The 60,948-nt window shown below is 47.6% G+C and overlaps 1 protein-coding gene across 1 annotated transcript; it reads left to right on the top strand.

Moving 5' to 3' along the window:
* The first annotated feature begins 7,531 nt into the window (after positions 1–7,531).
* Positions 7,532–59,502, top strand: LOC144162833 (uncharacterized). Its single transcript, XM_077693512.1, has 10 exons — positions 7,532–7,685; positions 18,948–20,529; positions 22,000–22,251; positions 24,640–24,823; positions 29,377–29,634; positions 37,353–37,547; positions 40,609–40,755; positions 42,867–42,991; positions 54,077–55,291; positions 57,618–59,502. The coding sequence occupies exons 2-10, from the start codon at positions 18,973–18,975 to the stop codon at positions 57,852–57,854; spliced, it is 4,170 nt and encodes a 1,389-aa protein (XP_077549638.1). The 5' UTR covers positions 7,532–7,685; positions 18,948–18,972; the 3' UTR covers positions 57,855–59,502.
* Positions 59,503–60,948: the final 1,446 nt, after the last annotated feature.

A 60,948-nucleotide genomic window follows, 5' to 3' on the forward strand; every position in this document is an offset into this window, starting at 1 on the left:
AATTGCGTTTTTCTGCGCGTCTTGGGACGGCAGCTTCGGTGGTGTCGAGTGGCTAAGCGCCCCGTGGCCGACCGTTTTCGTTTCTCGGCGGGGAAAAATGAATGAAACAAATCTTTATTAAAACAACAGGTGCAGTTGTTAGGGCACCCGCCCGGTGGAGGGGATCCCTAGTCCGGGATCCCCTGGCTGCGGCTGGCTGCGCGGGCCCTTTGCACCAGGTCAAGCTGGAACGTAGGGTCCTTGCTGGTCAACCGCGCCGTCCACTGTTGTATAGAGGGGTTGGGGATTGGGTGCAGGTCCGGTGTCTTTTGGCACTCCCACACCTGATGGTATAGGGTACCGGGCGCTGGGCAGTAGTGGCAGGTGGCTGGATAATCTGTCGGATAAATGGCATGAAGAAGGGTACGGTGTGGATACGTGTTAGTTTGAAGTCGTCTGAACGTTGTTGCTTCATCCCTTGTGAGTTGGTGGTGTGGAATGGGGAAAATTTGCCGTTTGAGTCGGTAGTCCGCCAATATATCTGTGTAGCGCAAGAGAGGTTGCGGATTAGGTGGATGAGGTGGTGACTGCCCCGTGAGAGAAATGGCCCGGTGTATGTAATCGCGGGCAGCGGCGTGAGCCGCCTCATTCCCCTCAAGGGATTCGTGTCCTGGCACCCAAACTATATAAACTTCGGGAATGCTCTGTCTTGTTAAAAGAAGACGAAGTGCCGTTTCAGAAATTCGACCTTGTAAGTAATTTCTGCACTCTGCCTGAGAGTCGGTAAGTATGGTGATTGGGTATTGGGCAGTGATGATGGCTTGGGCTATCGCGGCTTCTTCGGCAGTATCAATCACTGTGGTATTGACGGTACAGGATGTGATCTCTTGGCCCCATCCATTCACTACACAAGTTACGTGGGCCGGATGGTGCGGATAAGGAGATGCATCCACATAACAGGTATTTAGGTCGTTTGCATATCTGGCGGACATGGCTCGTGCTCTGGCAATTCTTCTGGCCTTGTTGTACTGTGGATGCATATTTCTTGGTATTGGGGCCAGTCGTATGTGCTGTCGAATCTTCAAAGGTATGCTTGTTTTCTGATCTTTAACCGGTGGAGTGGTATAACCTAATCGGTGAAGAGTTGCACGCCCCGTCGTCGTTTTCTTCAGGCGCTCTATCTGAGAAGTGTGGTGCGCTTCTTGTAACTCCTCCCAACTGTTATGTACGCCTAATTGTAATAATTTAGATGTCGATGTCTTCGAGGGTAGTCCGAGCGCAGTCTTGTAGGCTTGGCGAATAATTATATTTAATCTGGCTTTTTCGTTCGTTTTAAGGGCCAAGTACGGTGTTCCATAGGTGATTCTACTTATGAGTACTGCTTGTATTATTTTGAGCGTGTCAGGTTCTTTGAGGCCATATCGTCGATGTGCGACGCGCTGAATTATGTGTGTCAGCTGGTTGACAGTCTTCTGGAGGGGAGCGATTGTGTGGAGCCCAGAGCCATTTTTAGGGATAACAAGTCCAAGAATTCTCAAGTGAGGCACAGTTGGGACGGGTTGCTCACTGATGAATAGGTCCGGGTCTGGGACGGTGGACTTTTGTTTCGGGGTACCAGCACTAAGTGTCAAAAGTGCCGATTTATCTGGGGCACATTCAAGACCTCGTTCTCGAAGGTATCTTTGCGCCTTGTCTATAGCGGCTTGAAGTGCTTCTTGTTGCTCACCCATGGATCCTGTAGGCGTCCAAAAGGTGAGATCATCTGCGTAGATGGCGTGACAAAGGTGGGGAATATCTTGCAATAATGGTGGGAGGTCCTTCATGGCAAGGTTAAACAAAAGTGGCGAGATGACTGACCCCTGTGGGGTGCCACGTCGGAGCCAGCTGACACTTCATACAGGGCAGTGTCTTCAAAATCACTCACAAAATTCTTCGTAAGCATCCACCGGAAAATGAGCCCATCATATGGACGCCAGGACACAAGGGTCAGAAGGGGAGCAAGGCCGCCGATGCCACAGGCTGAGGTCTTCTTATACCGGCCCCCTTGTACCAATCCCCGTCCTTGGACATGGTGAGCGTAACCTTCACCAAATATTTAAGCCTATTGAGACTTATCAGAAGAACATTTCCACCGCCGGACAAAAGCCTCACTAAAGAAGAACACACTCTCAGGAGATTACAGACAGACACACTACCCACACTGGCTAGACTACACTGCTGGTAGCCCACGCTATATTCCCCTTTTGCCCGCACTGCCGGGAGAGGGCGGACGCGTACCACACAGTATGGGCATGCCAGCACACACCAACAGTACACCCACTCACAATCACGTCAAGGGAGCAGTGGCAGGCCACCCTGCGCAGCGATGACCGTGCCTGCCAACAATGGCTGGTAAAGAGAGCCATAGCGGCGTTCGAGGCCAGTGGAACCCTGGAATTGGGATAGCCACCTTCTTTCCTCCCTCTTTTTTTCCTTTCTTTTGAATAAATATATTTTCAATCAATCAATCAATCAATCAATCAATCAATCAATCAATCAATCAATCAATCAATCAATCAATCAATCAATCAATCAATCAATCAATCAATCAATCAATCAATCTTGTCTATGAAGCACGATGCTCTCTAGCGCGAGGCGTAAACGAGTGCCCCGGTGTTTTTCAAGTGCGAATGCACTTCTTAAGCGACCCTGAGCCTGCGTCCACCGGCGATGTCCGCGCACGTGGAGATGGGCGCGCGCAGCCTGGCCGCTGACATGGCACATACCCACGTGGGGGATTGGCCAGGAATCTCCTCTTCCTTGGCAACGGGGGGAGATGGGCGCGCGCTGCCTGGCCGCTGACATGGCACATACCTACGTGGGGGATTGGCCAAGAATCGGGCGTGAGAAGGGCTAATGCACCTGCTTAAAGGAGTACTGATACGAAATTTCAAAGCTGAGATCCGCTCTAGCAATCAAGTACAGCGACAACACAAATGGGTGTCTGTGAATAAATGCATCTTTCTTTCTTTGTAGTTGTGTGTGTGTGATCTCTCTTTCGCGAACATTACCGAACCGCGCAAATTCAACTCGTGCATTCGCACTTTCACATTCTTCCCCTCGGGGAAATGCGGGGAATTTTTTTAGTATGCGTTAGGAAGCGCTCCAGCGCGAGACGTAAACGAATGTCCCGGTGTTTTTTTAGCACGCGTTACGTTCTAGCGCGAGGCGTAAACGAGTTTCCCGGTGTTTTAGTACCGTGACTACATGAGACGACGCTTCCGACGACGACAGGAGACACCAACAGCCCCAGCCCCTCAGAGGCTTTGCCTCTAAAAACTCCGGAGGCGGCGACACATCCGAGTCTGACGATTCAGACATGTCGACAGCGAGGGTGAGTGCGGCCCATGTGCAATTGTAGCTGACGATGCAGCAAACGTAATTGACGTCACGGGCTTTTGATTGGCGTTAGCCCCAGCAGTTTTCGTGGCCGCAATACAGGGACGTAACGCCGTCAGGCCTGCATTTGAACGGCAATTTTGCGGGCGACAGCCGAATTTGGAACTGATTGAATAAATGCGTTTTAATTAATTCTATGCTGTCGGTTGACCGCTTTCGGTTCGAGTTTTGTCATTACTGTACCAATAGGCATTCTGTACGTTATAAAAACAGAAAGCGAGAAGTAGTGTCAGTACTCATATATGCGTATGCCAATCAAGGGCATGGTGAAGTGTATGTAATACCAAGATACTTAAGCGAATCTATCTGCGGAATGATTTGGTTTTTGTAAGCGAGAGAAATTGAAAGTGGCCCTGCAGCTAGGAAGACGAGTAGAGACATCTACTCGTCCACGGATCTAGACACACATCTAGAGACACATCTAGAGTTGATTGATTGATAAATCTTTATTTGCGAGCCTGAGGCGCAGATGTTAGGGCGCCCGCCTGGTGGAGGGCATCCTTAGTCCAGGATACCCTGGCTGCGGCTGGCTGTCCGGGCCCTGGTCACCAGGTCTTGCTGGATCCTGAGGTCCGGGCTAGTCAGGCAAGCCATCCACTGCTCATAGGATGGGGTGGGGTTGGGAGGGAGGTGCGGGGTTCTTTGACACTCCCATACCTGATGATATAGGGTGCCAGGAGAAGGACAGAAATTACAGGTGGCCGGGTATTGAGTTGGGTAAATGGCGTGAAGAAGGGTGCTGTGGGGATATGTATTTGTCTGAAGTCTTCTCAGGCTGGTGGCTTCATCTCTGGATAGTCTTGGGTGCGGGTCCGGGTATTTTCTTCGGTCGAGACGGTAGTGGGCTAAAATGTCGGCGTAATTCGTGAGCGGGTCCATTTTGGGGGCAAAAAGCGAAGTTGTTCCATCTTCGGTAATGGCCCGGTGTATATGCGTGCGGGCAGCGGCATGTGCCGCCTCATTACCTTGGAGGAATTCATGTCCAGGTACCCAGACGAGGTGTACCTCGGGGAGTCGGGGGATGCTCTTGAGGATGTTAAGCGCAGTGTTGGAAATGCGTCCCCGTAGGTAATTACGGCAAGCTGCCTGGGAGTCTGTCAGCACTGTGATGGCGTCGTCACCGTCGTGGCGGCTAGTGCAATTGCAACCTCCTAGGCAGCCTTTGAAGATGTTGTGCGGACTGTGAGAGCGGTTATTTCATGCCCTGCTGCATTTGTTACACACACAGCATGGGCTGGCCGATGCGGATACGGGGACGCGTCAGTGTATCGTGCAATTTGGCTATTACCGTATTTAGCGCACATAGCTTGCACTCTAGCGATGCGTCGAGCCTTATTGTGAACCGGATCCATGTTTCTCGAAATCCGAGCTACACGAATGGCTTCTCGTACGCGCAGTGGCATTCGTTCTTTATGCTCTTGAAGGGGGGGTGTCGAATAGCCTAACCTTCTCAGCGTGGCCCGTCCGGTCGGTGTTAGTTTTAGGCGTTCTAACTGGGAGATGTGATGCGCCTCTTGTATCTCTTCCCATGTGTTATGGATTCCTAGACGCAACAAATTCTTGGTTGATGTCTTTGGAGGTAGGCCTAAGGCAGTCTTGTACGCCTGGCGGAGCAAAATGTTAAGCCTTGCTCTTTCACTCGTTTTGAGGGCCAAATATGGTGTGCCGTATGCGACCCGGCTAATGAGTACGGCTTGAACAATGCGTAATGTATCAGACTCTTGCATTCCGGATCTTCGATTGGATACACGATGTATTAGAGTTAAATGAATGATGTCAAGCCATGTCTTCAACATAGATAAAGAGGCCTGCAAAAGTTAATGCAACAAATGAATGTCGACTGCGGCCGCAAAGAACGCTCTATCATCCGCATAAACGTAGGTTGTTACATCTGGGAGTAGAGGAATGTCACTCATACTGATGTTGAAAAGTAAAACCGATGAAACAGATCCTTGCGGCGCCCCTCTACTTATTAAAAATCTTCTTGAAGATAGCTTTCCGTTTGTACAGAAGAATTTCCGAACAGTCAAAAACTCCCTAATCCAGGCAAAAAGGAATGCGGGGAGGTATATGCGGGCTAGTTTGCTTAGCAAGATACTATGATCTACACTGTCATAAGCTTTAGCCACATCTAAGGTCACTAATGCCGACACCATTTTTCCTTTTGGTCCTAATGGAATCCTCGCCTACAAGTCCATATAAGCGTTCCAAATAGAAAATCCCCGCCTAAAACCAACCCGAACAGGGCTAAGTACTTGTCTGTCCCGCATGAAAGAAGCTAGCCGTTTAAAAACTATTCGCGCTATTAATTTGATCTAGGTCACAGCAGTCGGCCTTAAGTTGTCCAAATCGAAAACCCTGATTTGTCATGTTTTGAAGCAAAATTATCCTGCACAACTTCCAGTTTTGGACAATCCAACAAAACTTGAGGGATTAATTTATTGTCGTTAATAAAGCCGGTTCGAATTCCTCAGCCCAAAATTTAATAGCACCAACAGTCACGCCATCAACCCCCGGCGCCGCAGATGGTGTAAAGGCCTCCGTCAGATGAAAAGATGAGACTGGCACAAAATCATCCGTTTCTGTAGGAAAGATAAGGCGATAGTTACTACAAAGAGAAGAAAACAGATCCGCAAGTCCTCTAGCGGAGCGTTCAGGAAACTTATCAGCAGAAGTCAAGACCTCCGATGACTGCTTCAGAGAAACCGCCCGATTGCTTGCCATGAACTTATAAAGCGCTGCTTTATTTTTAGAATTCTAAAGAAAGTCATTAAATTCTATAATGTGATCCATTATGCCTTTAGGAACCGTGCGTTTGAATACTGTTGCCATGTACTTATAGTTTATCCAATTTACTGGGCACTGATTGTGCAGAAAATACCTCAGAGCAGCTTTTCTACGGGGACAATCTCGGCTACAATAAGTATCCCACCAGTTAAAGACCTTTGTCTGTGCAGAACAATTTACTATGAACTCCGCGCGTTTTGCTGCTGCTTGCAAAGACTCCATTGTTGGCTGCAGCATCTACAATGGATTCCGTGTTCCGCACTGACGTAAAGCGATCCCGCAATGCCCCCTTGGTAAATTCAAGGGTAAATAAATTTTTGCTTTCTGACCTCTAAAATTAGGGGCATATCTACTGTAAACTCAAGAGGAAAATTATCACTGCTTGAACCGCCGGGTAAGGTACCCCAGGACGCGACTTGTACATTGCCTGAGGTCCAATGAAGTCCAAGGCCGCCCGAAATCCCGCACGCAAAAATGTCATTGCCCGGGAATTATGACACCAAAGACTATGCTCCTCCAGCCAGTGCGAGAGCTATAAACCACGAGAATCCGCTCTGAAGCCCCAAGAAACGTGGTGAGCATTGGAGTCATCGGCAACAATAACTCCCGATTTACTGGAAATAAAACGGTCGTTTATCTACGGTGGGAATCAGCTTGAATAAAACGAACACAAAAGGAAGAGGGACATACACGATACAAACGAGGGAGATACACGACACACTTCCTTCGTGTTCGTTTTATTCAAGCTGATTCCCACCGAAGATGTAGGCCTATTAACTAGCACAGACCAGAGCCATTCTCGTTTATCTACTCTGGGGAAGCCTACCGGAAAATACACATTGACGAGAGAGATCGGATGACTCCCAGGTAGAACGTAGTCTACCGCGAGTACTTCGATCGCCACTGGGCGACACCAGTTCCAACGAGGTAAATGCTATGTGACAAAGTTTTGAAGAAACGAAGTTTAGTAAACCACTCCCTCTACTACTGCGGTCCAACCTAAACACACCGCCGCCACCACCCAATCTGCGCTGTGGCCGGCGACGCCATTTTCTCTACCTTCTCCTTGCCGTTCATCGTTTCAACATATATAGTGCATAGCCGCACCGAGATTGTCCCGCTACACACGTTTATCCCTAATTATCTGCATGAACCATTATATGTGAGCCAGATGCAAATGATAACAGGCGTCGAGCATATCCTTGACGCCATCGCTTCCCCTTTCTTTTCCCGGGCCCTTTTTTACGGCACGCGTCGGCCGCCGCGCCGCTACCCCAGAGCACGTGATTTCGAGATTCCGGCATGCGCGCCGAGGCGCGGAGGCAGACAGACTGACAGTGCTGGCAGCGCCCATAGGCTTGCAGGCGGCGGTCGCTTCGCGCTGTTGTACGAGGAGCCGGCAAGCCGCGAGCAGGGTTCCTGGCCTGGTCGGCGCGATATATGCAACTCGTCACAGGCCTTGTTTTTTTCTGCTTAACCCGGTGAGTGAGCATCGATTCTCGCGGTGCGCTGTAATTCAAAGCAAGCATGTAAGCAACGCGCCATGCAGGCGCGTGGTTCGCCATGACGACAAAGCGCCGATCTGAAGTCATTGTCATTATCATTCTCCATGATTCAGACTGTCGGCAAGTCTGTAGGTATGTTCATATAAAAAAATCACGCCATATCCACGGAATGAATGATGATAAGTGGGGCGAAGCTCAAGAGGGGGAGATCCTCGTTAACCGTAACTCTCCCGTGAAAGTTCGCCTATTACATCATTAAGAAAGACGTAAGACTGTGTGCGTACATTGTACAAATCAGCTTTTATTTTCGGAGTCAATGCTCCCAGGCCCAGACCTAGTGAAAGAGCCCGCGCCATCGAGGACTACCCCGCACCTCCACCACAATTTGTCACGTAGGATGGGACACAACGGTAAAGAAAGAACTTTTATTTAGGGCGAACTTGTGCCAGAACAAGACGAGAGGAAACGAGCAAAGGTCCTTGCGTCTCGTTCGATCTCCGAGAACGACTGCCTGCGTTCGTGGCGTGATCTCTTGCGTGATCTCCCCCTCGCAGTGCACGTGCGCTCGCGCCTCCGTTGGCGAACACAGACAAGCTCGCGTTCCCGGTGCCGAGTTTGCGCTGCCGGTTGCAGCCGGTTCTTGCGCGTGCAACGCGGCCCATTTTGCGACATCTCCGAAAGCATGCGGCGGTCACGTACCACGAGACACAAGGGATGGACAGACCCATGACTTAAGGAGCTTCGCCCCTAAAACGCGTGTGGCTTTCATTCCGTCAGTTTTGTTTGTCTGTCGTTCAGGCCGCTTTGGAAAAAAAGCGAATCGTGCAGCTTTTAAATTCGATGCGACGGGCGCGCATTTGGCGTGTTGGGGAAACTCCATGTTGGGGCATAGTTTAGTATCTTCGACTGTAATTGTCAGTTAATGATTAGTTGATACTCACTCTGTCATATTAGATCTGTTACTGTAATGTCGTCGTCAGCTGGAGCTGGAGCCGAGGTCTGCAGAGCTGCGATACTGGAGTCGTGATTGTCGTGGGAAGTGTGGCGCCATCTGCCGGCAAATGACGTAGTGACCATTGGCAGCGAGGGAGATAGAGGAGTATTCATATGACGTCACCGCAGCGCAAAAGTATGCTGGCAACCAGGGTCGTGCGAGTGGCGGCCATATATTCTAGGCACTATAGAAATCCTCCCTGTTCTGTGACTATAGCCATAACGGTGGTGGCGGTTGCGGTCACGGTTGCGGTGATCAAACTTGCTTGGGCGAACTGGGAGACGGTGTCGTTACGTTAATGTTGTTGTCATGCACGGAGTTGACAGTGATCAGACCAGTGATGGTTGTTTGGTTGTGTTTGAACACTTATGCTTCAATTTGGGTGAAGGCGCTTAAAAGTGCAATGAAGAAAAAGCAGCGGTGGTGGTGGCGTCGATCCGTCGCTGCTCGAGAACCTCGAAAACCGGCTCTGTGCTTCTGCCGACAGTGGAGGCTCGGACGTTGAATATTACCTTGCTCACACGATTAGTTCCGTGTTGCATCAACCATTTAAAGCCGTTAAGTCAATAGGCGACCACAACCGCTTGACTAGTGGCTGTTCCTTCAGCGGCCACAGCGGAAGCAAGTTGACGGCGGCGTCATTGTGCGAGGAAAGGTAAGCACTTTTTGCTACGTTTTAAAAAGACCTTGCCCGTATCACTTTGGATTAGCGGCAGTGACTGTGTTGTGTTTATAATTTCGTACGACAGAAACACCGGTGCTGGGGGCTAGCGATCGCACTTGCAGCAACTCTAAAACTTGCAAGACTGCGCCAGGACGGGGCGAGGCAAGGAAGCTAGAAACAACGGCGCGCTAGTCTTGTCTCATTTGTTTCGATACGTTTTGGCTCTGTTTCATACGTTATGTTACGTACTGATAAGCTCACACTCGGACGCCCTCCAGCTAGCGGCTAAAAATGCTCGAATGAGCGCTATCGCGAAGCCGGTGTTCATACGGCGCATTTCGTGCTCGGCAGATCTCGGCAGCGCTGGAGCGCAGCAATGAAACGGGAACGCTCGCAACTCAGTCCTCGACAGGGCAATGCTTTTCGTGCACAATTGCAACCACGTTGCGAAAAAACTGCACGGAGGGGGCAGCCAGGTAAATCAGTTGCTTCAGCCCTCCCCTAGTTTTTGTCGAGCGCCTCGTAAGCATTGTTTTGCTCTTACTTAACTTTTCCTCATTCGCTCACGGATGTTTATGCCCCTCTGTTTCAGTTCAGCAGTTCATGTCATAACGATTGACTGCAGTAACCTTTGCACAAGCTTTGTTATTGATGGCTACAAGTAGTGTTGACATTTGTTTGCACTGTGCCCTATACATACTTCGTCACCCTTTAACCACGCTGTTTACATTCGCAGGAGAACAACTCCTAGGCCCTGTCGACAGAGCCACTGGAGTCATGGCTGCTGCTGAACGGATGTAGAGGCTCAATGTATCCGACTCACCTCAATGCTTATTCTATGTTGACGTCTGTGTGTAACTATGTATCAATTAGTAGTTGCTTAGTGGAAGCACCATGTTGTGAGCACATTGCTTGTGATCTTTTCTTGTAAAAAGGCAGTCGCAGTGTTTCTCGCGAAGTTGTTGCTGGTGAGGTTAAAATTAAAGTTGTAACCCAAATGTGTCTAGTCGCTCTTTGTTCACTATCATCGCTTAATGTTTGCAAATGTGGGTATGCAAGTGTTCATTTCGTTTTTAATCTCTATTGCCATCTTGTTTGCACACTGAAGCAGCCCGTACTGTGTGTCTTTTTACTTGTGTAAAATTTGATTATTTGAATATTTATACGAACCACTTAGCCACAGAATGGTCTATGAGATAGGGGAGACGTTTATTACATACGTGAATTTCTGTGTACGGAAGAGCAAATGTATGCACACGTCTCGGAGACACGAGATTGTCAGTCTCTGATTCCTAAAGCAGTCGAGCTCATGTTACATTTGAACCACCCACAACTGCCAATAATACGCTATCACCTGGTGGTAAGCTGTCGACCTTCCTGTTGCTTGACCTGCCTCTCCAGCCTTCAAAAAAAAAAAAAAAAAAGTCGACTCGCTGTCGGGCAATCCTAAATAGAAACGTGGCAGTATTGTGATTCTTGTAGCTATACCACGTCTTTGCACTAAAGATGGCCTGTCAATAAACACTTCGAAACCCATGCTACAACTGTCACCACAGTTCCAAATGCCTGCATGAAGCACGTATGCACGGTGTGCCATAGGTATCCTTGTTCTGGCCCCTTTGCAATGTAAGCAGGTGCACGTACACAACATTGAGCCCCCGGCGGTCCACAATCCTTGTCCGAGTCGCTTGACTGACCTGCAGAAAAGGGGAGGGGCTGTGTATATAGTGGCATAGTTGCACGCTGTGTTCTCAAATCCAACTACAAGCTACACCATTTTGTTTTGAACGTCCTGTTATGGGTGTACATCTTTCACAAGCATTGTAGTTCTGACTCAGGGCCCTGTAAACAAAATGGCAGCCAGTAAGAAAAAAAAAGAAACAAAAACTTGAGCGTAACAAATTACGGCCTCTAGCTGAGTCACCGATGTCAGCACATCCATTCAGCCATTATTAGGACAATTTGTGCTGGAAGGTTGCGGTACTGAGCTAGGGCTTGCAACTTCATGGAGCTTCTTTTTGTCGGCTCTCATGGACCGTCATTTATGCCTGCAACAATTGTACGAGAATTCCTCAGCCTGCATCTTATGTGATGGCAATGAAAATATCTATGGCACAACACCACACATTTTCATGCACATGAACATAACAGAGAAGCATTCAGAACAATGCCCCACAGTGTAATTAGGGCATAACATCGTATTTCTGCTGTCAGTACTGCTGTTGCAAATAAACTCGTGGATGTAATAAAACACAAGGAAGAAGATCCACCTCACTATGTACTGCACTTGTCTCATAACCGCTAGGCAGACAATCAGGAGACCGTGTGTCCAACTTGTGCTGCAAAGAGTGAGCAAATACCTCAATCGAAGCAACTTTCACGTAGCTTAGGTTAAAGGGGTCCTGAAATACCTTCCGCCGGTGCATGGACGTACATGTACCCAAATAAAGCAATGTATTTGCAATCTCCTCCCGCAAGAATTTTGTTAAAGCGATGAGTATTAGCTGAGAAATCGTAAATCAAAAACCGCGCATTATCGTCGCTTCGCGTTTCCTCCTCCTTTCGACTTCTCTCTGCTGTTGACGGCGCGCGAGCGTTGCCTCCCATGATGCTGCGCTCCGCAGCGGTGACGTACTTCCGCTATTGCGCTGATCAGACTGTCGGCTGCTACGGGCAAGCTTTGTCGACACCATGAATCCCGCACTCCGCCGCTCAAGGCTGGAAAAGCGAACGAAAAATCTGGCCGCATGTATGCGGCGGCCTCGCCTTGCCCTTTCGCGGTGTAAGTTGCTGGCGGCACATGACTTTTTATCGGCGGCGAACTCGCAGCCGCACGGGAGGGTCGTGCGCTCTAAAGTCCCTCGATCGGCGTTTATCGAGGGACTTTAGTGCGCTCGTTCCCTTGATGCACCGCGCACTGTTTATCCAAAAAGCGCCGTATCAGATGTGGCCCCGCTGGTGCCGGGTCTTATTTTGCGGCGGGGGTAATTCCTGCCGGCGGCATGTGAAAACCCGTGCACAAAACGCTTCAATCATGTGACCAGTTCAGCTTGGGGCGACGCGTGGTGGAGAGCGGCAACGTTGGCAAAACATTGAAACACGGTTCCAAATATATAACTGGAACTTTTTTGCAAAAAAGTTCCAGTTACTAAGTGGATCTTACGTGGAACCAGATTTAGAGTGCGGCAACGTTGGCAAAACATGCTCCGTCGCGGCTCTGAGCTTTCTAGCGCTGGAGCGAGCGCTACTTCTTTGACCATGGACAATCTCAAACATAGAGATAATATACTGACTCTAGAGGGAAAGCGCGCCGCTGAGCCAATGCATTGGAACCGTACGACACACAGTGGCAGACATGATACAACGATTTGAAGGTTGCCAGCTGTGGTTTTGCTTACTGAAAACGGCGAAAGCGATGGGTTGTAATCTGGCAACGTGCTACTGCGGCGTTTCCGCGTCCGGCTAGCGAAGCATGCCGGGATTAATTGTAACATGGCGGACCGCTTGCCAGGCGGAGTTTGTGTAAGCGGCGTCGACAGCATTGCGTAGTTTATCTCCTGTGGGTAGGTAACCGACGTGTTTTCGGTTTAGCGTACGTGTGACTTATATGTACTGAGACTATTTGAGCAAGATGTGGCAACGCTCACACAACACTTACGCGCAAGCTCGAATGCGACTGATCGCATGTGCGAGGACGCCAAGGAGTCAGCTGATCCGTACTGGGCGCACAGAAAAATGAATCTCCGTATGATCTCCGTACATTTTCGCGCTGTGCCGCTTTATTTGTCATTCTGTGACATTTTGCGAGTCGCTCAAGTCGCTTTTCAAACGAAGTAAAGTGAACTGTGGCTTTAGCTCAATGTAAAACCTTTATTGACACACACAAAAAACATCGCATGGGCCAACGCTGATATTGCCGGTGAGTCGCGGCGCTTTGAAGCACAGGAACGAAAGAGCGCGGTCGATCGCAGGCCAACGGAGTGGAAGAATGCATGCCAGGGGAGTATGCGAAATACAGTCCGCGGCGTGTCCCGTTTTCCTTTCTCTCTGTATTCGTCAAGTTCTAGCTGCTTTCCACCACTTCAAAGGGAAAGCTTGCGGCACTGAATGCGCGGTATTGAATGGGCAGTAATTTACCGCACATAGCGCGCGAGGAGAGAACACTGACTTATTGATTTATTGTGACTGATTAAAAAAGAAACCGCATTTCGTTACCTATTTTTTCGTTCTACCTTCACGAACGATTGCGCGAAAGTTCGAAGCACGAAGAGCTGTAAGAAGTTCCATGAATAAAACAACTGGAACCGAAGGATTATAAAAGCTCTTTTTATTTCTCTTCCAACGGGAACGATCGCTGGCTGCCACTCCGTAGCCTGTAGTGAACTTGCGGTAGTCAAGGTCAGATCGGAATCGCTGTTCCGGCGTCAGTTGAGGAGCAATAGATAGGGTGCTTAACGTGGAGAAAGAATGACAGCCTCGCAAGCGCCCGGGGAGGCACTTGCTCAGCGCGGGCATCCGAGTTGTACCAGTTGTACATGTTTTGCTCGCACGCAGGTCTGAGCCTTAGACTGCACACACACACTGCGAGTCAGGCGCAAGGGCCTCGTCACTTCCTAGCACACTTAAAAAAAATCGAAACCAAAACTGAACTACGCACTTACTCTTTCTTCGCTAATTAGAGCTTAATTACACTAAAAGTTTTTTATAAAGCTAGTTTTAATTACTGAGGCAATTATTTGTAACTATTTTGCTTCAGTTCTTTGTTTTAGTTAAATAATTATGGCAAAAATTTTTAGAAGGCTGAATACAATTGATCTGGCAACCATGGGAATTGTATCATGTCAGCGCCCACGATTCGTACGGTCTCGGAGCTCGCTTTACCCCCCTGTCGGTTGCCTTGGCAACAAGGCACGAACCGCTTAGAAGTCAGTTACGGTTCCGTGATCCCGGTTCAGCTCGGGGCCCCACCTCGCGACATGTGGGCACTGCAGGCGTATCATTCATTCCCATTGGGAAGTGCGAGATGCGTTTGGCATTACAGGAGGCGATAGTGTGTGTGTTGTGGACGCCTTTGTTTCGCGATGAAATGCGCCGCTGTGCTTTTGCGGGTGGACAGTGCTTCCCATGGTCTGGATTATCTTTCTCGAGCGACGTACGACTCAACCTCGCATGGGGTATGTGCAGTGTGCGTGGCTAAAAGCCATCGGCTTGTGCGCCAGAGTTAACTGACTTGCTGTTCGTCCCCGCAAAGCGCGCGCGAAGTGAGTACCGAATTTACGACGGGCAGGAGGCAACCCATCGTCTGTCAATCGCGGTTCGGACTTGCAACGCATGTTGTGACGTTGTGTTCGTTAGAAACGCATCTCTGCATTGTTTTGAAGTTGTTTAAAATGTATGCGTCAAACCCGGGCATTCGGCTCAGGGCGTTCTCTGCGATTGCACGAAAGAAGTGCCATGGGGCTTCAACGCTTTCTTTATGGAACGTACTCAGGTAACAGAATATCAATGTCGTGTTATGGCCGTGTTACATTCAATACAAACGGTTAAGCGTTTGTTTTACACTTGTTTCGTTTGTCGTAAAATGCCCAAGCACTCCGGCACTCCGCTGGCAGATAAGCCGGTGAGCCGACGCTGAGCAGACGACTCATCTCTTTGCCGGAAGTGCGTGAAAAAGCCGCCCAATAGCAGGGTGTCTAGCTCATGACGAACATCTGGGAATCGATGATGTAGACATGTGAAGATGGCGGCGTCCAAAAACACGAAGGAAAGGGTGAGAAAAAAACGACAAACTTTGCTACAAAAGTGTGAGCTTTCCGCTGCGCGTAAAAGAGTAATACTTGGCACAGAGGACGTTGATGACCCAATCTAACGGTTGCGCTAGTTCATTTAGTGTGCTCAAAATGCCTTTCAGGGCCCCTTTAAGTGCTAGAGCCATGTTGAGTTAGTGTCATCTATCAGGTAATTTCCCCGGAAAATGCAAGCAGACGCAGAATTGATGGCGGCGATAAGAGGAAACAATCGGGGCATCGAGCGGTTTTATGTAATCAGCGCCGAGCTGTACAGTGCATGTGGGAACATAACAGCGTACGTTTCAAGCTTTTTGATAGAACAATTTCAAGCTGCACTTTCCCCGTGAAAAACCCGGGTGATAGGGCAGGTGATTACGGTCAGGGGGACACGTAATGTCAGGTGAATTTGCGGTTGATTACAGCACTGCGAGCACCGAAGTTTGACGATTGTCGCTGCGCATTGTTTGTGCACGTCGTGGGCAGTAACGATTACGCGGAGGCACAAATTTCTACCCTTCTGACACGCAACTGAAACCTATAGACCATTTTATTTTCTTCGTCCCGGGAGCTTCCATTTTATCAGTGGGCTGTGCTAGTGGCCCTACAATTGGCGCAGTCGACAGGAAGATGTAACTGCGCATGCGCAACACAACCCAGAACATGGTCTCATCTTATTAAAGATTAACGGATGAAAAGGTTTATTAGCGCGCACACTCAACATTAGGACCAGACGGCATCGGTCATTGTATTTTTCTGTTGTTTTCAGGCCCAGCGAGTCTGCACTTGAGAAGCAAAGTGAGAAGCTCGATACAGTGCCAGCGCGCCTCTCCCGCCAGCGCGCTCGCTCGGCACGCACAAAAACAGCGCATGCACATGCGGAGCTGTAAATATACTTACCAGAAACGAAATGATCGCAGTAAAACTTTGGTGTGTATCTTGTCTGTTGATGCCACCGCCGTTGACAGGACGAACCGAACCCCCCCCCCCCCCCCCCCCGATTGCACTCGGCGCGATGCTTTGTCGACACCTCTTTCGTCTTGTGCACAGCGTCAGGCGCCAAAAAGAAGCTCACCAGCTGATCGTTTTCACATCCACCTCTTGTCCGCATCAACGTGCTGCCGCAGTTTGTGTAGTACTGAAGTACTATTAACCGCCACCCACTGGCTGCTAACCAACAAGCACACCAGAAAACTGCCGCCAACGTTATGGCGGATCACCGAGCGCGGATGGGCCGCCGGTGAATACTCCTTAAAAGAAACTTTTATAGCGACAAACTTTTTATGCTTGCGAGGCCTCTGTCCAATGATTTGCTGCGCCACATCTGGTCATCCGATTTTAGCCATTCAGGTCTCGCTCGAAACGTACACTTTGAAATGAGCACAAAATGGACAAAACTGAAAATTCCGACCCGTAATTTTAACTGCGTGAAGCCAGGTTCCTTTCCCGCACTTTTTGTCGTCTTCATGAAGCGCATCTCCATGCCGCGGTTTGCTTACGTGCTTGCTTCGAAAGGTTCCGGCGGCGAGGTCTTGACTTTGACGTTTTAAGAGACCCATCGAATGTTTGGAACGGTCTTTGAATTATCCGGTGGCGTCATTTACCAGATATATGTTCGTAATTTCGGTAAAATAATGGAACAGGCTACTGTGCCGGCAGCCAGCTAGTCGCGCTAAAAGTTGCCGGCACTGCGCCACCATTTACTGGTCACAACCATGTGACCATCGATTCCTGGCAGCATTTTTTTCCCCGGCAGTCGGTATTTTTAACTTTATATCCACCGCGCTGCTGCATTATTTCTCGTGCAAGCTTTCTTCGTAATCATTTTAAGCCAACATCGAACCTATGCAATTAACCTAACTGCCTTACTGTGCTATCCTCAGAGGCAGAAATGCCAGATGCGAATCCTAATCACGATAGGGTTGGCACCTGTCCTTCCAAAAAACACCGGTCCTCCTTCTATCTATATATATATATATATAGGAAATGGGGGGGCTCGTGGAAAGTAAGACAGACATTAGGGTTGACAGGTAGATAAAGAATTTGGAAAGAAAGAAAGTGGAGAAAAAATGCCCGCCAGGTGGGATCCGAACCCACGACCTCCAGAATACCGGTCTGGTGCGATATTCTGGAGGTCGTGGGCTCGGATACCACCTAGCGGGCATTTTTTCTCCACTTTCTTTCTTTCTTTCCAAATTCTTTATCTGTTTCAATTACCTACCACATCCTCCCCTTTGCTTTCCGAGGTTTTCTTGGCTGCCAACCCTTATTTCTATATATATATATATATATATATATATACACACACAAAGTAAGGGTTGGCAGTCAAGAAAAGCTCGGAAAGCAAAGGGGAGGTTGTGGTGGGTCATAGAAAGAGATGAAGAATTTTTTTAGTCGAAAAGAAAGCGGTGAAAAAATGCCCGCCGGATCCCACCCGGCGGGCATTCCGGCGGGCATTTTTTCACCACTTTCTTTTCGAGTAAAAAAATTCTTCATCTCTTTCTATGACCCACCACAACCTCCCTTTTGCTTTCCGAGGTTTTCTTGACTGCCAACCCTTACTTTGTGTTTATTTCACGGGGCCCCTCATTTCTCATTTTCTGATTCGCTATATATATATATATATATATACATATATATATATATATATATATATATATATATATATAAGAGAAGAAAAACTTCGAACAAGGTAAAAGCACGATTGTGGCCTACGTTTCAGCAAAGAGAACTTGCTTTCCTCAGGGCCTCATATATATATATATATATATATATATATATATATATATATATATATATATATATATATATATATATATATATATATATATATATATATATATATAAATATATGTGTGTGTGTGTGTGTTTGTTTGACATATCATTCTAATTATTGTAACGTTTGCCATGAGAGAAAATCAACATAACGTGTGTACTGAAAGTGACTTGAAATTTGCGTTATTGCTGTGAATGTGCTGCACTGAAAAGTAACGGAATATACTTTGTCGATTAAATGTTCTGTTCTCCCCTTGTTGTTCCTCCGCCCGTGTATTTTCTCTTCTCGCATGTCTTTGCGCAGCTTGTCGACAGCGGCGTACGCAGGGGGGGCCCGAAGGGGCCGGGACCCCCTGCAAAATTGTGGGTTAAGGAGGAGGGGCAAGAAAGGGGACAATTTTATCCAGATCGTCACGCACTTATTCAGCCTATTATCTAGCAACTACTACTGATACGTAACTATTTTGGTGTCGCACATGCACCCGTGGAGTTTATGACGTCTGCTCTCAACCCAACGAACAGCCGTTTTGCAATGCCCCTGAAAAGTTCTTAAGGGAAGGTGAACTAGAGTTAGCCCATGAATATTTCCTCTTTCTTGTTTGGAAATTATTTTGCAAATGCAACCAAATGCGAAGTTTTTGATAATGTGTGGGTACGTATTTAAGGGTGGGAAAACGGAAAAAAAAAGCTAATTTCATTGTTGCATCGTTGTATCTATGTGTTAGGCATCCAGGTGATCAACCTTCTGATTCGTGGTGAAAATAGCCTTGCGTAGAGCCATCACCTCTCACTGGGGTCTGTTCTTGCCCATTTGGTTTGCGGGGGAAATTAACCGAAAGTCTTGCATTTTTGTGTTTGGTCAACTTCCATCTCAGACTTGTATGACTTGTATTACCCCCATTCCCGCCCATATTCCTACAGTCACGTGGGGCCGGGTATTCATTCTGATGATAATGGAAATTCAATCCCCCATTCTTTTGCCAAACCTCCTCCTGTAACGATCGCGCCTCTTTTCGCAGGGGCCATATCGAGTGCAGCCCTTAAATGGCGTCAAGGGACTATCTCTCGTTTGAATGTGTGTGGACACAGAAGCCTGGCGATGGCACCGACTCATTCCTTGCCGCATACAAGAGGTTCTTTGAAACTCACTGTGGGCAAGTGAGCGTGAGCATCGAACGCGCTCATCAAAGGCTGCCCAGGGACAGCTGTGAGGATCCCCTCTGGCAAGTAAACTGCAAGCTCCATCTGTACTCGTCACTGAGGCAAAATCAGCTTGAGACGCTGAGCATTGGCGTAGCCCGGCAGTGGTGCACGAGGGGACGAAGCGGCAGCAGTCTGTCTGGTCACTTGCAGTGGCTGCAGCCTGATCGCCAGGACGGTTTCTGGCACAGTTGGTACGCCATTGAGAAGGACATCAGAATGCGTTCCATTTCGTTTGGCACGTTCGCTGGCCTGAACCTCTTTGCCGAACGCCACACCATTGATAGCAAGCCCCGGGATGAGGGAGGCTATGCCATAGACTGCACCTTCAAGCACGACGAACGAGTCCTCCAGGTCTTCTTGCATCTCAGGCACTGTGTCTCCCTAGAGCATCTGTACCGGCTCACTGTGCACTACAACAGCATCTTCCGTGTGGTCGTGTACGACCCGGTGAACGGGCCAACGGATGTCTTTCTCCACCTTCGCACCCTTCCGCTGTTCTACAAAGCAATGCCACAACCAGTAGTGTCTTCGTGGCGTCCCTATGTCTTGCCAAGGCAGGAAACCAGGGACCAGATGGACTTCCAGCGGACATTGGAGATGGGCTGTGCCTGCTGTTCTGTCTTGGAGAGCAGGGATGTCGGTGGCTGCTTCGTCGTGAAGCTGGGCTTTTCCGATAGCCACGAAGCGCGCCGCACAGTTGGCCGCCTAAGCCGGAGGTGCCAGACGGTTCAGTTCGTATTTGCGCCCGTGAAGACCTGCCCCGTAGGCAAAGACGCCGAGGTTCTCAGGCAACAGCTGTGCTCGCGGCTCATGCGCAAGCTCAAGTTCCCCTGCTGCTACGCTCTGAACGCACTCCTCCAGAGAAGCGACGACGTCGCAATGCAGCTCATGCTCCTGACGAAGTCGGAACTGGGCGCGGCAGTGGCACAGCTGGAATCCTTTGCATCTTACAACGAGGGGGCCCTCGAGGAGGCACTGTTTGGCATCGGAACGGCACTCGAAAACCACAGCATTGTCACCTTCTCCACAGCCCTGCCAGCCTTGTTCGCTAAGTTGTGCAAGTCGCACATGCCCTGCCAAGTCCCACGCGGCTCGTGCCTCGTCCGGCGGCTGTTTGTGACACCGTCACGCATCTTCTACCTGCCGCCCACGATTCACTCCGAGAATAGGGTGCTTCGAAAATTCGATGCCGACCACGTGCTTCGAGTGTCGTTCCGCGACGACCACTTTGAGGTGCTGTCGCATACCCTGGGAGTCCATCCACAGAAGGAGCAGATGATGGACGTGGTGGTGGGCCGTTTCCTGAAGCACGGACTCAAGATAGGAGACCGCCACTTCCGGCTTCTGGCCAGCTCCGCGAGCCAGCTGCGGGACCACGGAGTGTGGCTCTACGCGAACGTGAGTATAAATTAAAAAAATGGCTGCGGCTTAGCTCGGCTAACCTTGGATATGCAAAGAAAAAGCTTCGCTTAGTGTGGTTGAGTTTTGGTTTCGCTTGGTTAACCTTTGATGTAGCTGTGTTGCCGACCATGGGTAAAAGCCGTTCGGTCCCATGCAAGGCTCACCGAAGGAGGCCCGGCCACGCTTTCATTCAAGGCGAATGCGATGTTCCTCTTTGCCAGGCACAAGACGAGTCACGTAGCCCGAGTCGACCCAGTGGCGCATGCGTGGGAGGCGGCGGGATTGGTTGGCTGCTGTTCAGCTGAGCACATGCAACCACGGTGGCTGCAGCCGCCGGCTGAACAGAACGGCTGAAAATGGGGCCTTGTGCGCAGCGCCGAAAGCGGGCCCAGTGAATCGCGCGTGCGCTTCAAGGGGTGGGTCCGCGGTCAAAATGTGAACTTGCGCAAACGCGGCGAAACCGCTGGACGAAAGCAGTCAAGATTAAGTTGCTTTAAAAGAGCCAACGCATTTTCAGTGCATTTGTGCGGACACGGAGTGGGGTTCATGGGTGTAATTTTTGGAGTAAGCACAATGCTTGGCATGCAAGTTAAGATATATTTTACGCAGTCGGGAAGGTTTGCTTCCACATGTGAGATGCACAAAAAATGACGAAGTAAGATCTAGACAGATAATGCCAAGCACTTGTGGCATTATCTGGCTGTCCCGAGAAGCGTCGTTTCTGCTCCTGACTTGTCTTGCTTCATGTCTTCGCTGCATACACATCCCCAAACACTCCCAAAGCTGACATTGAGAACGTCGTGCCCACACTTTGTCTAAATGAAATGCGGTGAGCACACTGCAGTAATAATCATCAGCGCCTCCATTGTGGATACATCTCCAAGACAAAGAGTGGTTTGCCAAGATCACGCTGTAAGAGTTGAGACTTAATTAAAGAGGAGGTCGGCATCCCTTGCATGGTACAAGTGTATCTTGCATAAGTGAGTATGTGCAACGGCTGGTTTTGTTGATGGGTGGACATGAAAAGTTCTGCCAACCTCGCCATATGCAGCTTTGCATTAACAATCATTCATTGTGATCTCAAACCTTCCCAGAGAAAGTTGTAGAATGAACCAAACACGGAGATAAAACGCTGCGGGTAAGCAAGCAAACTGGTGCTTCTCGGACGTGCTGTGTAGATTGAATCCACTTGTGATAGGTTCCGGCCTGCATGCATACGGGGGTGTGGGACTGGGGCGCTTTGTAAGGAGTCTTTTTTGTAAGGCGTCTAGTAGCAGAGTGGTCTGGCTTTGGAAGTAGTGCAGCCCAAGTTCAGTTCCTAGAGCTTGCAAACTGGTTCGAATGTTTATTTTCGAGGCCTGTGCGAGATTTTTCGCACGCAAAATGGAATTTCGAAGGTCAATTGTGATAACAGGGTGTTGTGTACGTGCCCCATCCTCCACCTTTATTTGCCGAGATCCACTGCAGGATCCCCAGGGCAACACGGTGGAGTCCATACGGGCCTGGATGGGTGACTTCAGCACGATGCCCGACGTGGCCAAGAAGATCGCGCGCATGGGCCAGTGCTTCTCCACAACCGAGGAGTCGGTCACAGTCCCCCTCTACGGCGGGACCATGGAGGAGGCGGCCGACATCGTGGGGGGCACCCACCCACAATCGCGGAAGCCCTACGTCTTCTCCGACGGCATTGGCATGATCTCCGAACCGCTGATGAAAAAGGTTTGGCTGGATGGCGTCCCTGTGTTGTTTACCCGTGTGTAACACAGCCAGATACTTATGCTGACCTCTCTTTAAACTACCCTTGAACGAAAAAATTGGCCACATATCTTCTCGCTTCACTGTAAATGTCATCAAAAGACGATAGACCTCTGCCCCCCTTGCCGCATAACTAACTGCCTCTCCTCCCGCACCCCCCTCTCTGCTATTCCTCTCCTGTCTCAGGCATGTCATGGTTGACGCAATGCGGATTTGCTGAATTCAATTCAATTTCTCCGCATTTGTACTGCAGGCACGCCATCTGTTGGGAATTTTTGTAGCCTTCGGGCGCTCGAGCCACCAGCACAAGGCTTGGATAAGAGCTCTTTCTGCATTTTGTGGTTAAAATTTCACTTTTATTTTTTTTTTGCTATCACAGAAATGACGCCGATGTCCATCTTTAATTAAATTAACACTGCTAGGCAGTTAAGCGTTTATGTTTTGCTTCAAATATACCTTCGCTTTTTTTGCTGAGCAGCGTTCACAAGCACGGAGTATGCTACCAGATTTAGTATTTCGGTAATGTTTTGCCTGTATAAATATGCCGTTCATGATTTCTTTCAACTTTTGGCTGGGCAGCTGAATCAAGGAACACAGACGAACAGACAGACAAAAATGTTCTTGTTTCAGTAGCTAGGAAATACTATAATCTTCTGAAAAGAAATGTGGCTTCAGCAACGGCTGTTTATGTACTGCCATACAATTGTTTCGAGACAATTGTCTGACTGGTAATCTGTGCTGTGTATCTCACTACTGTCTCTGCAAATCACATCGCTTGATTGATTGATTGATTGTAGGGTTTAACACGCCGACGCAACGCAGGCGATGAGGTGCGCCGCAGTGGAGGGCTCCGGATTAATTTTGACCACCTGGGGATCTTTAACGTGCGCCGAAATCTCGTACACACGGGCGTTTTTGCTTTTCGCCTCCATCAGAAAAGTGGCCGCCGCGGCCAGGAATCAAACCCGCAACCTCGTGCTCAGCAGCGTAACGCCTTAGCTACAAAGCCACCACGGCGGGTCTGCAAATCACATCACCGTGCGGTTGCCTGAAGTACCTATTTACAAGGCTATAAAGGTGAAATTTGATTGAAGCAGCTGGTGCAGTATCGTAATTAATTAGCCGGGATTCTGCTGACGTTTTTGTGAAGGTGTGGTAGGCTGTTACGTGCTTTGTAGCATGAGAATATCACCTGCCAGCAACCTGTCCATGGAGGTGAATTCATATCGAGGGAACGTTCGTCAGCTGGCTGCCCATTTGCCGTGACTAAAGCAATTAGTGTCAAGCGAGGGGTTATCGTGGTACTACATGTGACACTGTGCACAGTAGCAAACACATGCAAACGGCAGAGCCATGTCACACTGAAGTAGTTGTGGAAGAGCAGCAAGTCTACGTTTTGTTTGTTTTTCTGCCCCATGAATTTAAAGTAACACTTAAAATCTTACAAAAAAATGAAGGAAGCTCACACTAACGCGTAAGACTTGAAGGTAGCAAAGCTGTACGCAACCTTCACGACCATCACGACGGTTTAAGTCCACGATTGCAGCCAATTTGCTTCTTCACTGCTGCCGCAACGACGTATTACTCCATCATTGTTGCTGTAAGTGTAAGCTTCTTTCTTTTTGTTGGAAGTGATAATCGTTGGACATAACCTTGGAGGGGCGTATGCTATGACCTGTCTTTCTCATTCCGAGCAAACGGCAAATGCTGGGGATTTTTTTTTGCCAATCTTGGCCAATCTCCCTAGTGGGTATGCTTGACTTGCAAACATGCGCCGATGACTCTGGGCAGTCGTCGCGAGGCACGCACACACACACGAGCGCTAGGAATTTCCCTGTTTTTTTTAACTGCTGGGCGGTCGCTGCAATCTTGGCCAATCTCCCTAGGTGGGTCTACGCTTGGCTTAACAACGTGCGCAGGGGACGCTGGGTGGTCGTCGCGAGGTGCGCACACACGAGCGCTAGGCATTGTCTTGCTCTTTTAACTGCCAAGCGGTCGCCGCAATCTTGGCCAATCGCCCTAAGTTGGTATGCTCGACTTGACTAACGTGGGATGCTGAGCGGTCGTCGCAAGGCACGCACACTAGCGCTAGGCATTTTCTTGATTTTGTTAACTGCCAGGCGGTTGCTGTGGGACCCGTGCTTACGTGCGCATGGTCGGAAAATTTTTGGTATTTTTTACAGCAGACACGAAAAATTACGATTTAGAGCTTCACTCTTAATTAAAAAGTCTCCTTGTCAAACGTTGTCTGAATTTCACGCATGGCATACTGATACTGTTCTGCATAGTGAAGGAGTGCCGCAGGAGTAAGTAAAAAACCACGAGATTGACGTTCCCCCGTTTTGCGTTCAGGTGTGTGCGAAGCTGGATCTGGAGCAAGTTCCGTCGGCCATCCAGATCCGCTATGCGGGCTACAAGGGCATGCTGTGCACGAACAACGCCCTCGAGGGCGACAAGCTTGTCCTGCGCAAGAGCATGAACAAGTTCGCCTGCTCGACGTCGGACAGCCTGGAGGTCATCAAGGTGTCGGCACCTTGTGAGTAGTTCAGCGTACAAGTTGCCACTTAGGATACAAAATTTCTTCTGCGTGTTTTCTGAAACCCCATTTCTAAGGGATACCGTATTTATTCTAATATAAAGCGAGGTATATATATATATATATATATATATATATATATATATATATATATATATATATATATATATATATATATATATATATATATATATATATATATATATATATATATATATATATATATATATATATATATATATATAGTAAAAAATGGGTATAGCTTCTAACAAAACTGTTTATTGGTCGACGTTTTGGTCAGATGCCAACCATTATCAAGACGGTCTTGATAAAGGTCGGCATCCGACCGAAATGTCGACCAATAAACAGTTTTGTTAGAAGCTGTACCCATTTTTTACTATTTGTTACGGCAACCTAAGACAGCCCTTCTCGCAATCAAAGTATATATGTATATATATATATATATATATATATATATATATATATATATATATATATATATATATATATATATATATATATATATATATATATATATATGGCAACTTTTTTTACCCTCCAAACTGCACCCACGCCTTGTAATCGTGACCGGCTTATAATCGAGTAAATGCGGTAATTCCCCCAATCTAGCTTGCACAGGAGGCACTGAATCCTAACATGGGGTCGTTTGAGCAATACAAGGTGGAAGTGCTTAAAAGGTGTAGCAGTCTCCGGCCGAGGTCTCTCAGCTTAGTGGGCTTAGTCCCTAATTTCTGTTAGCTTCCTATCTGGACTCCATTGCGCTTGTGCTTATTAGTAGCGAGAACTAAGTGTTGAACAGTCAGGGCTCCGTGAGTTGAAAAAAATGGCGCGTATCTGCTCCTTTCGTTGCAAATGTCGACGAAAGACGATAGTTGCCAAGTAAATTCTTCCCTTCTCTTTCCCGCTCACCTGCCATGCTCTTCCTATCCCGTCTCACTCTTCCCACGATAACACGCTGCTAGAGGTTTGTTCAAGTCAATTTAAATTTACCACGTTCCCCTGCTCCAAGTTGGGTGCCTCGATGCCAGCACTGCCGTACGGCGGAGACGTGTGTGAATTGAGGAACCCTACTACAACGTTCATAGAACCACATTGCCCTACTCCACGGGCGTTCCAAGCAGAACGTGGATCCTATTTAGTGGAACCTTTCATTGCTGTTGCTGTTTTATTTCTTAAATGCCGCCAGGAGCTATAGTAGTACGGGTAACAGCAGCTGGCGACGGTTTTCTGCTATTCATGTAGTATTTAATTTACTATCGCAAAAACCAAGTATCTATGAACTTTTAATAAAGAAACACTGCAAATATCACTTAGGTATTGATTTTCTGCCTTATATTTGCATAATGTCTTGTTCTTGTTCACAATGTTGACAAGTATGAACATTGACACCGGGCTTAGACGTTTAGGTTTTGCTGTGGGTATATGAGACTATTGCGCAGTTTCTGTTTCACTTTGGCCGGATGGGTGAATCAAGTCACATACAGACATACAGACAGATCAAAATTTATGTGTTTAAGTAGCTGGAGAAAGAGTATCGTCTTTAATAAAAAAATGTGAGAAAGTCCACTAATGTGTAGCATTCTTATGCCACTTGTCTATAGAGTGTGAGTTCAGGGTTTTTCAAAATTCTGTTCGACCAATCATCTCCATAACGATTACTGGTGGAATTTGTGCCAAATCTACATTTTTGGGTAAATGCAGGACTTTACACGGTTCAACACGTTTCGTTTTTTTTTCTATTTTCGTTATTTTTTGGTCTTTCAAAATTCTGTTCAACCAATTATCTTCACTTACGCTATTATAAAGATTACAGTTGGGACTTCCGCCAAATCTTCATTTTTGTCGATATGCAGGGCATTACACGGTTCCTCACTTTTCGCTATTTTTATATTTTTCTTATTTCGTGGTCTTTTAAATTCCGTTTGACCAATTATCTCCGTTTATGCTATTCTAAAGATTACAATTGGAAATTTCTGCCAAATCTTCATTTTTGTAGAAATGCAGGGCATTACACTGTTCGTCCCTTCTCACTTTTTTTTCTAGTTTTCCAATTTTTGGTTTTTCATTTTATTTGACCGTTTATCCCCATTTATGATACTACAAAGATTACAATTTGAACTTGTGCCTAATCATCATTTTTGTGAAAATGCAGGCTGTTACACGGTTCGCCCCTTTTCGTTATTTTTTCTATTTTTCTAAATTTTTGATTTTCACAATTCTGTTCGACTAATTAAATTCATTTACGCGATTATAAATATTACAAGTAGAACTTCCACTAAATCGGCATTTTTGGGGAAATACAGGGTGTTGCATGGTTTGCCACTTTTCACTATTTTTGTTCTATTTTGTATATTTTTTGGTTTTTCAAAATTCTGTAGAAGTACAGGGCCACTTTTCGCTATTTTTTTCTTTCTGATTTTTTTTGTTTAAAAAATTTTGTTCAACCGATTATCTCCATTCATGCTTTTATAGCACTTACAGGTGAAACGTCTGTGATATCTGCATTTTTGTGGAAAGGCAGGCGTTTACACGGTTGGACACTTTTCGCTATTTTTTTTCTATTTTCGTTTTTTTTTTGTTCAAAATTTTGTTCAACCAATTATCCCCATTTATTCTATTATAACGATTGCAGGTAGAACTTCTGCAAATCTGAATTTTTGTGGAAATGCAGGGCGCTTGCATGGTTCGCCAATCTTCGCTGTTTTTTTCTATTTTTCTTATTTTTTATATTTTCAGAATTGTGCTTGACCATGCAGTTATCTCCACTTATGATATTATAACAATTATACAGGGGGAACTTCCGTAAAACCTGTCTTTTTGGGGGAAATACAGGACATTGCACGGTCCTCGCTGTGAGGGTATACTCTGCAAAAAATGCTACGCATTATAAAAAATGCCTGACGATTACAATACTCCCTAATATAAAATTTGTGTGCAGCGCGAACTGCATGCAGGTTTCTCAGCCATTGCTCATAGGTGCTGTGTCTCAGGAAGTAATCGTGTGATCAGCAAACACACGGTGGTGCACACTACTCTGTCCTCATCTCCCAGTGCGCCGGCGCAATCGAGCATGTTTTAATTGCAAATCGTGTTTTAACGTCATGTGCAAATGTCACGTGGTTTGGATGAGCCACGCAACGAAGTGACGACGCTCTCGCAGGAACGATGAATGTGCAGAACACAGAACTTGAAGAAACAAGACGATTGCTTTCATGGATGCCTGGTTTGAGTGTCCTTTCTTGGGCGCCGCTATAGATGCCGAGGGCAGTTTTCACACACATGACTGGCGCGAACTCGGCAGCTGCCCTCCTTCTCACACTTTCGGAGGAGCATCTCGCGCCGCCTCGGCAAGCGGCCGTCCGCCTCACAATTTCGTGACACCCTCCTCCTTAGTTTTCTTTCAGTCTTCTTTCTTCCTATTGTTTGCTCGGTTGCAACACCGAGACCATCGCCGCCGCGAAACCACAGTATCAGTGACCAAAGTGCTGCGCACTATAAGTACTGCGTTTTGCACAAGCAGGGTCATTTGCGCCCGCCCTCTAATCAGGTGATATGGATGCCTAGAAAGTGACCTTACGGAATATTCAGTTGGCTACTAGTGGGATAACTCTGCTGTCTCGTCTTTATAATATAGATGGTGGGGTCGTGGAACTCAGTGTAACTGAAGACAAGTAATATAGAGCTATAACGATTACAACAGCATTGACTCAACAAATTCTGGAATTCCTCCAACCAGTCTACTTACTGCGAAAGCTGGGAATTCAGAGTGGGCTCGGAGCAGCAACCAACCAGGCATTTTAAACCTCCGACAGAGGCCTTCACCCAATACGAGATTCATGACTGTTGTGTTCCAGAATAATTACTCTGGAATGACGCAATGCTCGGCCAATGTGCTGTGGAAGACTCTGCGGGGAGGGTCTGGGGGGGTGGGCGTCCTAAAATATGGCAGTGTTTAAAACAATGCGCCACTGGTGATGAAAGAATAAGAGTACAGTCCTAATTGTCCCACTGTAAGAAGCCTTGAGAGTTTTATAAACGAACCAGCCAGCCCAGTGCGTGCATTGCAAAGCGGATTGGTGCTTGTTCTGACTATTTCATTGGTTTTTGATGGATAAAAACGAAGTAAATTGTCAGAAGCTACACAGGGCCATTGAATTTATTTATTTATTTACTTACTTACTTACTTACTTACTCACTCACTCTTTCTCCCTCCCTCCCTCCCGCCTGCCCGCCCGCCCGCCCGCCTGCCTGCCTGCCTGCATGCCTCAGGGCCAGCATTGCAGAGGGGAGTGGTTATAGTTTTAAAATACAAACACAAACACAGTAAAAAAGCAGTCAGTTACAATACAAACACAATAACAAACCAGTCAGTTACCATACAAAAGCAAATAAAGCAATCAATTTGTTATATAAAGATAAATTCAGTCATATAAATTCAAGAAAATAAATAATTCAGGTAAATAACAAAAGCAGTCACCCGGCAGTCACCAAGCAACGCGGCCATTCTTTCGCTGTGCTTCCCAATAACACAGCGCCGCTGTTCCTGAACCGTCCACTGATCACCATCCTGGAGCAGCTGGGTGTTCCAGGCCGTGTGTTCCTCAGCCTTCAGCAGAACATGGTGCTGCAGCTGTGCGATGCCTTCGAGAGCAACGAGGCAGCACTGAACGTGCTCTGCACCTACACCAACGCCAGCCTGCCCTTCCTCAAGCTGCACCTTCGGGGGATGGCCCTCAGTCGGGAGCCCTTCACCCGCTCTCTGCTGCTGGCTGTCTACAAGCACATGATAGGCGAGTGCTCTGGTGTCTTTCTGAATATTAAAGCTAGCCTTACTGTCCTCACTGATGCCGTTGTGTGCCAGCATTCCCTGCAGGAAAGCCAACTTTCTCTGACGATGCTGAGGAATGATCGTGGGTGAAGTGAACGAAAAAAACACTTCCGGAATCGAATTTGCAGTTTTCCTAGCGTTATGAAGTCTGTCCAATCGCTCCATTTCAACATGGTCGAAGCGAACGCCAAGCAGCAGGTAGCAACTCACGCCGTACATCCCAAATGTAAACCTTAGGCCTACGGAGTGCACACCAGAGAGTTGCTGTGGGTATTATAGAAAAAGGGTGCGTACCTCCAGAGTAGCACATACGTGCAGTGTGGGATTCGCTTACCAAAGAATCAATCATGAGAAAGCTTTGCCTTCAATCATCATTGTTGTTAGACGGAGGGGTGCAAGATCTTTCGGCATGACACAATGCATGCGAATGAAGAAACAGTGGAAGCTCAACACGCAACTTCAGCAGAGGTTCATGGGTTGGGAGCTTAAGCTTCAGATCCTGTTTTTCTGGTGGGGGCAAAAAAACAAACGCCCGTGTGTCGAGTTCTTGGCGTATGTTAGGATTCCGAGGTAATATGAATTAATGAGTAGTCCTCCATGGCGGTGTGCTACATAGCCAGCGTGTGTCTTCAGCGCGTAATCCCCCCTTCCATAAATTCACAAGAAAAATATTTTTCTAGGTAAATCTGAAATGCGGGGCACTCCGAAAATAAAGGACACTAAAGGTTGTAGGATGCACAATTCCAGTCATTTTCAAGAGTGAAAATAAATCCCCCAGTTTTACAGCCGGCAGGTTGAATGGGGCATGCAGAATGTGAAACTCTCAATTGCTCAATGAGGGGAGAAACGCGTCGTCGTGAGCAGCAGGTGGTCCCAAATTTTACGTCTGCAATTAAAAAGAAAAAATCAGAGCTTTTCCACCCTCATAAGAGGGAAGTTCGGCGAAGCTGGCTATCTGGTCAGATGTGCTATCTTGGGGTTTAGCTATATTGAGGATTCGCTATATTTAATTATCAGGACAGTGGCCCAGTCTTTATGGCACCGACTAAGTACACACGCAGTTGTTGGGTAGCGACTATCAGGTTTTATTATAGCACGGCTTACAATGGAGGCTCCAGTGCACCACACAAATGGCTGCTGAGGAGCTTCGCAGCATTGCGCAATGGTAGGGGAGAGATAGACGCCACACATGGCGAGCAGTATGCACGACTCAGGAAAGGGGCGCCGGCTGTGGAGACGAGTATAAGGTGGGGCTGTAGGAATACTCCCTCCGTAGAAGGCCATTCTTCACTGCGCAACCCAATCTGGAAAAGGCAGCTTACAAATGCCAACCTTTGCTGCAGCGAAACACAGCGAAACGCAGCGAAACGCAGCTATAATGAAGCATAGAGCTGTGTGGGGGTATAACAGATATGAAGTAGTGAGAGGAACGTGGAAAGGAGTAATGGTTCCGGGTCTCACATTTTCGAATGCTGTACTCTGCTTAAAATCAGACGTTCTATCAGGCCTTGCAGTGAACCAGAGAATGGTAGGCCGTTTGGCCTTAAGCGCGCATGGAAAAACAACTAACGAAGCAGTGCAGGGAGATATGGGCTGGGCGTCGTTTGAAGTTAGAGAAGCGCAGAGTAAAATATGTTTTGAGAGGAGATTGAGAGAAAATGGATCAACGTAGGTGGGCAGCTAATGTTTTTAGGTACTCATACTTGAAAAGCGTGGACACGCAGTGGCTATAAGGAAGACTAAAAGGCTAACGATGAAATACGGAAATAAAAGTGGAGAATCAAAAACAGCCAAGGTTATCACGACAGAGGCAAGACAGATAGAAACGAATAAATGGAGAAAAAAAAAATGGAAGCTAGAACGTTGTTAGAGATGTGCAGGGCTAAAAAATCGGACATGAGAAAGGAAAATTTCTACGATAGTTCCCAGGGCAGTGCATTGCTTTTTGAGGCTAAAGCAGGTTGCTTGCGAACTAAGAGCTTTGTGGGGAAGTATTCACAAAATGATGGGGTATGCGTGGTCTGCGGACAAGAAACAGAAGCTATGCTTCACATAGTCTTAGAATGCGAGGGTATCCATCCAAATCTACATGAGGGAAATATTCGGCTTCCAGAAGCGCTAGGATTTATGGGTAGCACAGAGGAAGTTAACTTCAAGGCTGTTGAGGCGCCGAAAAGACGATTAGAATGCTGGTGGACGAAAAGCAGCGAGGGGAATATTACCTAGGACAGTTACCACCTGTAACAGGAAAAAAAAAGTATTTTGTGCCTAATAAGTTTTTTGTGCCAGCCCTAAGCAGTGCAAGTATTAAACCAAGAGCAGACAACATAGGTATATTAGCCCTTTTTGGTAAGAAAACACATCATCACCTCGCTACAAAGGGGAAACCAATAAGAATCATTATCATCATCATACCTTACACCGATCTCCTTAAAGCCGGCTTCACCCCTAAACACGAATCCTTTGCTGGGAAAATGTTTCTTTAAAGGCAACACAAGACACCTTATATATCAAATTATGGATGCCCAAGAACCCGTTTTTTTAAAGGAATTTTTTCATGAATTTTTTTTACACGCATCATCACGGAGTGTGCAATAGAAGTCAGTGGTAAGATTGCTAGACAGGATACTAAAAAACTTTCCTAGGTGACAAAAGATTTAATTAGGAAACGGCAAAGCTTGACAGTCTCCACCCCAGCTGACAGAATAGAATCAGCGGAGCTTTCGAAGTTAAATAAGCGTAAGACAGCTGACATACGGAAGTATAGTATGGAGAGGATTGAGCATACCGTAAAGAATGGAGGTGGCCTGAAAGCAGTGAAGAGGCGTCTAGTCATGGGGTAAAATCAGGTGTATGCACTTAAAGCAGGCAATGTCATACCAAAGAGGGGTAAAATAGTTACAGTAGCTGAGGAGTTCTATAGAAATCTGTACAGTAGCTGCGACATCCAGGACAATACAGAACGAGGAAGGAGTTCAGAGGAGGTAGACATCCCACCACTAACGGCAGAAGAAGTAAAGAGGGCTTTGAAAGAAATGCAAGGGGGCAGAGCACCTAATGAGGATCAGGTAACAGCAGACCTCCTGAAGGATGGCAGGAAAATTGTAGTAGAAAAACTGGCAAACCCGTATACACAATGCCTAATGGCCCAAGTGTACCAGATTCTTGGAAGAACGTGAACATCCTCCTAATGCATAAGAAAGGTGACATGAATGACTTGATAAATTACAGGCCAATCAGCTTACTGTCAGTCACCTACCAAGGTAATCGCTAACACAATTTCTGCCACGTTAGATTTCAGTCAACCTAAAGAACAAGCAGGGTTCCCTAAAGGTTATTCAACAATAGACCGTATTCACACGATCATTCAGGTGATAGAGAAATGTGCAGAGTATACCCAACCCCTATGCATAACCTTCATAGATTATGAGAAAGCATTTGACTCGGCCTTAACCTCAGCAGTAATGCAGGCATTGCGGAATCAGGGTGTAGACGAGCATTACATAAGAATACTAGAGTATATCTACAATGGGTCCGCAGCTACCATTGTCCTACATAAGTAGCGCAGTAAAATACCTTTAAGGAAGGGCATCAGACAAGGAGACACTCTCTCTCCAATGTTATTCACACCATGTTCACAAGAGGTATTCAGAACATTGGATTGGAAGCAAGGGTTGATTGAGAATACCTCAGTAACCTCAGATTTGCTCATGACGTTGCCTCGCTAAGTAACTCGGGGGACGAATTGGAAAGCATGATTAGCGCACTGGACAAGCAGACTAGAATCGTGGCCCTGAAAATTAATATGCAGAAAATTAAAGTAATGTGCAATAGCCTCAGGACAGCACAGCAGTTTGAGATAGGTGGCGGGGCAGTGGAAGTGGTAATCGAATATATTTACTTAGGCCAAGTAGTAACCTTGGATCCCAACAACGAGGCAGGGATAATTAGAAGGATAAAAATGAAGTGGAGGGCATTCGGCAGGCACTCTCAGATTATGAATGGCAGCCTACCATTGTCCTAATGAAAAAAGTGTATGACAGCTGCATTTTACCGGTACACACCTACGGGGCGGAAAATTGGATCCTCACTAAAGGGGTTCAGCTTAATTAAATTGAGAACGACTCAGCGAGCAATGGAGCAGAAGATGATAGGTGTAACACTAAGGGACAAGAAGAGAGCGGAGTGGGTCAGGGAACAAACGCGTGTTAAAGAAGCGGGCATGCGCAGGCCATGTAATGCGAGGGCAAGATAACCGTTGGTCATTAAGGGTAAAAGAGTGGATCCCTAGAGAAGGCAAGCGTTGCAGGGGGCGGCAGGAAGTTAGATGGGCAGAAGAAGTTTGCGTGGATAAATTGGCCGCAATCAGCACAGGACCAGAATAATTGTAGATCTATGGGGGAGGCCTTTGTCCTGCAGTGGGTATAGACAGGCTGATGATGATGATTTTTTTCATAGGCTGAAACACACGTCAATGAGTAAAGCACCCACATCACTGCGATAACCTTGGGGTTAGACATATACAGCTTGGCTGTAAAAAATGTTAGCGACAGGAATCGAATGCGGGCAAAAGTGGTGAGAAGCAACTGACTTCACCGCTACAATACGTCTCTGTTACCCGAAACTCTGCTTTCGAGGTACACTAAATTATGTCTGCATGCTTTGAATGCGGAAGCATTAAAGGGGCACTGACACAAAAATTTTGCATCTTTTTTTTTTGCGATAAGTAGCTAGTGACCTACTTATAACCTGTAGAAACCTCATTTGCTTCAGCGTGCGACAGTTGTTTAATTAGAGGCATTTTCAATGCGGCCAGTCGCAGTTTCGGTTTCAGCGAGTGCCGCGAAACGATGGATTTTGTGGATTTTGTGTGAACAAAGCAGAGCCGCCGTAGCACTGTCGAATCCGCATCGACGGCAGTTTCTGCGAATGCCCCCACGTACTGATCTCGTGAGGCGCTTAATTAAAAAGCGACCGTGGATGTGACGCAGGCGCTGCGAGTGCAAATGCTACCGCGGCTAAAGAACGACGCGCGACGCTCGAGACGGTGGGTGGCAAGACGCGCGCTGGGAGCAGCCAGCCGGTCTGCCTACAGGTCCGCTTACAGATGTGTTCGGCTCAGCACTGCGGCGGATATTCGAGTGCCGCTCTCGTAAGCGGCGCAGATGACAATTTTTAGTGCAACCAGCCATCGCATCATTAATTTCTTTCTCATGTAAGTCACCATGGTCGGGACTTGGGGACAATTTCGTGCGGTAACAAGCTATCACTCGAGCTACCTGCGCCGGCCTGGGCCACTTCGCGGCCGTGGCCGCCGCCTGCACAGCGACCGTGCTGCTAGCGCAGTGGGCTTTTCGTGCCTCCTGCGCGTTTTCGCATCCAATGGTAATAAACAGTAATAGAAACAGAGTGCCTGGAATCGCTGTAGAACTTTGGTCGCGGCCACCTCCATGCAGCGAAGTTTCTCGGCGAACTTTGCGCGGCGGACGCCGTGGTTTGACGCGCCGCTCAGTTTTCGTCCACCCCAACCTCCATGCAACGTGACGCGGCGAACGCCGCCGATGGAAGACAGGACAGGAAGTACAACGAAGTACGAGGCTGTGATTGGCTGCGGCCTCAAAATGCAGTTTGCCGCTTCCGGTCGCGTTCGCCGCCGCGCGTTCGGCGAACAGCCGTATTTTCGACGCCGGCGGCGGAGCGGCCGCCGCGGGCGACGTTCGCCGCCTTTTCGCCTACATTTCGCTGCATGGAGGTCGGCCTTTAGCTGACGAAATCACGGCGCCTCCGCCGCCAACAATCGGGTCGTTCGTTCTCGAGAGCAGAAGCTCCGCCCTCCGGCCCTCCGATTGGAGCGGCGAGCCGGGCGAGCCGGCGAAAAACGCCGGCAGTGCGGAAGCGGCAAACACAAACTCGTGACGTGTTTGGATGTTGTTTATTTACACAATGTCCTCGGGATGTCGATTGCTCGTGGTCCTCTGTTGGCTGCTCGGTTGCGTTTCGCACACTTTAAAATTGATTTTAAATATGTTCTAGGCTGTATTCGCCGCTGATATTTTGCAGATGATGTATATGTGTTCCCACCAATCTATCTCCCAAGTTATCTAGCCTTCAAAATTTTGTGTCAGTGCCCCTTTAAGGCTTTTCCTGGCAGTATGTCACACTTTGTGTGCGTGTCGTGCTGCTTCCGCAAAGCTACCACAATACAGATTTGTTGCTTCTCGGTACACAGTTCTGAGTGGTTTTCAGCCTTGTCGCGTAACCACTCGCTGAACCGCAGCGGTGGCTCAGAGGTACAGCACTCGCCTCGTATGCGGAAAGTACTGGGTTCGAATCCTGGTGCCGCCGGGCCCCCACCGGTTTCTTTAAAGGGTACAGGCATCCCTGTTCGAGAGTGGACCCTTGAAAAGGGGAATTCACGCCTGGAAAGCTGCCTTTACCCTATCGAGGGGCCCCTGACTCTTGTCCATTCGGCGGGGCCCCCGGCCATCATGCCGCGTTGCGCCATTGCCGGGGGTGAAAGAGTCTGGCGGCACGTCCTGCCACAGGCGGTTGCGAGTTGAGCGACCATCGTGGCTGTGGAAGGCACCATGTGCATTCGTGTTCCTTGGTGGCGCCGGGCACCTACCGGTAAAATTGGTACAAGCGACTCCCCGGCCTGGCACTCGGCCCTTGTGTGGGACTACAACGCTTGGGAAGTTCACCCGGCTTGCACGGGAAATCGCCCCTATAGAAAGGGGCGGCAGCAAAAACGCAGGATTGGCCAATGGCGATGGCAGCTTCTGTCAGTGACAGGAATAGGAATCGAACTTAGGAACTTGCAGTGACAGGAAGTCACAAATGACTTTTAAAGCAATTTTTCGAAAAAATCTGAGTAAACTTTGTGAAACTTGGCAGTCTTGCTGCTTTTTTCCCTTGTATTTCAAATATGCCATTATTTTTTGAGTCAGTCAATTAGCTCGCAAGATAATTAGAGACAATCAGTCATTTTTAGAGGAAGGATAGACAAAACAGTGTTGGTCATAGCACTGTAATTTTTATATTTCCAAATACTATTAACCCTGGGAATACAATAAAATAATCGTTTTTTGATGCATTGCTTGATTGCTTGGGACTGATTTTACCGCTCCCTAAACTTTGGTGTTCGAAATGGGCATTCAAAATGGCTGCTTGCCACTGGTGCCACCAAAGTTTAATGAGCTGTCAAATTAATTCCATTTGATGCATTAAAAAACCACTTCTCTTATTGCATTCACCAGGGTTCATAGTATTGAAAAATATAAAGATAAAAGTTTTACGACTAACACCATTTTGTCTATTGTCCTCCAGAAATGACTAATTATCTCTAATTATCTTAGTAACTAATTGACTCACTCAAAAAATAATTGCATACTTGAAATCGGTTGGGAAAAAGCAGCAAGGGTGACAAGTTTCACAGAGTTTACTTTAAAATTAAATGAAGCTGTTTTAAGAGCAGTGTCCGCCGCTAATTAGTACTATAGTCCTACACTTCATGAAATACGAGTTTCAAGGTGTATCAAAGTCTGATGACATGCTGGGAATTTCCTGGTGATACTTTGCGGTTACATCGCATGTCTATCCTGCTGGTTCTGTGAAATTTTCTCATTTTCGCTTCTTATGCGAGTGAAGTGGCGAGTAAAACTTCTCTTTCCCCCACTCTAGCCGGCCTGCAGGAGAAGAGCCGCATAGCCGTTCCTGTGGACAAGGGCCGCAACATGCTGGGTGTCCTGGATGAAACAGGGACCCTTGACTACGGCCAGGTGTTTGTGCAGTACACGGCGATGGGCGTTGGTCAGAGCAGCACTTGCAAGGACGGGGCAGGTGATGCTGCGGTGCCCGACACCATGATTCTTACGGGTGCGTTTCTTTGATTCAATTCAGTAAGGTGCTATTGTTCACAGGAAACATTTTTGCAGTGTTATATACAGGAGGAGGCATGTGATTATCATCATGTTATATAATATTTTGCTGCAACGAAAGCATTTCAATATCGGCTATGACATCAAAGATTAAGGGTTTGCAAAATCAGCAAAATGTTGCATCCTTGCCACGAAACGTTTTGCCATCATCCTTGCCATCGTCCGTGCCACTTAGCGTTTTGCCATCATCCTTGCCACCAAACGTTTTGCGCAGCGGTGTTGTTGAGTGTGCGTGCACTATACACTGAAACTTTCATGGCCCCGATTGGTTTTGTGTTTCTAATGAGGGCCATTTTAGCAGACATGATTAGCAGATGGATTTGTCATTAATGTAAGTTTGAAATGCCCTGCTCTTGTAATTTCAGCATTTGAGCATCTGCTTGTGACTGATGATGCCTATCCTCTTGACCAAGCGCTAATCTTTCTTCTTTCAAACACTGTCATCGTTGTACTTATTACTGGCCTTGTGCTGGTTAGGTGAATAATTTGCTCCGTAAGAGCTTTGCACGTCGGTGAGCAAGCATTGCACAGACTGGTGAGTTACGTCGAAATGGAGTAGCTTGTTTCGTCGGTAATTAGGTGTGAGCAGTTTGATGTTTCGTAAGCAAGAAATATCCTTGCATGTCCAAAAATATTTCTTTTATATGCAGCTGTACACCCGACAGCCCCATATATGAGGCAGATGTATATATACTACATAAAGCTGCAGCAGCGAAATGCCTGTATGTGAGGCAGAACTTCCTACAGAGCCATACACCTAGTTAATGTAGAAATCTTGTAACGTTTTTATCAGCTGACCTTTGGGTGAGGCATGTCAGTGAAATATCCGCGTTGCAACATTCTGCAACACAGTAAGTGAAGCAGAGAACAATTCAGTGGGGAGGGCACATAGAAAGTGTAGAGAGAGGCGTTTCCAAGGAGGCATCAGATAAACTGCGGCTCAACGTCCGTCGGCCGTCCACCGTACATCCATGCTAATGCACGTACCATGGACGTCCGTGGGACACCCGAATTTATCACTTCCGTACGTCCAGCCGTACATACGAAATTGGATGTATTTGGGATGTTGAGTGAAAATTTCCAGAATCACGTAACGAGATGCTTATGTTCCCGCAAAGGATATCCGCCCAAGACGAACGCACTACTGGGCAGACAGGCATACATGAATGGAGTGAACTTGCTTCACACGTTTCGTTAGCGGTTCTCAATTCTTATATATTCTTCCCTAAAGAGATCATCGTTAGAGTTGGTGAGGTGCTTAAAAAAGGCAAAAAATGTCAGGCTTAGTTAAAAATATGCAGATGAAACTTGCAACATACAAGTCAGGGTATTGATGTACAAAATCTTTTTAATTGACAAGCGAGTAGCTTTTTCGTTCTGGTTTTTATTTTCAATCTAACCATTATTTTATGCTTGGTAGTAACTATGTATGTTCTCTGGCAAGATGTCATTCAGACTTGTACATCCGTTTCTGGATGTCCACTGTGCATCCAAAAATGTGCATCCAGACATGGACATACAGTGGCCGTCCAAACTGTGCATTGGATGTTTAGCTGTAATTCGGACGTCGTTGTTTGGGACCTGCCTCCACTGACGCACCGGGTTTGTTGTACGGCGGCTTGAGGGCTCCTGTGACCCTTGTCAATGCTTGTGGGTAATGTAAATGGAGTCTGCAGCCTGTGCATGGTGGAAAAAGACGAAGCAATGGGAATGACGGCGACGAAATGCCGACACTGGTGGGCGAAAAAACAATTGGCAGACAGCCAATGCCGCTGTGCTGAAGCGAGCAAATGCAATCGGCAAGACGAAGCAAACGGGGTACAAGATACGAGCGAGAAATGCATGTTGTGGAGTTTTGAAGCTGAAGCAAGGTGTGTGAGTTTTGAAGCTGAAGCAAGGTGTGTGCATCGGACAAAGCCTCACGTTTGTGGGGGAGAGGGCCAAAATGCTCATGGATTCTTAGAGATCTACCAGTGAATTCTCAATTATAGTTTTTTCGTGCACTTCTTCAAGCCTTGTACATGGGCCTAGAGCATCTTGAAGGGGATATGCAGACAAAACACAAGTTTGGTTCATTCGAAAGATTGCCTCATTAGAATCACACTGATGCCACTTTTAACGCACACTTCGCTCCAATAAGCTATAGAATTTGGAAAAAAGAGAATGGCCACGGGACCACTAGCTCACTTCCCGCAACAGAACCTATGATGTCATATGCGCAGCTGTGCGAATAGCTGAAGGCCGGCAAAAGCAAACGCAAATTAGGCAGGGCTTATAAGCATGCCGAACGAGCTATTTGAGCTTAAATGTCATGCATATTACTTTTACAGCAGTAAGAACGGTGAGGTGAACAATTAGAGTTACTAAAGTGCACATAAACATAGAAATACTGATGCGCACTGCTGTTGGTACTGGGCATACTGTGCTTGTTTTAGCTGCACAGCAGTCCGTCGTTTTGGAGTTGTCTTACGCGACACTGGCCGATTGGCGTAAGTGACGTTGTCTTACGTGACCCTGTTTGTCGAGCACAGCCCATGTTTCACGAAACGATTGCTTTTTATGGTAACAAAAAGACGCCAGGTGCAAGTACAGTCACAACCAAAGAAACGTCTGCAGCTGACTATGGTAGCGCCATCTGGGAGGACTGCCGGTAAGCAACGCTGCAGAGCCAGTGACGCACAGGAAGTTTGTTTGAATATCCGCCTTCATGAATTCATGGCAGATGATACGAAAACACGCGATTTGGCGGGAGAATCAAAATTTCAACCTAAATTGATTAATTTCTCAGTGAATACGGCATTGTTTGCTGCCGGGCAAGCGCTGGGGGCACTAAAGAAACGAAATCCTTCAAATAAAACAAATTTGCATATTGTCTGCATGACCCCTTTCAGCATCAGCAGCAGCATTCTCGGTAAAAGCATCGAAAAGCGCCAAATTGTCGGGGCGTTGATTTAGTGGAGCCGTTTTTCTGAATGCGTGCCCCCACTCTTGGGATACAGGCACGGTGCTGGTGACCAAGTGCCCTTGCCTCCACCCCGGGGACGTGCGCAAGTTTGTGGCCGTGGACGTGCCAGCCCTGCGCCACATACGGGACTGCATTGTCTTCCCGGCCAGGGGGCCCCGGCCGCACCCGAACGAGATGGCCGGTATGCCCTTGTCAAGTTTCTTCTCTGCAATTGTGGCTTGTTGTCCGAAAATTGGTGTTCGTCGCACGAGGTAGGAGTACACAGAACCATGAGCCCACTCTTTGAGAGAGCGGGTGGATGTGTTGATTGAGTAATACAGTGTTTTGTATTAACACACACGTCCCTGGCCACTAAGTTCCCACCAATTTTCTTTCTGTAAAAGGGCGTAGGCACTGCATTTTTAGGGCAAAGCTTTCAACCTCTCACTGATGTCGTCTGTAGTCCACCCAGAGTTCACCGCTGAAAAGCCAACTTTCTCTCATTGTGATGATGATATTGGGTAAAGTGAAGAAAAATTGTAAAGCTTCCCATGGTCGGAATCGAGCCTGGGTCCCTCGCATTATGAAGCCAACGTCTATCCGATTGCTCCATTCTGGCATGGTCAAAGCAGTTTGGATTAGGAGGGGGGCGCATGGACGTACGAAATTAGAAAGATCTTGCACCCCTCCGTTTAACGACGATGATGGTAGAACGTAGAGCTTTCTTCGTGCAAAATCAAATGGCAAACGGTCAAAGTCAAAGCCACCGCGATCAAAAGTCCAAACTGTGTGTAAGTGAAAGTAAAAGCTCAAGCAGTCAAAGTCGAAACCGTCTGTGAGTCAAAGTCCAAACTCATTTTAAAACCAAGGAGTCCCTCACGAGAAAGCTTCGCTTTCATCCATCGTCGTCGTTAGATGGATGGGTGCATGATTTTTTTGCCACTGTCTATGTTGCTCATATGACTTGATCACTATAGCCACAGTGCATGTTGTCATGTGGATTTGATTTGTTGCCTTTGAAGTGAGTGAGGATTAGCTTCGAATAGTTAGAATAGCGGTGGGAAAGTCGTAGCTAGCCGCAGCCATCAACTTAAAATCAGTGGCGGAAAAGCAGCAAGGCTGACAAGTTTCACAGAGTTTACTTCAAGGTTAAAAGCAGTTGTTTTAAAAGCCATGTCCCCCCTTAATTGCATTCAGCTGGCTTAAACGGCACAGATCTGGTCAACTCAGCCCAGTCGCATGAAAACAAGGCCATACAAAGACAATCCGACTATGAATGGTGCGCACTATATGGCTATTCCACAATAGGAAGTTCTGGCTTAATTCTTTTGTTTGCTCCTTCCACCCGATTTTCCAGTTCTTGTGGCTTCCTTGTACATTGTTTTGATAGAGCATTATCTATCCTGAATAAAACAATGTGAAGTTAGTGCATTCAAAGCTGACCTAGCAGTGTACTGACAAGGAACAGCTAAGGAGCCTTTTTAGCACGTAAGTGTTTTATTCCGGGATACACAAAGGTTTCACTGACGTCATATTTGTCACCGAAATGACGCCAGTACAATGAAGCAAATGGCCTGTAAAGGGTGCACCCCTGCACACGGGGTTGTTCTCGCGGGGACGACCCCTGTAGTACTAAAGAGTACGTTATAGGTACTTAGGGTTGTTCGTTTTTGGGTTTTATATTTTAACACCTCTGCTGGGACACCAAGACTTCATTGTCGTCATATCCGTCACGGAAATGACACCAGTACACCTTTGGTGAAGCGACGCGCCAGCAGGACGTCGCTCACCAAGCACACCCACAAGACAACCGCCGACCCGCAAATCATGCTCAACTGCAGATTTCGCTGCACGTTTCACTTTCATGTTTTACCGATTCTTATGAAAGAAGAATCAACCACAGTTTTTTATGCATGTGCTCTTAACATTTAAAGCACTCCTGACACAGTAGACACTATTTTTATTGACTGCTTGTGCCATGCCAAAATAACGGTATTTTTGCATGCACGGGGCAGTCGCACATCATTCCCACTCTGGCTGAGGGGTCTGGCCTAATCTGTGGGGCCAGATTTCCCTAAATGACATGTGTTCTAAATGTTCAAAGCTATCCTAATGCTCCTGTGATGTTTATGTGGACTGTGGTGAATTTCTCAATTTGAAAAGAGATGTGCACTGTGGACTATACTTTTTTTTAACGATAAGCCACCTAAGCTCAGAGAATGAGCAGAACAACTGTGAGAACTGTTGACATGTGCTGACCAGCCTGGTTAAAATTACTGCATCCGAAGTGTTTGTGAACATGCTTGTGTTCAGGGTCAGACCTTGATGGAGACGAGTACGTTGTCATCTGGGAGGAAAGTCTCTACTTTCCGGGAGGCAACAGGACGCCCATGACGTACAGCGACACTTCAGTGGGGGCGCCTTCAACTGGAAACCTGGTTAGTGTTCACTCATAAAAAGGCCGGGTCTGTGGGAGTACTGTGTTTAAAGGGGCCATGAAGACAAAATACCAGTTTGGGTCATTCGAAAGATTGCCTGGTTGGAATAGCACTCAAACCACATTTAAACGCAAACGTCACTGAAATAAGTGAGGAAAACAGGGAATAGGCACGCGACCCACCACCTAGTTTCCCGCACGGAAGTTGTGGTGCGCTACAGTCCGCTTGTGCGATTTCTGTGGTCGCAAAATCAAATGCAAATAAGCAGGGATTATAAGCTTGTGAGACGAACTGTATCTGCTTGAAATTTAGTGCGCGTTCATTTTGTAGCAGTAAGATTGTAGTACAAAAAATGAAAGTTACAAACATGTGAACATACTCGCACCACGTATAAATTTACCAGTTGCAGATACGAAAACCGCGGACCTGCAGACAGTTTTAAAGCACGCTGGGCATGTCTATCATACACTGCCTAATTGGCGGCAAAAAGATCTCGTTCAAAGTGTACCTCGACCTGATGACTCTGGGATGGATTGGAAGATTCCTGCTGGCGAGAAGGTATTAGCGATAAGTCTTCATTGTAATTTTCATCATTTCTGATTACCCTCCGCGGTGGCTCGGTGGCTAAGGCGTATTGCGCTGCTGAACCCAAGGACGCGAGTTCAATTCCCGACCACAGCAACCGCTTTTCTGATGGAGGCGAAAAGCGAAGACTTGTGTGTTCAAGATTTTTGTGCACGTTAAAGATCCCCAGGTGGTCAAAATTCGGAGCCCTCCAATACGGCGCGCCTCATTCCCGGTGTAGTGTTGGCGCGTTAAAAAACAAAATGAATTCAAAAATCTTGTTTCCGATCGTGCTCAGGCATGCTTGACAGTTAACCTGCGGTAACAAGCAGAGTGTCAGTGCAGGGCTTTATGCGCCGCCAACTGCATGAGTCGGGGACTGCACACCATTGCATAGGAATCGAAGTAGAAGGACTTAAGGAGCCATGAAGACAAAATACAAGTTGGGTTTATTAGAAAGACTGCTTAGTCCCGATAACAATGATACCAATATCATCGCAATATTCGAATAAATAACGGATATATTAAAGAAAACGTGTGAAGCAGTCGCGATCCCCTGGCCAATTTCCCGCAACTTTTCTATGACGTCACGGAACCTTGTTTGTGTGATTGGCGGCCGCCTAACTGACCTGTCGCGACGACACATGACTGGACGTGTGTAATGGGGCCTCTAGTTCTATTTGACCGCATCACTTGAATGCTAACGTGCAGTTAACGCACTGAAAATTACGTTTTATTGTTGGCCCGTATGACGTCATTCTTTGCTCATAACACGTCACTGTGGCGCGAAATTTGAGTTTTTAAATACTTCTTGCTTTTTTTTTTTCGTTAAAAAACATCTTTTGTGGCTGTAATGGAGCTGAGTCAGATACTGAATCCTAGTTCTTTAAAATTACACGAAGTTGTATTTTCTCTTCATGGCTCCTTTAAACATGCACAGCAGTCTTTGGCTGTTACTGATAACATGTTACCACTAAGTGACTACCCTTCTGGAACACTTTCTCATGTGGTAACCGTAAAGTATTATGCCAATATGGGAACGTTTATTTGTGGGGAAAATGTTTTTTCATAACATATGAAGACACAGTAACACAGAAGAAGGCGCGGTAACACGAAGACACAGAAAAAGGCACAAATGTGCGCAGGCGCGAAAATTGGCTGTTCCTATAAATTACATGTTTCCTAAATAAAAAAAATTCCCCGCATTTCCCCGAGGGGAAGAATGTGAAAGTGCGAATGCACGAGTTGAATTTGCGCGGTTCGGTAATGTTCGCGAAAGAGAGATCACACACACACACACAACTACAAAGAAAGAAAGATGCATTTATTCACAGACACCTATTTGTGTTGTCGTTGTACTTGATTGCTAGAGCGGATCTCAGCTTTGAAATTTCGTGTCAGTACTCCTTTAAGCGGGTGCATTAGCCCTTCTCACGCCCGATTCCTGGCCAATCCCCCACGTGGGTATGTGCCATGTCAGCGGCCAGGCAGCGCGCGCCCATCTCCCCCCGTTGCCAAGGAAGACGAGGAGATTCCTGGCCAATCCCCCACGTGGGTATGTGCCATGTCAGCGGCCAGGCTGCGCGCGCCCATCTCCACGTGCGCGGACATCGCTGGTGGACGCAGGTTCAGGGTCGCTTAAGAAGTGCATTGCACTTAAAAATTAGTTGTTAGTCTGCTCCGCGCCCTATATTATATGGGACTCTTTCTGTGTCCTCGTGTTACCGCGAGGTTTTATAATGGATGAATACCAACTCGCCCGATTCGCTGTACTACAAAATTTTTGTAGCACAGCGAAGTAAAAAATTTTTGTAATATTCCCATGTGGGGACTCACAACCATACTTTTTTCATAAATTGTGGAACAAAAGAATGGCTATTGCTTCAGGGTGTTTTATTAGAGAGAGCGCCTTGCTATTGTCAAACTACACCTTGGGATTTCAAGTTTTGCTTTTTACTGTTTCGCTATTGGGCCACAGTTGATGTGGTCTCTCTGCTTGGTAAGAATCGTTCACCTTTTTAGGTGGTGAAAATTTTGGAAATTTTTGAAACCGAGCACTAAATCGGCGATCTTGGCAATAAATGATGTCAAGTACTTGTTTGCTCAAAATAAAAAATTCCTGAGGGCATCTACGATGCCACAGGCATAAGTAGGCCTCCCCTTTGTACCGAATAAGCTTATTTCCTTCTATGCGGGGCATTTGTGAAGACGAAAGCCTGGCGATACTCACCGAAGTCTTCACTGATAGGACATCGTGTTTGTGCCTCCTCTTTCGCTTCTTTTTCTTTGTCTTTGGGCATGAAATATTCCAACAGGCTCTTTTTCTCCAACATCAAATTTGCGTCTCTTTCTAAGCTTTCCTTTCTCTGTAATAACATGAATTGGCCACACTGCGGCTCTTCGGTTGTGATTTTCAGAGTCGCCATTGGCTCCTCGAGAAGCAAGCCGACATAAATTTTTCAAATGTTTAATACTTCTATGGCATTAAAGGGGCCCTGAAAGGCGTTTTGAGCACACTAAAGGAACTAGTGCTATCGTTAGATTGGGTCGTCAACGTCATATGTGCCAAGTATTACTCTTTTACGCGCAGCGGAAAGCTCACACTTTTGTTGCAAAGTTTGTCGCTTTTTTCTCACCTTTCCCTTCGTGTTTTTGGACGCCGTCATCTTCACATGTCTACGTCATCGATTCCTAGATGTTCGTCATGAGCTAGACATCCTGCTATTGGGCAAATTTTTCACGCACTTCCGGCAAAGAGATGAGTCGTCTGCTCAGCATCGCTCGGCTCGCCGGCTGATCTGCCAGCGTAGTGCCGGAGTGCTTGGACATTTCACGACAAACGAAACAAGTGTAAACAAACGCTTAACCGTTTGTATTGAATGAAACACGGCCATAACACGACATGGATATTCTCTTACCTGAGTACGTTCCATAAAGAAAGCGTTGAAGCCCCGTGGCACTTCTTTCGTGCAATCGCAGAGAACACCCCGACCAGAATGCCCGGGTTTGATGCACACATTTTATTCAACTTCAAAACAATCCAGAGATGCGTTTTGAACGGACACAACGTCAGAACATCCGTTGAAAGTCTGAACAGCGATTGACAGACGATGGGTTGCCTCCTCCTGCCCGTCGTAAATTCGGCACTCACCTCGCGCGCGGTTTGCGGGGACGAACAGCAAGCCACTTAACTCTGGCGCACAAGCCGAGATGGCTTTTAGCCACGCACACTGCACATACCCCATGCGATGTTGAGTCGTACGTTGCTCGAGAAAGATAATCCAGACCATGGGAAGCACTATCCACCCGCAGAAGCACAGCGTCGCATTTCATCGCGAAACAAAGGCGTCCACAACACACACACACTATCGCCTCCTGTAATGCCAAACGCATCTCGCACTTCCCAATGAGAGTGAGTGGCATGCCTGCAGTGTCCATATGTCGCGAGGTAGGGCCCCAAGCTGAACCGGAATCACGGAACCGTAACTGACTTCTAGAGCGGTTTGTGCCTTGTTGCCAAGGCAACCGATGTTTGAGATTGTCAAAGAATTGGCGCTCGCTCCAGCGCTAGAAAGCTCAGAGCCGCGGCGGAGCATGTTTTGCCAACGTTGCCTCTCTCCACCACGCGTCGCCCCAAGCTGAACTGGTCACATGATTGAAGCGTTTTGTGCACGGGTTCTGTATCAGTTTAAAATAACTTTTTCACATGCGGCCGGCAGGAATTAGCACCGCTGCAAAATAAGACCCGGCACCAGCGGGGCCACATCTGATACGGCGCTTTTTGGATAAACAGTGCGCGGTGCATCAAAGAGAACGAGCGCACGATCCTCCCCGTGCGGCTGCGAGTTCGCCGCCGATAAAAAGTCACGTGCCGTCGATAGCAACTGCAGCAACGTACACCGCGAAAGGGCAAGGCCAGGCCGCCGCACACATGTGACCAGATTTTTTGTTTGCTTTTCCAGCCTTGAGCGGAGTGCGGGATTCATGGTGTCAACAAAGCTTGCACGTAGCCATGCCCGTAGCAGACGGCAGTCTGAGCAGCGCAATAGTGGAAGTACGTCACCGCTGAGTAGCGCTGCATCATGGGAGGGAACGCTCGTGCGCCGTCAACAGCGGAGAGTAAGTTGAAAGGAGGAGGAAACACGGCGCGACGATAATGCACGCTTTTTGATTTACGATTTCTCAGCTAATACTCATCGCTTTAACAAAATTCTTGCGGGAGGAGATTGCTAATACATTGCTTTATTTGGTTACATGTACATCCATGCATCGGCGGAAGGTATTTCAGGACCCCTTTAAGAATCTTCAATTACCCAAATTATTTGGGTAGCGCGAAGTGGGCACATTTATCTGCAGATGATCTGCAGATAAATGTGCCCACTTCGCGCTACAGCCTCCCCAGAATTAGTGTTGTCCGTCCCTCGGGTATGCCCATTCCCGTGTACTCTGAAAACCTAGGTTCCGTGTTAATACAAACGCAAATGTGGTTTTTACTGTTCACAGTGGTAGTCATTTTCATTATTGGACAATAGTAATGACGATAACGCCAGCTTTGCGCATCGTGGGGCACTAATTAAAGGGGCCATGAACACAAAATACAACTTTGTTCAGTATGAAAGAACTCGACTTTGGTAGCGCACTCAGCTTCATTTCAGTCATGGAAGGTGTTTTTTTTAATTTAAAAATGCAAGAAATATTTAAACAATTTCCAAATTTTGCACAATAGCGACATACCGTATCTGCTGACGTAATGAACCCTCTTTTTTCCATAAAATTCGGCATGAATTTGGGGGGAGGGTTCATTATGCGGGAAAAAGTTGCAACAGATTTTTAAAGTTGAAATTTCATACAATAAAGTTGCTAAGAGAAGCGCTGTCAGAGCTTTGCCATTTTCGTAAAAATACGTAGGTAATTATGTAATACGTTTTTTTTTTCATTCCCAACATGCTAGTGGCCCCCTACTCACCATGGAGTTGTCCTAACTGAAGTTGTTTGCGGCGTCACATTTGTAATCGGCCCACAGCACCATCTTTTGTGCCATCAAGGCACTCCAAAACCTTTTTTCCGACACCGGGATACTTCCAATCTTTGGATCCACGAAACACACGGTGATCACCGTTCACCGTTCAAAAACCTTTCGTTTTCGCCCGTAGCGTACACGTACTGGGTCAACACTGATGTGCCGCCCAGCCGCGCGGTTTCCATGTGCGCCAATACATGCTCCACCACCTTCCGTTTAAAACCGGCTGTGTAGCTCATGTACGGCCCATTGTACGCTGCACACCAGGAGCACAAGAAAAATGGCTGCGGCTTAGCTCCGCTAACGTTGGATATGCAAAGCAAAAGCTTGGCTTAGTCAGGTTGAGTCTTGGTTTCGCTTGGTTAACCTTTGGTTTAGCGGTATTGCAGACCACATCTATAAGTCGTATGGTTACGTGCAACGCTCACAGAAGAAGGCCGGGCAAACGCGGCGTTCATTCATGGCGAACGCACCGTTTTTCTTCGCCGGGCGCAAGACGAGTCACGTTGCCCGAAATGACCCAGCGCCGCAAGCATGGGAGGCTGCGGGCGTGGTTGGTTGCCTCTGCCACAGCGGCGGTGGTGACCGCTGTCGGTGCCTGCAGGCGGCAACAGCGGGCCTGGCGAATCGTGCGATGCGCTTCGAGGGGTGTATCGCTGAAGGTGTGTCATCCTCCATGAAATCGCTGGACGAAAGTAGTAAAGCTTTGCTTTAAAAGGTCGGTGAACAAAACCATGGAGCGCAATGGCAAAGTCGCGGAACAAGAGCAGAGGACTGCGGAGTACGCTTAGTGCTTTGTTCGCATGCCGCCGGAATCAACCGGAACAGAAAAAAACATAGCAAAGAGCAGGGAAGGAGTTCAGAGTACGTTTTGTGCTTTGTTCGTGCGCCGAAACGTTTTTATGGTGCAAGAAGGTTTGTTTTGCGTTCAGCAGGTGGCGCTCCGCAAGCGGGCAATTTTTTTAATTGTGAGTTACGGCATTCGCGCTCACGTCTCTGGATAGTGTTGAGATTTATTTTGTTGTAATGAGTTTTTAGCATATATGTGCGTACTGTGGGGTGATATCAAGTTACTGCAACCGTCCATGGCATCAGCAACCATGCTGAGATAAAAACATATTCCCGATGAATTTTTTATTAGAAGTGACAAAAAAGTAAATTCTCAAGAAAAAAAGTGGGGAGAAGGTTAATACGCGAGTGGGTTCATTACCCGAGTAAATACGGTAATATGGGTAGGAGTGACCTGTCATGGGCTGGTACTAACAAAGTTTTTATCAGCATGGTAACTGCACTTTAGCATTCAAATTGATACTATGAAACGAAACTGATGCCCCACTGTAATCTCCCAGTTATATCGTTTGGTGGAAGCTTATCTCGGTGGCCGCCTATCGCACAAACAAGATTCTGTGATGTCATAGATACGTTGACGGAAAGTGGCCAGGGAGTTGCCAGTGTTGAATATGCCTTCTTTAATATCTCGATTATTTGTTTCAGGTTTGTGGTAAAATGGGTATTCTTGTTAATGCGACAAAACAACATGTCTGATGGACATAACTTGCATTTTGTCTTCATGGCCCCTTTAAGGCTTTCACCCTAAATAACAAGGGAGCCTTTACTTCGAAAGAGATGTAGTTTCATACAGTGCACCAGGAGAATGTCTCTTCAATGAAACGTTGTGTTCACCACACAGAGAACAAATTTAGCTAGCCTCTCAGGTACACCACCTAACGTTGAGCTACAAGAAAATCTTCAGCTGAGTACCTTGGTGGGAGAGATAAACACAAGTAAGGCACATACAGCATGGGATAACACATGTTGGTTCTGTCACTTTTATCATTTAGTGGTCGATGCACTTTGAATTTGAATGTTTATGTGCCAGCTTGCCTACCTAAGTTTAGTCAAACCATTACCTATAGCCGGTATTCGTTGAAAAGTTTAGCGGTCAATTTCTTCGCTTGGCAACACTGGAAACGGCCACAGACATGGCCGATGCGCCACGGATACGGCGCAGCCTGGGCCACTGCGGCCGCACTCCGAAGAAAAAAAAAGACACTGGCGTGCGTCATCTGCTCCGTTCCAATCCGATTCTAAACTGTGGCGCCAACAGAGATGTTATTAATCGCACTCACAGTGAACTCGACGCAATACTTTGTGTTCGGCAAAGAGTTCGTAACGTGAAACACAGCCATGTGTTTCACAGTCGTGCTTAGCTGGACAAGTGCCGCCATCCCGCGGAGCCCGACGTAACGAGTGACGGCGCACCGTGGCCTCCGCGATTTGCTGCAGGCGGCGCGCCGGCGCACCGCCGGCAGCCAATCGCGGAGGCCACGGGCGCACTTACACGGTTGCACGGAGGAGAAGAGGGGTGTACTGATCTGCTTGCCGTGCGCACAACGTCGCCTAGCAACAGACGCTTGGCCACAGATATGGCGGCGCACACTTGGTTGCCTGCATGCATTCCACGCTATTGAATACCGAGGATACCTATATTGTTTATGGTCGGCATCAAATAAAGTTTTCGCCGGAATGAAACAGTTACAATATTACTTGTCAGATAATTGTAACAAGAATCATTTTCTTGGTTGTGCGACCATAAATGGTCCCCAGCAATTTTAGGAAGCCTTACGTCCTAGCCATTCCCAGGCATTCTCAGATAATGAATGGCAACCTACCATTGTCCCTGAAGAAGAAAGTGTATGACAGCTGCATCTTACTGGTACTCACCTACGGGGCGGAAACTTGGAGGCTCCCTAAGAGGGTTCAACTTAAATTGAGGACGACTCAGCGAGCAATGGAACAGAAGATGATAGGTGTAACATTAAGGGACAAGAAGAGAGCGGAGTGGATCAGGGGACAAATGCGTGTTAAGGACATATTAGTAGAAATTAAAAAGAAGAAATGGACGTGGGCAGGGCATGTAATGCGAAGGCAAGACAACTGTTGGTCATTAAGGGTAACAGAGTGGATCCCTAGAGAAGGCAAGCGGGGCAGAGGGCAGCAGAAAGTTAGATGGGCAGATGAGATCAAGAAGTTTGGAAGGGAAAATTGGTCGCAGATAGCACAAGACCGGAGTAATTAGAGATTAATGGGAGAGGCCTTTGCCCTGCAGTGGGCGTAGATAGGATGACGATGATGATGATGATGATGTCCTAGGAACCTTTCTGTTTCTTCACTGGCAGTACAGTCGAGCTGACTTATAACGGCTGCAGTAGTTGTAACGAACACTCGGTTATAACAAACGAACATGGCAAGATCATCACAGTATGCACTAAGGCAATGGAAATAAACTTCGGATACATCGAACGGGTGCCAGGGTGCAGCTTAGGTACAGGAAACAACCCACCCTCACCTGTCCGCGACAAGGGGTTCCAGTCGCCACTTCGATGGCTGTTTAACCACCAAGAAGTGAGATATGCACTTCGCGCGATCACCCTTTCTCAGCAGAGCTGATAGCAGCCATGAAAAGAAAACACCAGTAAACGATCGTGTAAACAAAAAAGGACATCGCCTTCGGGAATTCCAAGTTCCCAACCCCCACCCCCTTTTCTTCACCTCCGTACGCGGGGAGTCTGTCAGGAGGGGCGCGAGACAGGGAAGGCGATAGGTGAGATATGCACATATCGTCTTCCTTTTGTGGTATCATTGGTACCATTTTGTACCATTGGTACCATAATGATATCATTTTGTGGTATCATTGGTATCATTTGTGGTATCATTTTCCCTTTTGAGATATGCACCTGTCTTCCTTCTGTGGTATCATTGGTACCATTTTGGTACAATAGGTACCATTGGTACCATCATGGTATCATTTTGCGGTATTGGTATCATTTGTGGTATCATCTTCTTTTTGAGATATGCACCTATTGTATTCCTTTTCTGTTGGCACGGTGGCACCATCTGCGAAGCGCAGGTCGTGTCTTCCCTACCTCCAGCCCAGGGTGGCACAAAGCGGCTGAAGGATTTCAGTCATGGAGGAAAGAAAGCTGGAGCCGCAGAATTAGCCAGGCTTGAGTGCCCGCACTCTCCATTCCAGCTCACTCGTGTATACTTCTCCAGCATAGCCTGCGGGGAAGGCGGGATAGAAAAGAAAAAAAAAAACATATCAGAACTTATGCCGAAACAAAGCGTGACGTGCTTTGTGCTTTTCGATGATCGCTGCGCTATTTTCTGGATTGGCTCTACTTGCACCAATGTGGGTGGTTTCGAAGCATTCGCACCACCATCGCAGCTGATGTTTTTGATGGCATCTTTTGGAAGCTGTGCAAATGACAATTCATAACGCAGCTTTCACCCATATGATGAGCTATTTTCCCACTTGCGTGACTTAGTTTAGCCCAGTATAGTACTTCCGTTCTGGGGGGTGAGCGGTAAACTTTCCTGAGCAGCTTCACTGCTGCAACCAACGCTGCGCAAGTGATGTCCGTGGCGTCATCAGTGAACCTGAGCGCCATGTTTTTGCATTTAGAAAAGGCTTATTACACCTATAACGAACTGTGGATATAACAAACGAATTCAGCATTACGATCGAGTTCATTGTAAGTGGGCTCTACTGTACTGCTGAGATGCAATGAAGCTGACATAAAGAATTGAGAATGCTCACCTACAAGGGTACTTCCCAACACGTTCTGACAATATTGCGAAGAATGTTGGGATTGACATGCTTAATTAACAGCGCACTGTCTCAAGTGGAACTTGTGGGGATCCTAGTGGCCCTATGCCTTGTCCGCACAGGTTTTGGGTGAGCTGGTAGCCGGCGCGTCACGTAAGTCGTGTCCTCTGCATGACCCCACGCGACACGCCGAACCGGCTCGCCACGAACTTGTGTTGATGGCGAGGGGGAAGAAGGACCGGTTTGTCGCCTTCTCCCTCGCCGCCCTCTTCCTGATCGCCGGAGGAGACCTCCTCTCCTCCACCCGAGCCGAAAAGCAGCCCGTGAGAGCGTTCCGCGGGGACTCTGCTGGGAGATTCTGCCCTAATTGGTCGCACGGGATGCCTCCCCTGCTCCCGCGGCCATGATGACGGATATCGAGGTCTGAGTCCCGCGGCTCGAGCGAGCGAACGGAGCCACTGTCTCCCCGCAAGCGATAGTCGTGTTGTCTGGTATTTGCCCTGTATCTGCCAGGTAATAAAGCCTCACTTTGTATTGCCGGAGCCTGTCTACCGCATGTGAGTACCCGAAGCCGTGTGTGAGTCTTCGGATTCCGCAGGGGCTAGTGTACGGCGCATAACAGTTTCTTTAGCGAAGCTAACCGGGGTCCTCTGCTATCCCGTACGTTAGCCCACAAACTTGGAAGCTTCATAGATGAGTGCAAATCGATATCGGTTTCAAAGTGAACCGTACCAGTGTTCCAAATTTGTTATTAGGTGTGAAAATGAGGTAGGTTGTTTTAATTTCCACAACCTCTGTCATGAGCTAACCAAAATTTTGACCTTGACTCCAGTTTTCTGAAAGGATGAAATGTCTGCAGTAAGCCATTGTACGGTTGTTTTTTTTTTTGCAGAACGAGGACATCATCCGCTTCCTCTGCAACTACATACTAAACGACAGCGTTGGTATCATGTCGAATGCGCACCTGGCCTGGGCTGACCAGGATAGACTGGGCATCTTCAGCCCCGTCTGCCTCAGCCTCGCTCGGAAGATCTCCATCTGCCTGGACTTTGCAAAGACCGGCCTCTCCGAGTCACTCAGCAAGGAAGAAAGGCCGCAGAGGTACCCTGACTTTATGACGAAGCGGGGGATCAAGGTGAACTACCGGTCCTCGAGGGTCCTGGGTGAGTTGTACCGCCTCAACAAGACACTCGTCGGGAGCAGTTCGGTCACATACACCTCAGGGGATTTCGACCGCGCGCTGTTCGAGTACCCTGGCTGGCGGAGGCATGAGGACACCGCAGACAGGGCCAAGTCCACCTACACCGGGCTAATGTCGCAAATTTTGAAGCAGCACGGCATCGAGACGGAAGCAGAGGTCATCGCAGGCACCATCAACAGCGTCTCCCGCTACAACAAGAGCAAGAAGGACAAGACCAGCGTGGAGACGCTCGTCGCCAAGCAGTACCGCGCACTGGTTGCCACGATGCAGGATCAGTTCTTCGCCGACGTCGATGCTGCATCCCGGGGGGACACAAAAACGACGCTGCTCGAGATGGCGTCGGCCTGGTACATGGTGACCTGCAACGAGATTTGGCGGGAGGAAAACAGCCTGGGTTTGCCGTGGTGCATCCCAGAGGTCCTGCTGCTCCTCTTGCGGGAGCGAAGCGGGAGTTGTCCTCTTGAGAGGCCACTGGCGTGGAGCCTGTTGGTCAAGAAGATAGACGAGCACTGCGACAACTGCTCCCCACAGGATGCCGCCTTCGACCTCCTCTGCAAGTGGGCTCGGAACGAAGAGTTGCTGGGCACCAGCGTCAGGAGGGAGCCCCAGGTCTGCGAATCGTTCATCGAGCGTGCCTTTGAACAGTACATTTCTAACGAGCGGATACTGTCTGCGGGAGGGTACGTGTCGGGGTTCCTGAGGTACCTCAGCACCGTCCCAACGGTGCTCCCAGTGTGCACTGGGTGCAGCTCGACCTCCCAACATGTGCACGTGCTGACGCTGGCTGCCCTGCACTGCTACTCGCGAATGGTCATCTCCCGGGACGTCTGCTGCTTCGGCCTGCAGTGTGACACTGACCACAATGGGGCTCAGGAGATCCAAGAGTCGGAGCCTATCCGCATCAATGTGAGTTAGTGGCGCCCCCTTGAATGTTTCCTGAGCAGCCATCGTCAGGTGCGCTGTATCGTGAATCTTTGCAGCATGCGAATGGGGACACAGAAAGATGCACGTGGATGAGCCAAACTTGTATTTTATAACAGAGAAGCTGTTTAGCAAATCATTATTTTGCATGTCCGCAGTTAAAAATACCAAGAAAATTCCGAGCGCACGTGAGCGCGTGCGCTCGGAATTTTCTTGGTATAAGGCCACGCATATCCACTTGTCAAGCCTAGCGTACCTACGTAGGGATATTGGTCAAGATTGCGGCGACCGCATAGAAGTAAAAAAAAAAAAAACAAGATAATGCCCAGCACACGTGTGTGTCTGCCTCGCAGTGACGTCCCAGCGTCCCTGGCACAGGTCTGTCAAGCCAAGCACACTCACTTGTGCAGATTGGCCAAGACTGCGTTGACCGCCCGGCAGTTTCAAATAAAACAAGAAAATGCCGAGCGCTCACGTGTCCATGCCTCGAGGCAATCGCCCAGCGTCCCCGGCCTACATTTGTCAAGCCAATTGCATACTCACTTAGTGAGGTAGGTTAAGATTGCGGCGACTGTCCAGCAGTTAAAAAATGAAAAAAAGCTCACACTAATGTGCAAGACTTGAAGGTTGTGAAGCTGTATGCAACCTTCATGACAGTTTAAGTCCACGAATGCAGCGAATTCGCTTTTTCGCTGCCGCAATGACCTTTACTCTATCATTGTTGCTGTAAGTGTGGGCTTCCTTAACTTTTTTTGGAAGTGATAATCATTGGACATCACCTTCCAGGGGCGTTGCTATATGACTAGAGTTTCTCGCTTCGAGCACGTGTTGCCAAGATTACGGCGAACGCCGGAGTTGTCTTGGCCAGTCTTGGCCAGTCTTGGCTAATCTCCCTAAGTTTGCATGCTTGACTTGACAAACGCGCGCCTCAGACGCTGGGCGGGTGCAACGAAGCACGCACACATGAGCGCTCGGTGTTTTCTTGCTATTTTAACTGCGGTCCCGAAAAATAACGATCTGCTGCATAGCTTCGCTGCTACAAAACAAGAAAGTGCCGAGCTCTCGGGTGTGCGTGCCTTAAGTTACGGCGACTGCCCAGAGCCCCCGGTGCACGCGTTTGTCAAGCTAAGCTTGCGGCGACCACCCGGCAGTTGAAAAAAACAAGAAAATCCCAAGCGCTAGTGTGTGCGTGCCTCGCAGCGACAGCTCAGCGTCCCTGCTACACGTTTGTCGAGGCAGGATATACCCACTTGGGGAAATTTGCCAACCCAAGCAACCACCGGACGTGTATTTTGTCTGCATGGCCTTTTTTAACTACGTGAAAATTTTGGTCTGTGTCCGTGCGGGCCTGTCGCTCAATTCAGCCATACAGCCAAGAGTAAGCAGGATTTTGAACAAGAAGTAACTATATACAGGCAGTTACGAAGGCTATAGGCATGCCTTGTATATGTCAACATGTTTCAGCAGAAAGAAAACATTAGGCATATATCACTGAGCCTAGTAGCCGTCTTTAAATTAAAAAGAAGCACTTGGGCTTGGTATTTGCGACAGAAAATAAATAAAATGGGTTAAAAACTGCACAAAGTGAAGCAAGATAAAACCAAAAATTCAGAATTAAAGCCGTTCCACTCAATGTGAAAGCTGTCGGAAGTGCAGAGCAGGGATTCGCCAAAATGGGCTGTAGCGCTGTTATCTGCTTACTGCTACCACCCAATGCTATTCAAATGTCCCGCCTTCGCAGTGCTCGTGCGCCCTCTGCATGCCCGAAACTGCGGCAACGGTAGTTCTGTTGTTTTTTGTCTTTGTTGCACTGCCACTTTTTTTGCTTGCTATCGTAAAAACCAACCCAACGAGCGTTCCTAACTAAATGAACGCAGGCACTGCCGGTTAGTTACGTATATTTTGCCTCAAATGTACCTGCAGATTTCTTTGCGCTAAACAACGGCTCAAGCTGTGACAAGCGCCAACAGTTCACGAGTTTCGAACGCTTGTGACTATATAAGCAGCTCGGCTTTCAAAGCCTCTGGGTAATGCCGCGACAACAGCCGCTAGGATGGAACGCCGTGTGGCTCTGCTTGGGTCCAGCGAGTGAGCTACGACGACAAGGCGAGCCCCTAAAGTGGTGTGCACTTAAAAGGCTGCCAACCAAGGGGACACTGTTTTTCCGAAATTGCAGCCTGTCTGCAGGGGGGGGGATGCTTCACGCAGTAACTGACACACCTACAGGCATAACTTTGCGCAGTTTTCTCAACACCAGCGGGTCTGGCGTGTTTTGTGTCACTACAAGCGTCCCCTTCTCTCTTGCGCGCAGACCCAGACTGGCCGATTTCTGGACATGGTACAGCACCGGCCTGACACGGTGCAAGAGCTGCTGTGCAGGTGGACCGGAGTCCAACAGGTGAACATCCGAGTGAACAGCTACCGCTCGGATAAGCATCACTACATCCTCATCTCGGCGGTGGGTCGCCTCTGGCAGCTGTGCTGCTTCGAGGAACTCGTCACCCAGTCATGGCTGCAGGACGCCGTCGTGAGGGGGAGTCTCTCCTAGGGAGGAAGAGAACAAACCTAGAAGATGGATGGCGCTCCCACTTCAACAATAGCTGGCGCATATGCGGGATCTTTTGTCTTAGTCTGAGTGTCTCACTGGGTATACGATACATCATTTGCACGTTTATGTAGGTTTTGGAATGAGGTGAAACTGTTTGTTAGCTAATGTCACCAGCATTGACTGCCAGAGTCTGAGTTGTCAAGGGACAAGGCAGTCGGCAGTTATTGTTCTCCTTTCAGCCTGATTTTCATGACTAGTGCCTACAAACTGGGATCCATCAAGGGACGAGCGCTTGTCATTTCTTTCTCTTGTCGAAATAGCTGCTGCTGTAGATCCTGCTTCGTCACGGGATAACTGACACTCGTGATTTGGTTCCCTCGTGACACTGCTGTGAGTTGCAGCCTCAAAGCCTCCTTGGCCTATGAACAGGGCCGTCATTTCTTTCTATTTTGACACTAAGTGCTGAAATCAGCTGTGCAGATTTTCATCAGTCACAAGATTGTGATCAGTCACAGGGTTAGACACTTGTAATTTGTTTCCCTTACGACACTGGCCTGACCTACAGCCTCAAAATCTAGCTGTCGACGATGAAGCTAGTCATATTTTTCTCTTGTGACTCTAACTGCCTAGATCTGCTGCTGAAGATTCTGATTCGTCGTGGGGTAAGGCATTCGCATTTTCTTTCCCTTCTTGCACTGCCATAATATACTGCTTCATTGCAGTCTTATTTGACAACTATCAGGGCACTCGTCATTTCTGCCTGCTTGCGACTCTAACTGCCACTATGCGCTGCTGGAAGTTTCAAGTTGTAGGTGAGCAAGACACTCGCCATTTCTGTCTCGTCGTGATACTGGCTCGATCCCGTAATGTGTCGTTACAGGCTCTAGGTTGTCAGTGGGAAAGACGCTATTTATATTTTCTTTAACTCTGACCTGTCAAGCAACAAGACGCTCATAATTTTTCCCCTTGTGCAATACACTGCCATAACCTGCTGCTGTGAAATTTGACTTTTCAAGGCACTTGTCAAGGGAAAAGGCAATCATCATATTTTTTCTTCTTATAACACTGTCGACAAACTTCATCAAAACTCAGAAGAAATCAAGCAAATCCGGTAATGAAGACATGTCGAGGAGTAAGAATTTAGAACGAACAGTAGGGTTTCAGCACAGTATAAAGGCATGTGTCAACAATTTGAAAACGTGCTTTCATGGTGAACTTTTGATTCAACTTGCTTCTCGCATTTTTCGCATATCAGCACAGATTGGCAGTTGCTGTCCTAGACAGGAGTCCTTTGCACTTTGTTTTCAGCAAGTGTTAGTTTTTACTCCTTTGGAGCGCTTGCAATGTTCCATATTTAGAGCATATAGCAAAAGGAAGCGAGTTTCAGAATAAGTAAAGTAGGGTAATGTCATGATTACCTACCTTATGAGTATTCTATTTTGGCAAGAAGCTTAATCGTAGGGGTGGGTATTTTCTCTTAAAGCAAAGGCCTTTTTATCTTGCACATATGTGTGCACTGTATTGTGTACGATCAATTTTTCCAAGAGGAACAACATTCCTAATCTCCAGGTGCATATTAAATTCTTACACATACCACATACTCCAAACAGGCTTTTGGTATTTGTGTTCATTTATGTATATAAAATTTGCAAATAAAGCTTTTATTGTTACTCTTTGCCATTGTTTCCTTTTCGTTTCACAAAAAATGGCGACAGTGAAAACGCATGGTCACCTTGTGCGAGAAACAAAGCGTAATTTCTGTTTGCAGCATTTTCGCTTGGAGGAGTCGCTTTTGTTGCGGTGGCTTCCAAGGATGCAGAAACACTATCGCTCCCAGTGTGTGGTCTCTGCTGTGCGGAAGTATTGCATGAATATGGTTTCGTGTTGTAAGAATAACTGTGAAGGGTCGGCACCATGCTACTTGTATACCCCACTAGCATCTTAACCATGGAGACAAAATACAAGTTTGTTTTGTACGAAATATTTGGTATTTTATAGTGCCCCCAGAACTTTTCCGGCAACAGACGAAGCTCCATTAACTGAGAAATTATTCAATTTAGGCCCAAATTTTGATTCTCCCGCTAAATCATGCGCTTCGTGATGTCTGCGATGACATTTCCAGGACAGGTGTTCAAGCGAACGTTAGTGTGCTGTTTAGTCCGCAACGAACTGCAAGATGCCTTGTTTACTGTCAGCCCTTTTAGATAGCGCCACCATACCGCTCGTGACCCTGTTCGCACTCGCTTTGTTTCTGACCGTATTTGGTTAATATTTATTGGTTAATATATTGGTTAATAACGGCAGTCATCCCTAAATCAGACACATAGAGACCTGTTTTGTGTTGGCTTTGCCGCAAGGCATTTTTTTAACGAGCAGAAAGGGCCATGAGCCATTCCACTTGGTGGTGACAGATGACCAGTGAGGCTTTTAAGCGCACAACACGGGGAAAGAAAAGTAGGTGACATTCTATTTTTCTGAAGTGCTGACACTGGTCACAGCTATAGAGATATACAGGTTTAGCCGTTTCCTGGCGAGCATATTCCGGATAAAATTGGCTGTTCGGCAAGACGCTTTTGCACAGCGAACTCGAGCCTATATCCGTCCGGTATTCGGACCACATCGTACTGTAAGCTAAGTAGCATCAGTAAAAAAATGCTTTATTGACACGTTCGGGGTGTGTGCTGTGGTCGTGCTCCTTTTGTGTGGAAAACGGGCATGTAAAATAATAGGATATGTAGTAGAATACTTTAGTAAGCAGGGGTCACGTGGGAGGGGTTACGTGTGACTTCCTAATCGCAATGGAAGGCTCGCAGGCGAAACTCGACAGTGAGCAGAGTGTATCTTTGGCGTCAGTTCGTGGCTGTACACCCAGTGTTCCTGGGACACCACTGACACGGGCCGATGCTTGTCACGGATTGACTTGAGATTCGCACACACCAAAGCAAAGTGACGCACATCAGAAGTGGCTTCACTGGCGCGTCCGTCATGTGTTTGGCGGTCGTGGTGACTTCGTTGCCGTCGCCACCACAACTCGATTGTTATCTACCGTGGCGCAGCCACATCGGGCTTTATTCTTGAAAACTTGGCTACCCAA

Source organism: Haemaphysalis longicornis, unplaced genomic scaffold (genome assembly GCF_048455015.1).
Source record: "Haemaphysalis longicornis isolate Haplotype H1 unplaced genomic scaffold, Haemaphysalis longicornis Haplotype H1 scaffold_12, whole genome shotgun sequence".
Lineage (NCBI taxonomy): Eukaryota > Metazoa > Arthropoda > Arachnida > Ixodida > Ixodidae > Haemaphysalis > Haemaphysalis longicornis.

What these genes read in the sequence shown, in the direction of transcription:
- LOC144162833 (XM_077693512.1), top strand. Translation starts at nt 18,973, where the DNA reads ATGGCGTCAAGGGACTATCTCTCGTTTGAATGTGTGTGGACACAGAAG. An exon ending in GCACCCGAACGAGATGGCCG is followed by an intron (nt 40,756 to 42,866) that starts GTATGCCCTTGT and finishes GCTTGTGTTCAG; the next exon opens with GGTCAGACCTTGATGGAGAC. An exon ending in CGCCTTCAACTGGAAACCTG is followed by an intron (nt 42,992 to 54,076) that starts GTTAGTGTTCAC and finishes TTTTTTTTGCAG; the next exon opens with AACGAGGACATCATCCGCTT.